This window comes from Varroa jacobsoni, unplaced genomic scaffold (genome assembly GCF_002532875.2).
Source record: "Varroa jacobsoni isolate VJ856 unplaced genomic scaffold, vjacob_1.0 scaffold_109, whole genome shotgun sequence".
In the NCBI taxonomy this organism is placed as follows: domain Eukaryota; kingdom Metazoa; phylum Arthropoda; class Arachnida; order Mesostigmata; family Varroidae; genus Varroa; species Varroa jacobsoni.
In genome coordinates this window covers 370,664-434,181 of record NW_019213011.1, presented here as the reverse complement: position 1 = coordinate 434,181, position 63,518 = coordinate 370,664, and the positions used below count along the sequence as shown (strand labels likewise).

The 63,518-nt window shown below is 42.9% G+C and overlaps 2 protein-coding genes and 1 long non-coding RNA gene across 4 annotated transcripts in view; 2 read left to right on the top strand and 1 right to left on the bottom strand.

Annotated features, from left to right (window-relative positions):
• Positions 1–3,744: 3,744 nt before the first annotated feature.
• LOC111265832 (uncharacterized) lies at positions 3,745–7,725 on the bottom strand. 2 transcript variants are annotated; one of them, XM_086970640.1, is made up of 3 exons: positions 7,547–7,725; positions 6,327–6,689; positions 3,745–5,971 (listed from the first exon to the last, which is right to left on the bottom strand). In XM_086970640.1, the coding sequence occupies exons 2-3, from the start codon at positions 6,678–6,680 to the stop codon at positions 5,459–5,461; spliced, it is 867 nt and encodes a 288-aa protein (XP_086826766.1). In that variant the 5' UTR covers positions 6,681–6,689; positions 7,547–7,725; the 3' UTR covers positions 3,745–5,458. The 2 variants fall into 2 exon arrangements, with proteins under 2 accessions (XP_086826766.1, XP_086826762.1); XM_086970636.1 differs by having other exon boundaries at positions 7,370–7,723.
• A 19,052-nt stretch (positions 7,726–26,777) lies between these two features.
• LOC147753915 (uncharacterized) lies at positions 26,778–33,680 on the top strand. The gene is made up of 3 exons (XR_015313242.1): positions 26,778–27,054; positions 27,150–27,334; positions 32,507–33,680. It is a non-coding gene; the product is annotated as an uncharacterized LOC147753915 (long non-coding RNA).
• A 26,152-nt stretch (positions 33,681–59,832) lies between these two features.
• LOC111265808 (uncharacterized) overlaps positions 59,833–63,518 on the top strand; it is a 12,082-nt gene continuing 8,396 nt past the window's right edge. Inside the window, exon 1 of the mRNA XM_022842739.2 lies at positions 59,833–61,589. The gene's annotated coding sequence lies outside the window, so the exon portion shown is untranslated. The remainder of the gene's footprint in view (positions 61,590–63,518) is intronic.

The following is a 63,518-nucleotide window of genomic DNA, read 5'->3' as shown; positions in this document are numbered from 1 at the left end:
TATAAATCACCTGTATAAGTGACTAATTGAAAACACTACGTTTTCTGGTAGGTCTTCCTGTTCTAATTCTCTAACCGCCCCAACTCTCTAAAACTCCATAGGTTCCCATCTAATTTTTTAAGCAAAACTAGTAATTATTGCCAAAATTTTATATACTATTATACATAAAAGATTACTAGCTTTTTCGTTCTGCGTACATCATAGTATACAATATACCATACGTCAACAAAATAAAAACGTAAACGTCTCTTTCTGTAGCCCATCCCTGGTTTGTACTTCTAGTATAGAGTCGTCAGCCCACGACACAAATTAATGGCTAACTAAATTTGATATCCTTTGTTCTTCTTTTAACCGTTTGTACTGAATATACCATATACAGCTGTGTTGAATTATATCATAAAATCTTCGACGATTCGGACAAGTTTCACTCTTCAGGATTAGGGTGTTGAATTGTATGACACCAGTTCTGATAGGAAACTGTAAAATTTTATCCACTGCTAAATAAGCCCATCATTCACGATTATTTTGACAGTGTTAGGGTCAGACAAATTGCCGTCTAACGTGTGTCCGACCGTTATTTGCGGGTTTGCGATGCTTACGGGGTGAATTCATTGCTGAAGCATGAAAAAGCATTAAGGATAACGGCGTTCATAGCGTCATGAAATCGTAACAGAATTGTTTCTGCATTATGTAATCCTAAGTTTAGCAACCAAACTACAACTAATAGACAAGATCTATTAACACCTAACGATGGCACTGCGATTATGCGTCAGATCGGTCAGCAAATCAATTTCAGTCACCGAAGTTCGCTTGGAAACACACAGTCGTTTGTAGTTTGTAGTCACTTTTCAATTACTGAATATATATACATATATTTTTTTAAAGCGTATATACGTCTCTGGAACTTCTCGTTGTTAGAAGAACGCTTCTGTGGTGAATCTATACAGCCTTCCGTATTTGTAAGTGCCCACACATAATACGAATCTAACTAAAAACGCCGACACTTTCAGGTTCTATCGGCCAATTATTATTATTATGTTCAAGACGTAATTAACTACAATAACATCAGGTTTTATTTACGAAAAGCTTATGTGGTCTAATAATAGCGTAAAGCACCTTTCTGATAAATTCTCTAATAGCCTATATATGAATACACGAGATCAGGAAATTAGAAATAAACATTTTAATAACGGCCAGTTCAACACCAATGTTACAATAGATCGGCCTTTCTCTACGGGTTCAACTCCATTTTCGCTTGATGTCTTAGGGACGTTTGTGGGTCGAGTCAAGCGAGGCCCGACTTGGTCTTGCAACGATTGAGGAACATATAATAGTTAAAAAGATTAGTTTAGCCTTGCTCCTCGGACATCTGCACAGCCTTTGTTTAACGAAGCCTAAGTCAAGTTTTAATCAACGGAGAAGTATCAATTAGATTGTTATAGGAAATTAAACGATTTGTAATCTTCTGATTCATAGCTTGACAACGATTCAACATTTTTCCCGCGCCTAAACTCGCATAAATGTATAACGCACAAAAAACGTACCTGTCCGTTTTTCTAGGGGCTAATCATTGTCGAGTAAAGTAGAGAGGAGAGCAAATAGCATAGAAGAAATGTACCACTGTAGAAAACTATCTACATATTAGTGTTTCTTTACCTACGTAGCACCACCCAATAGCCACCGATACAACGTGACCAAATATGAATGCAGGTGTAGGAGAAATTAGTACAGAACAATCAATTATAAAATAATGACGACTTAAGGGAACATAAACTTGTATGACAAATGTGACCCTTAATTTTAGCGGGACAAGCGAACGACCTCTAGCGAAACAAAGTAAGAGTAACATCGGCGGTTTGAAATTCTACGTTTCAGCTGCGAATATGAATATATAAATCCAAGCGTATTTTTTTCGTCTTCTAACGAAATTGCTTAAATCTATTTAATACCATGCACAAATCCATGATGTCATCCGTACAGAAGCAGTGTGGACGCATATAGAGCAAATGCTGAAAAGAAACAAGTGGCTAAGTAGACGGGTTAGAAACAGAGATGGTTTCGATCCAGCCATGTGATTGATATGCACTACACAAGAAAATATTTCTACTTCTTTCCGTAGATACCATAAAGCTAATATTGTGATACGTGCTTTGTAGGTCACGCCGTAACTTACTTCGATTCTATGGTTATGAGATCGAAGTGACTTCAGTGATTTTGAAGTTACCGAGATAACAATATTCACAGTAGATAAATAACAGCGATCAGTAACATTGGTGCACCTGCAGAGTGTGAAAGTATCAGTCGGCTGGACTGGATTGGGCACCGTTTACCTGCTTTCGCACGAGTGCTTCGGACTGGGGCTGTGACCGTCTATTGACCGACCGTTCGCGCTTCAAAAGCGTGTCGCGTGTCATCCCACGATCATATATTACATGTTATAATACATCATAGATCATGTCACACCTGCCGTAGTATCTGTTATCGGACTTTGCTGCGCTAACACGTTAAACCAAGCCATTCTAGCTTCATTTAATTGATTCAAACAAGCCTTTATTTTAGCGTCACATGCCCCACATTGCGTCTCTTCATTCGATCATCATCCAACCGCTTACTTTGAGTTGTTTTTTAAAATCTTTCGAGGCACCGATGTTACGGTTGGTGTTTTCTGAGTCAATTCAGCTACTCGCTCAGGTATTTTAGCTTTGAGTCATCCGATCGCTTGCAAACAGGCTGCATCACTTCTGCAACAAACGGATCCGTTTCGGTCTATGGGCATTCTAAACCTAGATCGTCATATTTTTTTTTATCAGAACGCAGCTATCCGAGCTTCCAGATATTTTTTTTCTCTCGATCCTACTAAATTGTAGCTCTCTATTGATTTTACTCAATTTGACTTTAGTTTACGTGCTGGTGCTTCCTTTATCTCGTTCCAGATTATCGCCATCACGATCATTGTTGAGTTGGTCGCATCGCGCTGAGTCTGTCTTTTCGATCCGCGCCTGCCTATTGTCTCTCGTGGACAACTTTCTCCGGGTGGGCGGGCAAATGGCCGTTTGCTAGAAGAAACACCAAAGGTTGAAGGTGGAGGTGTACACTCGCGGCCGTTTTCTTAGAACAGGAACCGTTCAGCAGCGTCTAAGGACGCATCATTGACAGCGGTTGCATCAGTTTCGCCACTGGTGTCACCGGTTACGCATTACCGTACTGAACTGTCGAAGAAGACCATTGCTGCGAACGAAACAGGAGTTACATTTGGTTCGATCAGATAGTCTCGTCACAACCGAGCAAACAAGATCCTCGCACGGCTTGCGCTGTTTGCTGCGGCCGCGCATTACGCTTGAAGAGCCTACTTAAAGGACCGCTGTAGCTCTTGCGGTTACAGCCACAGCAAGCAAAACTGTGATATTCACTAGACGTAACTTGCCTACTGATCTACAGCTATTGGCTTCTGCCGTTTTATCGTTGATGAAGAAGCTGAGTGTTTGAAAGCATTCTCGATCGGTTCAGACAGACACCTCAGACACCCCCTTAACCCTTTCGAGTTAACGTACCTCGCTGCCTTAAGGCTGCTGCAGTTAATTGTGAAAGCAAAAGGACTTCGCCTAACCAAGGGCCGCATGCAGCGTTCGATGCACGGTCTTCGATGGATGCCTAGGGGCAAAGATGAGGCTCCAGAGTATCAGCTGCTCAATTTCTACGGTAGCATGAAAAAGACAATAGGAGCTTTTTTTTAGGGGAGATACCCGTCGATGCAAGCAGGCCCACCTGCAACTACGTACACTAAACTAAAAACTCGCCCTTATTTCTTTGCTTGTATTGGCGGATGAGGCTTCTTAATCATAATTTGTTTTTACATCTGTCTTGTTCGCGTTGCATCAAATCTTGCATCCGTTAACAAAATGCTTATTTGAATTTCAGCTGTTGAACATACAAGCAAAAAAAAATTTGCGATACCGAGAACGCTGAGTCGGAAAGGTTCATCAACTAAGAGTTCGATACCGATATGAAGAGAGCGTGTTCTGTCGTTTTGGCTATTTCCAAAACACAAATCTTAGTCATTTCTATATTACTTCATGACCGCTACATAGAATCAAGAAATGTATTGATATATCTTCACTGTGTGTCTGCGTGTTTCATTTAGTCTTCCTTTCGACTAGATGCCCAAGCTGTGTTCATGCATCTGCGATATTTAACTTCGACAACTCTTTCAACGACCTCTTACTCGCAGGAAAACGGCACGATTGTAGGTGATCACATTCAATCTTAGACAAACGAACCTTATCTTAGGACATATATCCAAGCATAGCGAATTTAAGCGAGCAGCTTCGCAGAGCTCAGCGGGTGTCATTGACGGCATGCGATCTGTTTCCTTAATATCATTAGTCTGCAACGTTAGATAGAGACGCCTAATAGTAGACTTTCTTTCTCCATTCAGTCCTGAAGTGCTATCAGCAACAACAGTTGCAGCAGCAGCAGCAGATGGTGGATGAAAACGCATTGAGTATAGCTTTAGCCGCCGGCAGCGTTAAAATAAATTTTTGAGTTATGAAGAGTCAGGCACGTTATCGATCACTCGAGCCATTTGTTTGTTTGTTTGCGATTGGTCGGGGTAACGCAGAAAAACAATCAGGCCTTAGATCTATCTTAACAGTTAACAAGGACCTCGAAAAAGTAACCTTGGGAAGGGATCGAGATGTGAGGAATATCTCTCTACTACGCTACTGACGAGTTTCACCAGTGTATGGGATGAATAGAGGATTACTGACTGGTTGGAGAGAAAAAGTCTAATGCCTTGTAATGATTCTATTCAGGATATATACTGTGAACTTTTAATAAACAAAGAAGAAAATTTGAAAGACATAGAAAAACTTTGTTTGCCTTATGCGTTACATTTTATTTCATAGACCTTCAGTTTACTAACGTCGAGTGTTCATAAGACCTTAAATCGAATCCATCATCAGCGGCTGGCTACTTATCACAGTTAGAACGCCAGTGCTCCACTAATAAATGATGTACTCTATCAACGCTTCCGTTTCCTAACTATAGTATTTACAAATAAATTACTTTTTGTAATTAAGGATGTGCTTGCTGTACGCGGGCTTTGGCGAAAACAATCCTCATCGTCATTTTATATCATATAACGGCTGCTTAAACTTTCTTGATCCACCAGAATATACTACAGTCATCACTAAACATGACAATTTGTGTTGAACTGCTATCGCCTGTCACGGTTGAACTATCGCCGGGGCGAATTGGAAACCAGGGCATCGTTCGCGTTTTGTAATAGTTTTATTATGGATACAGCTATGTACAACGTTGAATTTCATTGCCACGTGGGCTTCTGGTAACAGGCAAACAGCCCACCAACGACATGACAATGCATCGCATAAAAGTTCTATTTAGCACTCAGCTAAGACATTTGGCGCCTTGTGTTTTTGATTTGAGATCACTTATTTCACTAGGTACGAACTAGAGGAGGTTGGACAAGAAGTGACTTTATCCTCTCAATCTCCTGTCGGAGCGTGTTGGTCTCAATGCGTAACTGAAAGTTTTCCTGCTCGAGCAACGCGGCCCGAACAGCTGTTTCATCCTCCTTGGCGCGTCTGGCATCACGAGAGCGTTTTGCAGCGGCGTTATTCCGTCGACGTCTCTCCCAGTATGCGGAATCCTTGAGTTCCTCAGGGAATGCTTTACCTCGTTTCCTAGTCGCTCGAATAGCCTGCGATGTCAGTGTAGTAGATGAATCGCACAGCTGATGGACATTGCCGCTGATCAGTGCGGGGATGTCGGTCGAATCATTTAACCCTGGGCTGGAATTGCTACTGCTGTGATTCGAGTGATCAGATTGCTCCGATGATTCGCGAACGTCGGTGCTTTGTTTATTAGATGATGACAAAATGCCGCTTGTTGGATACGCAGATGAATGGCAATTGATTCGTTGAGTGTTTTTGCTGATTTGTTGTAACAACGCCTGTACAGGAAAATGAAAAAAACGTTACGTCTCGAAAAATTGACTACTTCAAACCAAACAAAATACGCGTTGGTTCAGTGGTATACAAGGCCGCTTATTCTAAACATCTTAGTATCTCAGCCTAACAAAGGACTCATAAACAAAGTGTTTAATGTATCTGAAAGGTATAGCTTTGACTACGATCAGAACAGGCAAACGTGAGGGCGCGTTAAAGTTAACAGCTTTATGCGACTGCTACTTGAAGTCTATCAACTTATGTTATGAAGCACATAGACTAGAAACATCAGATTAAGATGTCATTACGTCGTCTACATGCACCCGTATTACATTCGTGTTACAAAGTGGTTGAACTTACTTGCTGATAGTATTGTGGATTGCCGTCTTGTTGTGCTGTTGACTTCGATAGGGGTAAGCCCGTCAAAAGTAGGTCTGCCGGAAATCTGGGGTCGACCCGAAGAGGAAACGGAGCTACGATTTCGTGACGGGGCATCCAGCTCTGCTCCAAATCTGAGTTGGTGTTCTGTCGTTGTTTGATAGATGAACACGGTTGAGATGGTACCCTTTGCACGGCTACTTGATCAGCTCTATCCATACAGGATCTGCTGAAATCCAGCGGCTGCTCACTCTCAGATGAATGCTCCCACCCAGGGGGAGACATCGAATTTTCACGTTTCATGACAAAGTCCTTAAACTGTATAGCCGCGCTCATGTCTGAATGCTAAAACGTAATGCGAATATGTATGTACAGTACGTTTATAACAGAATTTCTCAGAAGCGCCCATTTTCACTAAGTGTCTATGGTTTCGGTAGCAATGCTCGAGTGAATTTACCGACCCGTTGAATCGGTGTCGCAGAACGCAGCGATTAAAGAACGCCCGGTGGAGTCACTGCCCGTGCCTTGTTAAAGGCATAGACATATTCGAATACTAGTTTGTATGGCTTCACGTGACGAAGTCGCTTTATGTTTTCTTCCAGCGATTGCCGGTCATAGTTCTATAGAACAATCAGTTCGCAATTATTCATGACTGTTTGCACCCAGCTACTTGATACAGCTGTATAGCGTATCGCCATTGGCCATCATTAGCATACCTGGAACGCTCCCTCCGATCTGAGACCTTTGTTTCTATGTAAAACGAATCTACGTCTCAAGGGGACGCGTCCTACGAGTTTGTGAGTTGTATTTTAACGATTTGTGCCACACTTCGCCTTTATGCATATCAATCGCCGCTGGTCGTATGGTTAAGTCATGAGCAGTGTTGTATACGAGCTGCTATGTCATTGTTCAAAAAAAAGGCTCTCATTTATGGATAAACAACGTGAATATGATCCATCGCTAAGTTGAACGGTATCATTACAAATGCAATTACAAGCTTCTGTTTTTGTGGTGTCTGAACTTACCAAGTGTGGACAACAAGCGAATAGTACCAACTCCTGACACGGGTGAATGTTTCATCTAACAAAGTCTAGCGGTAAACACTCTCAATTTTTTAGAATTACTACTCTTGCCGCCGCTGTCGTATCCAAAAAAATTGTCATGAGGCTGTTCTCGATCGAACAGTATCGAGGTGTTCTAACCTTTACGTTTCTGTTCTCGTGCCGATCTTGCGCCTTTAAGGAGTGACATTCCTTCTAGGCATCTCGACTGTTGGTTCGAGTTCTGCTGCCCAAAGGATTCGCCCTCGTAGCAAAGTAGATAAACGGTTTGGGAAAGGAGAAGTTGACGAACGGGAGAGGGTGACGCCAATGGTCTTGAAGGATTCAACCCCATCAGCCACCAGAGCGGCGCCTAAATCGAGATACCCTTACATATGTGTGCAGCATAGCGGGTTATGCTGTTTTAGTCAGATGGATGGGGTACATTAGAGTAAAATTGTATCACATACATGGGATAGATTGCGAATGGCATTTGATGATAAGGACACGCACAAAACGTACGCCTACATAACAGTGTGGGCTCAAGTTCTCATGAAGGAGATTTGTCGGCGGAACCTGTGTCCACCTCAAAGGACGACGGAACTTTACGGCTAAAGCCAGATAGAGCCAGCTATACGATGCGACGCAAAGCTAAAAGGAACTGTGACAATATGGCATACATTTAATGATATGTAAATCAAGAAAAGAAAAAGGCTTGACCAGCTTCTGAGAATAAGAATTACATTTTCTGGGACATAGCGTATGTCCCTTGATGAAAAAAGCCTGACGGCCAATCATAGATCGCTATAAACTCTAGAGCAATTGAAACAAAAAATAATCTTTACGCCTTATCGGCTTTGCAAGATTATTGTCACGTAGACTGGTTTCATTACGGTCTATCGTTGATATCGACTTTTGGCCGGCATCCACGGAAAACATCTGTTCCATTTCCTGGCCCAAACAAGAATCGATCGAAAGACACCGAATATACCTGATCGAATTCTTTATGCTTTCACATTCCATTCTTGAGTTTTCAATTTGTGACGTGGGGCGATGGTTCAACGTATCCGGTACGGCCGATCAATCAGGTCAGGTTAGGTTATATTGGGGTGCTGGGGGTTGAGGGAACGTTTTAGAAGAGCTAGCGATCAGCCTGAGTCATAATTGCACATTAGAACAATCAGCGGTCGTCTTGTCGGTGGCTGAATTAGCGAGCAAGCAGCAGGTTCGATCCTGGAAACTTTCTTCTGCGTAATAGGACCTAACTGAGCGAAGACTCTGGCAAACGTCGCCACGTACATGGGGGCACTTAGTGTGCCCTTTTGAGCGAACATAGCCCCTTCGAGACTCTACTCAACGTAAATGTTTTCTAAACCGACCAAGAATATTTGAAACATTCGTCAAGCCCACTAAAAAATCCACGCTATATTTTTGGTAGGGTAATACTTTTTGGCATTCAAAGAGTCGATTAGAAATAGGATTTTACAGCTAAACGGCCCGCGACCATGAAGTGTTTCAAGGTCGAGCATACAACAGAATATCCGAACCAACTGCAAAAAACCATAAAAATGTACTTGTGGGAATTGGAACTGTGACAGAAGGGCTTAGTCTTATTGCATGTCTAATCTACTGCTGGCGTCTGTATGTTCGTGCGGTTACTCACGGAAAGAACGCTTTTTTTTTTTCAGTTCCGTAGCCGTTCTTCTTCATTAATTTTTTATTTGAAGCAATCATCTTCTTGACTTGGTAATAGGTAGTCGAAGTGCTTCATCTGTGACGACCGAAACAGCCGAAAATTCAATGAGCCAGACTCACGAAACTTCCGGTGGCAACCATGAACTTCGCAGAAATATAATATTACGACAAGGATTACAAAACTTAAACTTGTTCGCTCAGCGGCCCAACCATCAAACTTAAAGCACCTGCGCGTGCATCTGTATATAATCATAATGCATAGGGTTTTATTGGGTTCGACTGTGGACTCATACAGTAGGAGGCTTAGGTATTACGTTTTCAGTTGTCCTAAGAAGAAGAAGAAGAACGAGTTGAAGTTTATGATAAACAGGACTTGACGATGTGGAAGAGTGCCGCCATTAATTGCACGCGACGATCTGAAACGTGCTAGCGGACGGCTACGGCCGCTGCTGCTGCTGCTGTAAAGGGCCGCCCGACAACGATAGCCATTACCATTTGTCGATGTTTCCACGATTGGCGCCACCGTCCATCGGGTCCTCACGAATATTCAAATGCACGAAAAGGCGCGTATTGATAAAGGGTCACGAATAAAATACGCTATGATACGATGTCGCTCAATATATAGATACGATAGCATGTATGATACGAACGAAGGCACGAAAATCCTGCCCAAAGATCGTAGAGTATCTCGGCGGAAGAAGCTCGAGAGAACAAGCGGCGTAGAAATGCCGGCCGGGGCATTATTTGTTTATATTGAGGCTTCTTTTGTAGTGTACTAATATAATCATCTGTAATATCGGTACAAATAGAAATAGGAACTTCTTTGTGTAATGAGATTTGCTTGGATAAAAGTGCAGACCAACAAGTAAACGTCTTCGCTGATTTTCAGCTACAAAATAGTTGGAATCGAGCAATCGAAGAGACATAGCAAAACGATTGAGCTGATCGATGTTGCCTCTAGCAAACAGGTAAGTTGGCTCCAAACGCAAGTTCGAAGCTGCTAGAACACGCACACTCGGAAATTTCCTCGCTGTTGTTATTATTATTCAAGCTGAAAAATGAATTCGAAATCATAATACTTGCCAGTATCCTCATTCAACACAACCCATTTTGCCACAACTGGTAAAAAAATGTGCCCAAAACTTCATATTAATTGACAAGTAAGCATATTTTTATAGAAACCAGATTTTAAAAGGATTGCGCTTCTTTTTGAGTAGCCTATAAGCTTCAGAGCAAGACACGAGCAACCACTTTGTAGTTAACCGTAGTAGTAGCAGCAGCAGCAGCAGCTCTACGTCGATGTATGAAATCAAGAGTGGTCTGTCTAATATAAATTAAGAAAAAAAAATAGTAATACAAGGGAAAGCTACGATCTGCGCAATATCTGAAGTGCAGCCCTAGCCTATTTGACGTTTGTCCTTCAAACAAGGCTTGTGAAAATCAATTCCTTATAAACGACCCAAGTGGCATGTTCGTCGTACCAGAAAAAATCTTAGATAATTCGTAAATAATATCATATGTACGAACTATCCAAAATTAAACTGAAATCCTCTTTCAATATTTGCAACGCCATCTCTGTTCCATTACCAAACACATGATTGATTTTTCTAACACTGATCAAGCGATCGCGAAGTCGGCGATGGGGACACACGGAAGGTGGCCTTACAACCCAATATGGAATTGCTGGTCTGAGTCAGTATGGAACAAGCAATATTAGTAAGAATATTCAAAGATGTAGAAAAATATTCACTTGAAATTCTACTTAGAAGCGATCAATACTTTTTCGATGATCCAACATAAATAAACGCGTCGCTCAAAGAAACAAGTTCCCTTATAGTAGGGGTGTAGAATAACCACGAATCCCGTGTGTTCCGTCGTCAGGTGGCCGATGAAACTTGTTCATGCAAACGATGCAACGCTTTTAAATACGGTATAAGCTGTAATATATTTGGGTTTGCCTTACCGCCCGTAGATTTGACCGGCGTATGCAGCATAATAGGTACGAGCGGGCGGGCGGGCGACCGATTGACCTAACGATGGTAGTCTGCTGACTCGGCCTGTTTCATCTATGGAAATCCTTCGAAACTCTCGCGTAAGCACTAACACGTCATTGTTGACCGTTCGACTCAAGACAATGAGGCCACTACTCATTGCTAAGCTGATCTTATAAGCGATGGGATGTATCAAATGGGTAGAACTACCGCAATAAATGTTAAAAGTATGCCTAGATAATAGCAAATGTTCATAATGACAATAGCACTCATAGAATCCTCTCGTGCCCAAAGTAAGGAGGCACCAACGCCGCCCCAACGCGACCCATATTACCTGAGACGTGTTACCGTAAAGCCATCTAGCTCGGAAAACGGTCAACAATCTTTTGACAATCCAACGTTACGTCAGTGTAATACTGGATTGTCGAAAATTGATCGTATTGGCAATTTTTTTTTCTAGCTGAATAAACTTCCGTTATTTAAAATGTGATAGGTGACAGTAGCGGGCTTACTAAGACTGTTGAAATGATCCTATCTAAATTTATCATAGAGAGCTCTAAAAATGATAAAAACGTTTCTCAAAAAAATCTATATCTGTCACAATTTTATCACGATACCAGGTCAAGATATGCTATCGGATGTTACGGCCTGAAAATTGTTTCGTCCTGGAAGTTTTGATGTGGTCCTTGAAGTGGAAAGTTAAGGAAATTATTGCGACAATTGGACCAGATCGACGCGTGACTTGGCGTACGATTTTACCAAGGGACTAAATATCCATCACCAAACAGTTTTAATCTATTTGAAGATAAACGGAAGCTCAATGTTTGAGTGCTGCACGAATTCACATCAGATCATGTATTTCATAGTATTGAATGATTTATAACTATAATAGAAGTGATATGAAGTAGCTCATTGATAATTATTAATGTGCAAAAAACCAATGTCAAAGCACACACAACTTCAGCTACCCGGGGAAAAACTGACAAAGCTTAGATAGGAAATTTTAGCTACCCTGAGAATTCGGAATTATCTGTTTCGATATATCTGCGAAACTCCTTTAGTAGTGATACTTAGATTTGATAAAGGAATCTATAGGTCATTTGGCATTACTGTTCGCCCGAAAAGGATCGGCAATTAGGGAATTATGATGTTGGCAGAAAAATGGCGCCTCATTTTGTAAGAGATACTGGCTTCAATTTGGGCCTAAAACTACCCAATACGATTAAAACAAATATATGAGATTGATTGTTGAAGTATATAGTGGTCGATAATAATTAGCCCTAGACAAAGCTTGTTCTGAACAGCTTCTTACTGATTAAATAGTACTATTCATTTTTATCCACTTCAGCAAACCCGTGTCTGCAATGCAGAACTAACACAATATATAATCATTATCACTAGAGTGTATAATGCGAATGAAGGGTTTTCTAGTGAAAACTAGCAATAATCTACCCAAAACAGCTAGTTAACGTACTATTTGTGCTATATCTGCCGTATGCACTATGATGTTCTCTTGTTTGGATCGAAAAACTCTGTGCCTCTCCTGAGAGTTCCAGCCCACATTTCTGAACCCCTTCCATGATTTACCACATACGTTTGATATTTCCCTGGAAAAACAAGTTAATATAGAATCTGTCATTTCTACGAACCGTTTACTGTCCAATTCAGTATTCATACAATGGGGGAGCTACAGTCGATATTCACAACTAGACATCTTTAAAAAACCCCCTGTGTCTGTCTTATGATGATCGAATGGGTCTGATATGACGAAATTGTCTTAAATACAATTATCAGAGTAAGTAAAGCTTAGCAGTGCCTATATCATTATATCTGAATGGTAAAATCGTTTGGCATTCTTGCTTTCCACGAACGGTGATAGCCTGGATGCGTACGTTTGAAAGCAGAGTGGAGCGAACGACGAGAGTATTTTTTTATTTTATAAAATTTAAGGCTGTCATAATAATAAGTTGTAAATGTTTAAAAGTAAACAAGCAGTTTAATTGTGTAACGAAATCTAAGCAATATCATCAATAAGAAGTCGATTACGAGCCTCTCGACGCCATCGTTCGGTCGGATTCGTATCATCCTATGGGCTTTTCTATATAAAAATAGAAAAAGGAAAAGATTTAAAAGGCATGTATTAGGAAACCTACCAGTCTCAAGCACTTAACAGGGTGATGTGAGATTGCTATCGTCTGTTATCCAGTCAGACTTGGTCATCTCTATCCTGACTTTTAGCTTTTGATAAAAAATCACGATTTTAGTCTCATTGATAGTTGTCCTCCCTTAAATCTCTCCAACTCTTTCTCAGTCTGTGACCCGTACCCCAAAGAATTTTCTTCATTTTTATCTGCTACTTTCCTCACTCTCTCCTTAATTTGGCACATGTATCCCAGCGGCGTTGCCTAGAGGTCACTGAATAAACGAAAGTTCGCGCGTGCGAACGCGCCGTACTAGCCATTTTTATACGAATCTTTGCAACCCCACCACCGGCTTCGGACATTTAGATAGATCATTGCTGAATGACACTTTTGCGCACCCATTATCCACAATGCTTTGGTGATCATGCTGGTACCACAGCGTTTATTGATTCGATGTGTACGCGCGTGCAATGCATGGAACATACGACTAGCTGCTACCTCGAGGGAAATCCCGCCACATCGTCAGCGCGTGCCGTAGGCACTTCCTGCTTTTGACATCATGATCCACGAGCACGCTGTAGCACAGAGCGTTTCTGATCCAGATATTGTTCAGTATCTTTCCCGTTTCTGATTGGTGCTTTCGATCGAGCCGGTCTTCAAACTTGTACCAATAAGGAAACGTGGAGTGGATAGGGTGCCATTTATTTGAAAATCAGAAATAAGGCGATAAACGTGGGTCATTAAATCAAACGAGTGGCTGATTTTCGAGGCAGAGTACGATACGTTCCGATGCCTAAGTTAAAAACTTTGTCTGCTTATTGTATCCAACATGATCCACATATATAGCTATAAACACGTTTAATCTTACAAGAAGAGCCCAAGTGCTATTTTACTCTTCCTTCCCATCGCGGGTAATCTTTTTAGCATAACTCTGACACCTCCGAAGTTAGAAAAAGCGTTTGGTTCTCTAAACTGACTACGCTTGAAACTACTGTTCAGTGAAGCACTATTATTCATTGCATAGGTCGGTAAACCCCATGTAGGTAGCGGAAGGCCTGCCTTTCTAACTGCATGTGTACTCCGATTGGCTGCTGAGTTCGTTCAGACGAGCGGTCCGGGTCCGTTTTTACAGCAGAACCAACTCACAGTTGCATAATGAGCATGTGGCTCAAGGAGACAATGTGTCTCAGCGCATATTCAGGACTATTGAATCTGAGCATAATTGATACGTCTGCCGTAATTGTCAATTTAGATACGGTCACGGATACTGATAAGTACGACTATATGCGGGCAAATCTTTCGACGTTAGCGTTGAATTCATTCAATCGGTGCGCGAAATTGAACCTCGAACGACTCGCGTGGCCTAGTACATCTGCTCTATACGAGGCTTGCCAAATGTCACCTACCTAATTCGAGTTGGATAGATACACACGTGTGTTTTGCAACGCCTAACATTGTATGCCAAAACACGATCATTTTTCAAGCTGTGGTACAAATATGAAGTGATCTCCTACGTCATTAGGTTTTTGTTTCTTTTCCTAAATCAAGGGTATTAGAGGTCTATTTAGTGGAACACGAATCGTCGCGCCAAGAGCGTGCACCCTGTGTAAAAATATGTTTCTATTTTCATCTAAACGTAATGTTTAAAACAGCTTGCAGCTTTCCGCGAATGTAACGAGAGTCGAAAAATGGATACCTTTGTTGATTACAAAACATGACACATAGGCCTCTGGGCCACCCGAAGTCAGTCTGCGCGGTTCCTCGCTAGCGATTTCCAGTTAATGGCCACAAGTTTCATATACACTGAATATGAAATGCACCATTTTACTGGCGCGTACGGCGCGGCTGTTAGCGTGTCTAGCCAATGCTGCCATAGCCAAAAATATTCGTCATTGTTTTTCGTAGGTTGTAAACCCGTCAGAACTCTGTTCAAGATTTGTTTCGCACTCTGCGGAAATTCCTGCAAAATATTTTGCCTGGGAGCATCTGCCGAAAAGGGTGCCTCAGCAAAGATGCTGAGTTAGACGGTCCGCTCGTAGTTGGTCATTCGTTTCGTCGGACCTGTACAGTTATCACAGCGACTTCTGGGCTTATGCAGTCCCTCGGCTACTTAAGAGGCACCCGAGCAACTGCGGCAACAGCTACCGGCAAAGTTTTTGCGCCTTTCAATTAGAAGATATGGATAGAGAACTGAATGTTGCTTGGAAGGACTCAGTGGCCGATCAGTCCGATCTTCGAATGGCTAACCACATACCAGTTAAGTATTTTAAGAATGACCAGTAAAACCGCGCTTGGAAGTTAAACGAAAAATAGCTAATGCAGAGGAAGATAAGCAGTTACAATCACAGAAATACTCGGATAAATAAATTGGATTAGCAAGGTGGAAACTTGAATCATATTTCGTCTCTGAGAAGACAAAAGCACTCACAGGTAGTGTATTTCGGGGGGCGGCTGTTGTGTCTCTAGCGCCAAGTCGATCGATTCACAAAACTGTAGCACAGAGCGGGTCTACTAAAGCGTCCCCTGATACTTAGCAGAGTGCAGTGCTAGCTTACGATTTGTAGGACAAAGATCACCTCAATACTGCCCGAATGACGTTCGCGATGAAGACGAATATATCGGTCGGACATCTTCAGATCAACGCTGTCCTACAAGTAAGCTGGATAGTTTTTTGAAGCCACTGCAGTAACGGCTACTGTATAGTAAAACAATTGTAGACGCGGCCTTTTCAATTCAATCGTTTCCCAGTTCAAGCCTTATTGCTTTCAACACGCGTTACGCCATGTCTCATGTGATGCTTAACTAGGTCCGGAACTAACAATCGGAACAAGGTGAACGTCTATCATGCTTCACAACGCTAAAGCCCACCGTGGGTTTGAGCTGAAACCCAGCTATCCCCGTCGATTTGTTGTCGTTTTCCTGCTGTGTCGTGCCCTGAACTGCCTGTGATCGACTACCTGTATCGATAAGCAATGTAGCTATCAGTGCTCAGTTCAACTCAGTTATCTAGCTAAGGCGTTATCAATTGCTCTTAGCAATTTATCGGATTCCATACGAGCAGACACCATAGAATGCAAAATAATTATCTAATGGTAGATCTATTTGCAAAAGTACATGGTGAAATCTCCGCCTATTAGCGTTGACCTCTGATGAAACTGGTAAATTCGTTGACGTAACCCTACGCAATGTCGCAATATTACGCAACCCCTACAGTATTTACGGTAAGCACGTAAAACAGATATTCGGTCACTGGCGGACAACACTTACTTATGTTCAATTTTTTCTATGCCCACCTTAGCGAATAGTGCGCTAATTAAACGATCGTAAATGGCTACCCCGTGATAAGGTCTATAGGAAACTATAATTTCATCATCATAAGCGTCCAAATCTCATTGAACACTCTGATCGCTGGAACACCTAAAATCCTTGCGAGGTGTTTTTGCAATTACATTTAACCCGGTCTAATCTTTTTTTTTTGTTGTGAATATTAAGCGACAGCTATTGTGAGACGCTGATTATCATAATCAGCACGACGGCTGCATTCGCATCCCCCTATATCTGTCTATATCTATGTCTCTATATACATGTGTCTACTAGGCGTGTACCTAGAATAGGCTCCTGGGAGTACCTGACTTTTTTTTCAAGCGCCAACAATCGCTCTCGTCATCAAAGACGAAGATAATTCAAAGAAGGTAATTCTGTCGTAAACGAGTTAGATGTCTTGTTTATTTGTGTTTGTCATGGATTTACTAATTCGACTTCATTGTTCCAAAAATAACAAAAAAAAAAAGCAAAATCCAAATAAGATAATATAATGGTTTCCATTTTACAAGGATCCAATGGACTCCGCAATATCGCTCGATGCTCTGCAACGGCCCGTTACTTTTCAGGTAAATCGAAACAAACGATTTATATCTTTGGTGTGATCTTGAGCAAAACATGAAGCTTCACTTCGAGAGCCAGATCACGCTTGATAACAGTGGTCAGCACATGCAATCCATCCATATGGATCGCCAAAGAATCCGACCCTTCAATTCATTTTATTCTAAAGTGAAGCGCTTCGACGGTCTTCCGCGAACTTTGCCGGCCATGCAAGTCCTGGCGGTGTCCTTTTTTCGCTGTTCGTCTTGAGTGCGCAGAAGCTGCATCGTCGCAATCATATGTCGAGTTATATTGCGCATTGCTACAGGCGTAACAAGCAGATTAGCTCAATCGATGGTGGGCGAGCGGGCGATCGAACGAGACACTGCGGTAGCAACAGCATTGCCGGGTCGCTAGCAGACCGTTGGCCAACATAACCTTAACCTATTGATCGTACAGGCTCATCAGAATAGAAAGTCTTCCGCTAAAGACTTAAAGAAAGCTAGAAGAGGATTGCAAGATTGTCGGTCTGTTGCGAGATCAGCCACTCAGACGTGGAGTCGAAAAAGCGGCTGCTAGACAATGTGTCGGAATGGCTTGGAATTCTCTTGAGCGATCTACCAAACGCTATAGTTAAGATTGTACGAAAACAGGGTTGGTCGACGGTGCGTGACGGACTCCCAAAGAGAGCTGGTCAATGGTGCCATAGATACAGTATCGAGATGAGTAGTAAGCAGTGACAAGGCATCATGTGGCTGAGGGATGAGGCATCGATTTGTGAAAAGAGGGGTCTACCATATCTGCGAACTAACAACTATCTCTGGCGGGGGCTTAAACTATTCGACCAGCGAGCATCACGCAAACGACCAGGCCCAAAAAATAGCCATCCTACGAGAGGGAACTGCCTCAATTGTCTATCATATCAGCAGACGGTATCGTTAAATATCTATATCGCATAGTGTAAAAGGCATGCGCAGACTTGACACACACACACTTCAAAGGATTAGAGGATTTGAACCAGCATTATAATATCCTTCAAACCTTTTAGGTGCTTCCCAACGACGGCGGACTGTCTTGATAGAGGTGACGAACACAAGATTATAACTTCTACATCCGATCCGTTTAGTTATAGTTGAGGATATTGGATGTTACGTTGACGATTGTTACGACGCTGTAGATGTTAACAATCGTCGCTTGGAAGTCTGCTATAAGTTGGTAATCAATCAACGTTTATTTCACGACGATTTATTAAGTATCGATTGGGCACATGCTGATCAAGGACTTTCTGCTAAATGTGGCGCTTCTATACTAAACAGCCATTTAAATATTCCACGTTGCTATAGGCTGTACGCGTTGCCTATCGCCGTACAGGCTATCCATTCGCGGAGAAATCCTGCAAACGCTAATGAATTTCGTCCTAAAATTATTATAGTCGCTCATACACTCCAGACGATATAATGAAATAGTACTATTTCAACTAACAGAAATGGGCGCAGTTACGGTGCCACCGACAGAATTAAATTTCTAGGACAAATTCACATAACACATTCTTTATCCCTTTGTCCTATTTACCATATATATATATACATATACATACGTGGGAAGACGTATGGCCTTCTTTTAGACATTTCAGCTCTTCACGGTTGCAAAATCATTTGTTAGTTACGCGGAAGACTTTTCGTGATGCGTTCGCGTTTTTGGAAAAAGTACGCTGGCGTGACGTCTCCGCCTCCCCTGCTGGATATCCCATTACAAACATGAACTTTGGTCTCGAAATTCGCTTCTGCCCACGACGAGCAACCCAGCGATCATCTCTGCAGTTTATTTCTCTATGGAAGACAAAGAAACTTTTGTCAAACAAAAAATTGAACGCTACCTGCCGCTTTGCTCTCGAGCTAACCGAGTGGCAAGCTACACGGTAAAATCTCTTGGTTTTATTGTTCTGAAAAAGTATCTGTCTGACTTTTACGACACACGAGGCCTTCGTTCGAACGGTCCGTGACATCCTAGGCTCACTCGTACCAAGTTTCTTCAATACAGTTCTGGTAGGAACGAAGGGGTTAATGGAAATGGAGTTTCAGGCAATAGCGATTAACTCTAGACTTTAACAACTAATGTTGTTTGTCTGTCGTGAATTTTTCGTTACAATAATCTGCTTTAATCAACCGCACGCTCGTTAACAAGTTTATAATTTTGGAGGGGATTTGTCCTTCGCGTAGAAATTAGATACTGGCTGTTCATTCGCGAAACTTAAGCACAGTTGCTTGCCATGACAATTTTGGGTTTTTTTTTTTTGTTTTTTTATGGAAAGGGCTGGCTTTCAGCTGGTACTGAAAGCGGCGAATGAACGCATGCCGGCCACAACGGACATCAATGTCTGTCCCAATTGAAATGCCACGCCCTGTATAAATAATACCCCCTGGGTAGCTATCAGAATCTGTACAACAAATCAATCCTTTGCCCACCAGCTTGATCACTAGCTAGCGTTCATAAACAATCGTATTTAAATTATTGTTTATCAGTACTCCAATGTATTAGTCTATCGACTTCGAATTTATTTACAACACAGACTCGCTCATCCCAACATTTCCACCCCATCTGTTTCTCTCTACTGCATTCCCGATGAACCTGATTTGAGGTCAAGGCCTTTTGTCCGCTGCCATGTTGTACTGCCTTTAGTTCAACTAGTTAGAATCTTCTGTTCGTAAAGTCCCGTCGGTCCGTCACCTTCATTAGAATATTCTCGCTTTCCCTTTCGTAGCTTCTGCTGAAAAAGAATAGTAGAAGCTGACCGAGTTCCTGTCTAATTCGGTTCCTCAACAAAACTTTCATATGATGAAGTAGCTGCCGTCATAATAACCTGATATTGACAGTGATGCTGGTGATGAGTGACAATAGATGGCGACATTTGAAAAGTTGACGGCTGAGCAATTTGACTCCCATCTCTCGCTCGTCCTCTGACTGTCTGATTTCAAGAGAAGACCGAGGCCTCGTATGACACTTCAGTCTTTTTGTCTAGTAACCAATGCATCATTACTGGCTTGGTATCGCAGCGAATATTATGTTTACCGGCATAATTTTATGTGCGGGATCTGGTGATATTTCGTATCAGCGATGCTTGCAGCGACACGCTTAAGGTTTTTCTATTGACTTATAACGAAAAGGAAGATTGTATGTTCACCCCAGGGAATAACGGGGACTATAGTGTTGTAATGAAAAAACGGCGCTATGTCAATTTGATTGTGAAGAAGAAATTTCACTTCTAATTATTATTTATTTAGGCTTGTAACTTACATTTCAGTTAATGAATCATCGAAAGCCGTTCATCGTTCTAAATAGAAGAGAACTGTAAGACAAAAATATGTACAATATAAGCTATATGGGTTCTGGCGTTTATTAGCGACTTATTGCCTTATATTGACTACAATGCACCAGCAGTAACAACGATAAACCCACGGTAAAAGGGCATACCAGCATCATATATCGGCCCTTTTCTAGCGTACCCTTATGATTTGTTGCTCCATTGATGATATGACGAGTTGGGTTCACTGACCGTCGGGTGTTCGCTGTTTGGCCGCCCGCAAGTCTTTAAGCAGGGGTCGATGATCGTTATCCTCGCCGCCGTTGCCCGTATTCCCTATTTCGATTTCGTTTAGCTGTCCTTTTTTGTTGTGTTCGACCTTCTACCTGCAACGGGTTTCTACTCGACTCGAGGTCTACGACCCTGGCCTTTGTGGCCTGCATGTCTTGACTGGCCACAGTGCCCTGTCTTCAATGCGAATTACTGCAAATTGTTGTGCCCATTTCATCATCATCTGCTAACCACGTGTGGAGTGTATAACTTCGCTGTAGTGCCATCCGCTGCCACAACAAAAGCTTAGCATACTGCTCAGCTTAATGCTACAGAAGCGTAATCATGTGCGGACAGGGACTGTCTACTGCACATGTGCCTATCTTAACGGCGGTAGATAGCCGGTGGACGCCCGATGTTCCTGAATGTCGTTCGTCCGAACTTCCTGTTTGGAAGATCGGACGCTAGTTACAAAAAACCAACTGATGTTCACGCATTCATTGATATTTGCGCGGTCCCGATTGCTTAGCACGGCCACTACGTTCGTCGAACGACGACGAACAGATCCCTTTGAAAAAAATCTACCTGATGCTGGTCGTCGACAGCGGGTGCATCGCCCGGTCGTTGTTGTGATGTTGAGCATTCAGTCGCTGAACGACTCCAGGGCATTGCATATTTGAGTGTGTCGCCGGCGTCGTCGTCGTCATTGTTCTAGTTGTTGTTATCCGCTCAAATGGACGTTAACAACTCTCGAGCGAAAGTGGCAAATAAACCGTGGACGAGACAAAAAGGAAACAGGGCACCTACCAATGAAAAGAGCCTGTCGCCAATGATTTTTTCCTATGGTAACGAAGCTACTGTGCTATATGTGCACCAGGCCATTATTTATTAATTCCTATAAGCCAAATAGCAAAGAGCATGACAAATAAAGTGCGAAAGCCCATAGCAGTTCATCAGAAACTTTTTCAAGTGAACTTACAGGCTAAGTTGTCAGAGAAAAGCTCCAACTTTCCAAGATGTTTTGAAGAAGTGCTCATTTAGCTGAAAGAATCGCATTACCAGTTACAGCTTTTAGCTCACTTTAACTTTTCAAACAATAGAGGATGCATCTATTGCAATTGCGTAGTCGTATTCCGTTGCAAGGCTTTACGTATCTCCAGGCTGATGGGCCTGCAGCATGCTAGCCGCGTAAGTTTGAGTAGGAACTTAGATATTCTACGAATAGGGCAAGTAATAATTGACTCTGATCAGTAATAAATTCACCGTTAACGAAATTATTAGGTATATTTCTTTGTTCTGACCGTCTGCTGGGACTGGAAGGCGAGACCTTCTCATTAACCAGCCTGTGTTCTGGACGACCAATCCGCATGACGATCATCAGACAAATAGCAACAGTAAACATGTCTCTCTTTCTTTGCAATGAGGAATCCGCATAATTTTGCGGTGGTGGGATTCATCCTCAGTCATCTCGTGCATCGGCTACGAGATGGAGGCGGACATTATAGCAGATCGTAGTCGCGTGGCAAAGATCCCGTCCTTAGGCACGTTCCGGCACGACGAACCTCACTCTCATTATAGAGCACGTGCTGTCGCTTAATGCTGGGCCGGAGCGCCCTCTTGAAAAGTGCAAGCATGCAGGACAAGCCGCCGGGTGTTACTGTGTCAACTGTTCAGGCCTACGAGTTTCTGTCCTGATAATGCTGTCTCATAGTTCATATAGGAAGCATTGGCAAAACCTTGAGAACAATCATAATCAGATAATAGAGAAAGACACGCAAGATAGTTTTATAGGTGAAAATGATTTTGGATTATCGTTCTCATCGGCGACGCAATAGTTAAGCTTGCAGAATCAAACATAAACTGAACTCTATTCGAGTTGGTATACTTTTGTGGAAAAAATTATTCCTTCTGTAATGAACTGTATTATATGAAGCTGTTCAGACAATATGCGGGCCATCACTGTGTCTACGAGAAACGCCATAGGTTTTTCTTTTTTTTTAATATGTACCAGATCGTAACGGGCATTTGAAGATGTGCCCGTACATTTTTATGTTAGGATTAGGCTACTGTCCCGAAAACCTATTTAGGCGGCAGCGTACTGCCATACCTAGTTGAATCGTATTCCGCCGAAGACGCTGTGCGTTTTAAGTCCATCCTAAATAAGCCTGGTAGGGAGCGGTATTTGTAGTTCACTTTCTACCAATACGAAGGGGGAATTTGCGTACAGCTGAAACGCCAGTACACCTAGCCTTCACTTCTTTGGCGAAGTCGTCAGATTCTGCCATGCACTTACACATTTGGCGCACATCGATCCAAGCGCACACCTATCTACCGTGGAAATTACTGCCATCTCTGACCAGGCGTTATCTGTAATTGACTGGGAGGCTAGGTCAAGCCTTGCCTTGGTTATGGTAATAGGAGTAATTCATGCAATTTGATATGAAGCGGATTAGACGGGACACCCCTTCTTTACCAGAGCAGTCAGTCAATGGGGGGTGGGTGATCAAGGAGCAACACATCTTCGAGCGCCACCTGGCGGGCGAATTTCTCCATCCGCCGTCCAGTGGCGGTCAAGCTTCCATAGGCACTTCGTATGAACATCAGTAAATAACCAACCTGGTAAATGTCAACGCACCGGACTCGTACGGTTCAAGTGGTCAGACAAGTAGCCGATAACTGTTCATACGAGCGGAAAGCAAGCACTTCGACCTCAGTGAGTCACTCACCTCACATTGGGTGGCCACTGCACAGGACAGTGGCGTTATGGGTGTCCACAGCGGCTGTCACTTAAAGTGGTGGCATAATGCAACCAGGCGAAAGCGGTTGATTCAGGAGCTGTACCTCATCAGATCACCTTAACTGGTCTTCTACATCACGCCTGGCTGCTGGTTAGGCACCTGGATGCCTTATCTCCTTGTCTGCTTCCCTTTCAATGACTCACATATTATCTCTCTATTAAACATTAAGAGGAGTAGCGAAGCAGCATAAAAGGCGGTCTAAGTAACAGCAACTTCCTGTTATCATTTCGGCATTTGTCTGTCGCACAAAGGACTTGGTAAATGTCCAGCCCGATTTGTCAATAACTTAAGCTAATAAAAACTCCCGTATTTAGATTAGGCAATTCAGATCCCACAGCGTATATGCAGGATCAATGCGATCTCGAATCTGTATATGTTTCAAGCAATGTATGTATCTACACGAGCGTTTGCAAGTTCAGTAAATGGTATAGGTGGACGCGCATCATCAGATATCGCCATCTGTGTGTCGGAAACGGCGGTAAATAGGTAAGATAATAGCGTCAACTCGAGACGAATCTAGTCATGTCTTCCCGCCCAACGATGTACTTATGTAACCCTCCGCGTGGGCCTCTCGCCTCATTCGGCCACCAGCTGCGTCTGTGCGACCCGTTCACTTTTGATTGGCTAAGTATACGACACTAGTGCAACACATTATGTGCTCTTGTAACGATGGCTAGAAGCCAGTAGCTTTATATCCTGCCGTCGTCATCTTACAATAGCTACCGGATACTCACTACGGAGCTCGCGCCCATCGATGTCAAGCCTCCCTGTGAGCTGCATAATTTTCTTTCCACGTGTCCAGACAACTTCTTCGAACGTGGGAAAAGCTAGTATCTTGCCGCTTTCTTGTGAACGGTTAATCAAATTGTTTTTACAGTTTAGTTCCTCGAATTACGACACACCATACGGCACCGGCGAACGATTACAACGATTTTTTTTTAGCCATGAAAAATTAGTCTGATTTTTTTCCTATCGTTAAATCATATTGGCGTTTCAAGCGACTATTTCTATTAAAGCACACGAGGATATATTCAGGCAATTTTTTCGCTTGTCGCCCAATGTTCCGCGGCTCAACTGTTGTAATACCGATGATTACGCCAGAGCAAATATGTCCCATTCAGCAATTGTGTACACATACGTAATAACTAACTAGTCAACATCTAATTGTGCATTATCTACCTAGGAGTAGAATGAAATGCTACCTATGAGTCATGGACTACCTGAGTCATCACAGATTACGCCAACGAACAACCCCTCGATATGTCGTAGACATGTTATCGTCTTAGTTGACCTCTTCGTTCGTTGTCTCCCTTTCAATCTTACGCCCGTCCGGTCGGCAGGTTATCATATAACCTTCATTCATGATTGGTCGCTCCCCACTGGTCACGTAATCGCCATGATAATTCGTTTGCCGTTCGCGATTGTAGTTTTTCAGTGAAACAAAGAAAAGGATAGAAAAAAAAAAAAAAAAAAAAAACAGGTTGTTTTGAGCTTCAAAGATTATATATTTACTTTCTGATCCTCAAATTATAGTAGCTACACCGATACCGAGTAGTAATTCAGCTTCAACCAGCGCTCGTCGCATGAGCCCTTTCCTGTGTGATAGTTCTGAGCACGCGAAATCTACCATAGCATAGTAATTCAACCGGTACGTTCGCGGCCTAACACTTCCTGTACTAAGGTGCCAGATCTTCAAAGTAGCGGCTTCCGCTGCGACCGTTTCTGCTATCGTCGTCGATGCTTCTCGTCGTTTGTTCTGCTAGTAGCCTTATTGCCGCACAGGTGTGTCTATCTGAACTTACGGAACATGCTACCCGATGGATCACCACGAAATTGGCATATTGGTAGCTGTTTTTTTTTCTCTACGCTTACGTTAGAACCATACGTAGCGGAACGTAATAACGGTATTTGAAGCGCGGCTGTAACGATGGCGCGGTTCCATTGAGGAGGAAAGGCAACGCATCAAATAACGACAGTAGCATCGCATGACGGAAGGTCTCACCCGTGAGAACCCTAGTCTTGGGACAACACGAATATTGCATTTATAATGTCGTTTTTGTATCTTGAATACAATATTTAGTTTGTATACTGATTAACGTTTGCTGTTAAATTGACGTAAACGCCGCTGGACGCGTCAACGAAATGTCTGCTTATTTTTTTCTAGCTTTCTTTAACAGAATGCTAGAAAATGTACGGTGCAAATGGACAGTGGTCTTGATAGAATTTTCAGGCCAATACTTGCTGGGGCTCAACCGATCCTGATTTCCTAAAAAGGCAACAATTGACACGCGACCGACACAAAATGTACGAATTTATGTACTGGGTAATAGGACAAGCAAGTTTATTATGCTACCAATCGAGACAAGTATTTTTTTTCTGGTCAAAATCAGTAATGAATTTGGAGGATATTTGTCCTATCGAAATAGCTACTGTTAGGCATTGGTGAGAGACGGCTAAGGTCGGCGTGCGGTTTTCGTCCGGGTCTGATTAGTGGGGGCGGACAAGGAAAGGCTGTGCAATGCAGCTTCTATATATGTAGAGTGCGAGCGTTAAGAAATAGCCCGAAGGCGGTGGGCTTGAGTACAGGAAACTCTGAGCTCGCTTAGTAGGGGACGATATAACTCCGACAGATTGGTACAGAACGCTCCTTAGATACCAGCAAATAAGTGATGACTCATGAGAGGCCCTTCTGTAACACGTCCTAGTCATCAACAGAACCAATAAACTGCCGCCACTACTAATCTTTCACCATGTATTTATGTGCTTTCTTGCGGTTTAAAAAAATGTTTATCCTTATGAGTTGGGTTATATTCCACCTCTAGGCCCACTACCCAAATGCAACACCCTTGGAAGTAGCGGTATAAGTGCTGATATCTATACTGCGTGTTGGGATTATTACTTTTTAGGCATTTGGCTTTTGGCGAAGTCTTTGAAAATGTGCTTGACTCAGGCCCTGTACAGTTCCCTTTCGTATCGCAAACATGAAAGATAAATCAGTGAAGCATTTGATTTGATAAAGCGTTTCGAATAAATTAGTCACTTGTTGATATAGTGACAAACTTACCTAGGCAAAACTTCAATGCAGCAAAAAATTAGATATTTCCAGCATGCATTCAAATAATCTAGGCCCCATAAGCCTAATTAATATGTTTGCAGTATGACTATTCGCGCTCTATTAGATATATAAATCAGTAAACAGGCTGTATGTATCGCTTCTCGATAACCAAAAAAAAAACGTGTTGGTTGTGGCGGCGCAACCACTCCTAATTACATTTGAATTAAATTCAACTTCAGATTCAGCTGTTTCTCCCTCTACTAGAATAACGCTCATTCGAACAATGTTAATTCCCTCACAATTTTCATGAGAAACACAAGTTGTTATTTTTTTCACTTGCCTAGAGCTCTTCTCCACGGCTGCTGTGAACAGCAAGCGCTTGCCAAAAAGCGGACTGTTGCAGACTATTGTTTTTCTCAGAATCTCCGACACCGCAGTATCAGCAATACGAACGAAGTGCCTCAGCACAAATGGCCGACGACTCAACAATGAGACAGTTTTCAGAAGCCATTGAATCTATCGAACGTTGTGCGTCAGAAGTTTCCTAACAGTAACAAGGTAAGAAATTAGCTAGTTATAGGGTATCATAATGAATTTATACTGAAACTCTAAAACATTTATCAATTAACGCTTCTTTACTTTGTTTATTTCAGTCATCTGTTTGTGTGACACTGACCACAAGTTTGAACAATGTCATAAAGAAGTGATTCCTTAAGACGCGAGCACGTAGACTGCTGACCAGGATTGAAGCGTAACGTAAAAGGATATCGTTGTTCTGTGTTAAAGGATGGACAGCTTTGTTTTTGGCCGTCGACTTTCATAGTTCCTTTTTTCAAGGGTATGTTATTGAACTCTTTACAGTTAAATGTTTCAAGAAGAGAAGACCCCAAGTACATCTGCTAAAGCTTAGCAGGGTACCCCGTAAGACCGACTTCGATGCTTTCTTGGATTAGTTTTTTCTGTTTCATTCGTCGACCGATAATCTATTTTTAATCTGCACTACTCGAGTTAACAAACAGTGCTTATAAGACCATCCATTTTGCAAAATGCCTTTACTACGAAACTGTTCCTCAGAAAAATCAATTTTTCTAAAATTACGGATAAATCCCATCTACCCTCTTGGCTTCCGGGGAAAGCAGATTTCAAGCTCAAGAGGGTGTTTGTTCAAGATGTTGAATCATATTGTATTCTTTTTTTCGCACGTCTCAAATCCAAGCGTCGCACCCCTTGCTTTCATAGCGATCTCCACCAGCACCGCAACCACTTGGTTCCACATCGATGTTCACATCATATATGAACCCCCAGCCGCCTTCTGTCATGCTGTTGAAACTGCTGGCGTCTCCCCTGCTCTGCTGACTCAACTCTTCTTTCGTCGCTGGGTCGAAAGCAGAAAGTTATGAAATATTGCGCATACACAAATATGTGAGTACGCGAAGATGATCTTGGGGGTGTAAGGAAGTTCCGCAGCCAGAAGGGGTTACCCGGACGCACTCTAACACAGCGTCAGTGTCCTTCGAGATCGTTAGAAAGAACCGAAAATGGAGATTGTTCGCCCTATCTACGCGTCATTTTTCGGCCAACGAAAGCTGAAGCCCTCGACCACCCGATACCATTATGCGCATTGTCTCCACTGCACAGCTTTCGAACAGAATGCACATTAGTGAAAGTCTGCTGTTCGAGCATCACTGCGCACCGCCGCATCGTGTGCATGTACATATATATAGGGCGTAGTCACATGGGAGCCGCGCGCATTTTTGAATACAGCATTTAGATCTTCATACATCACAAGAGCAGCAAATTCATCTATCTATCTATCTCTGTATCCGAGCAAGACATTTACGCGACTTAGAACTTTCACAACATGCGCTCGAACACACGTAGCTCTTCCTCTTACTGATATCTCGCGTATCCTGCAAGGTAGCCAAACAAGCAGCTAGTCCTGGTGATTTTTGCAGACGTACATTCAGGCAGACGCTCAAATGTCCGCGTAGCCAAAGGATGGGATCCTTGGGTGTTTCCTTGTTTAATCGTTGCGAAAGGGTCGCGCAGGCAGCCACAAACAGGCGAGTGCAGCCGGCGGCGGCGTCTGCCTGTTCATCTCGCTCTTCTTCTGTCTTCGGAGGTGGACGAAATCACTAAAAGGCAGCGACAACTGACGGTGGGGGACTGCTTTCTGCTGTGGCAGGTTTCGCAGCGGCAGCAGCAGCAGCAAGATGAGCGGGCGCGTCGCGCCCGGCGTTTGGCCCGGGTCGCTCGCCGTGCCGCTCAACCAGATGGCCAGGTAGTTTTGACGCTCGCTTACTATCAATCGGTAGTCGTTCGCAGGCGGTCTCAGGCAGGGGTTGGCGTCATCAGGAGACTCGATATGACACGCTGCTCTGAACAAGCGGCAGCAGTAGCTCTTTGAACTTTTCATCGTAGCGTCACCAAGCTCCGATCTCTTCTGCACCGATACGCCAGCCAATGCAACCAGCAAGACGCGATCGCACCTTAGACCACCGGAGCCTGTCGCAGCTACTCGATGACGGCCACTGCTGCTGGAAAACCGCTAGCTACAAACGCTCATTATCAATATTCGAAAATATATAATGCTATAGCAACATACCATAATAGTAAAAAAGTATTAACGACTGGAACGCCCTATAAAGATTCTAGCTGTGGCGCTTCCAGAAGCACCAACCCCTAACCCGATAATCATTCATAAAAAGCTGGACTAAAATGTCCTGGACGTTGAGAACGATCTGCTGGCCGCCGTTCGTGGTCAACGTATTATAAACAGTGATGCGTGGCTGTAGACAAGCAAACCCATATCGAATATGTATCATTACATACAGATACATAAACCGTCGTAGCTCGATAAAGAAAACTTTACTGCTGCTTGCATGGGTATCTTTAAGTTGTGTTACTTTTTAATAACCGCTCCTCGGCGATTGTTCTAAAATATCTCTGAAACAAAGCATGCCGTAAAACAGACTGTCATTACTTCTATTAGATGTACTATACGTTGAGCTCAGGCTCATTTGGAGAAAAACAACCCATACAGCCTCAAGGGCCATACGAACACTTGAGGACTAGTCGCCGATATGTTGATCTCTTTGCCATGATGCACTGCCCGTACACTGCACGCATAAAATAGAAAATGGACAATATTATGCTTATAGTACTAAGTATAAACGGGGAAGAAGGAATTTTAAAAGTTAAACAAATGCTTGCGAAATAAATAGGGTGCGAGAAAACCGGGTAACGGGCAGCTTTAGGCTTCCGTTCTGGTACTAAGCCTATCACAATCACACTGATCGAGTTCCGTGAGTAATAACTTCAGTTTGTGATTGCCGCTACCATTTTTGGCTGGCTTCAGACATGAAAGATTACTTTTGAATGTAATTCTATATAAGTTATTATTCACGGAACTCGATCAGTGTGATTGTAATAATATATATATATATATAAAGACAGTACAATGTATATATATATATATAGGCGGTAGTCAATAATTTCTCATTTTTTTATAAGGACGTACATGCTGTACCTGCTAATAGCTTTGCCTAAAAATTTGGTGGTAAAAAAGATACAATTGAGCTCTTTGTCACCATCCTAATCCTGTTGACTTGACTGGCGTTTATTTCGCAGGATTTTTTAACTAATCTATTTAATGTCCTTCAATTATGAATCTTTTAACGTCCTTAACTATAGACGTTGTACTTGGTCACAGACAGCCACCTTTGCATAGTATTACTGCACTACCGATAAAACACGGACGAAATGTTCTTCTACTCACGAGTTATATTCAAACGTTTTTTCTACTCTTAAGCACAGAGAAATACAATGCTAAGCATCTAAGCCGACATGTTTGATCTACTATCTAAATGGTTTCAAGTCGTTCATTCTCCAAACAGACGCCAAGACAAGAAAGCACCATTGTGATGTGGAACATACAAATGACGCAACAATGTATCAATGGAACATTTGAATACCTCCTTTCATGGGTTTATATGTCTACGGCTAGTGTAGGCACCTCAATAGTACACAAGCGACATCATCGGTCAATGGCCGTCACCCCACAGAATCGGCAAAATTTTGAAGAGTAGTGAAGGAAAAATGCCCAGATGCGCAGGACCTCCTTTCGAGGTTAGAGAGCGAGAGGAAAAAAACGCAGACCTCTTACGATTCTTCACGTCGCAGCCACTGGCTATAGCTGAGGTGCTGACGATGATCTGCGCCTCAACGACGGCAGCGGCTACACCGTCGCGCATCGTACGATCATACATCGTCGTACAATGTGCCATCGCTCCGTATCTATCTCGATCGGTTCAAAGGGAGATTAAACTACAACAGCAATATCTCCCCTCACAATATTCACTGTCAAGCAGTCATATCAATCAAAATAGGCATTCGCGTGCATGTGCACGTGCTATTTCAGTTCGAAGTGACACAGTTATTATAATGGTTCTGTTGTACCACCCTCTCTTGCTGTCTACCGGTAAAGCTGCGAGGTCGCTGATGGCATCATCGTAAAGAGGCACGATTTTGCAATCCGTTGCCTAGACTAGCCGAATGGCTCTGCTCAAAGTTAAGCGCACCGAGTCTGCCTTCCTGCAGGTTTCTCCAAGACGATCAGACGCTCTAATCTTACTCGCCCAACGAGACGAACGGCTGTTGCTGGCGTCGCTTCAAATACAAAATACGCAGATGCTATATGATCAATTTTTCGACTTTCGTCAAATAACCTGAGCAGCACCGCATTACATCTTACGTCGAGAGTAACTCACTTCCATGTTCAGCTAGTAACACTTTCATTCAGAAGAGGATATGGTGACCAGGAACTGAATCTCGTCGATCGCATGAATTATGACGCATGAGGCAGCCATCTCCGCTTTTGAGCGGGCCGTAATTCTTGCCCTGAGCGGTCGCTAGTTCGGATATCGGCATCGCTCGGCCTTAGATTGGCATGTCGGAAGATGTTGCTCACGACCGATGGATAGTTACAATGCAACGCTGGTTGCACCATGAGGTTACGAGGTATGATCGGTGAACGAGAAGCGGATGGAGCTTGATTACTGGTTTCGTCAAGCTATCGGAAAGAAGAGTTTCGACCAGCCGTCTCCATGTTTCATAACCGAAAGGCCGAAGAGGACCGAACGAATTTTCACAATGCAACTACGGCGAACTCATGGCTCTTTCGGTTCCTTCTTACAATTCCGACTTCATCGCGTTCTCAATTCATTTCGAAGCGATCCTGCTTCATGGTAACTGGGTACGGTGGTCGCTTACGATCCACATGTGCAGACCGGATGTACGCCAGATATAGAAGCGTACATATTTCACACAGGCTTGTCCATGCAGACTATACGTCGAGGCTGCAGTGAAGGATTTCGTCATACAAAGTGGATCCGGTCAAACGAGCTGATAAGCACAGACGCGCAACAGGTTTGGATGCAAAAGTTGTGGTTTCACTTCAAGCTCCACTCTTCTGCTTCTAAAGCATACATCTAGCCGTATATCTATAGAAGCCTTTTCCGCCAGTGGAAAAATTGATCGGACATTGCAAATTAGTGACACAGTAGTATCGTGACAGATCTAGTTTAGATTATCAAATGATTCCGTTCCAGAGCAGCACATCTGAAATCTTCTTATCTGAGTGCAATCTAGAAGTGGGCATTTAGGTGGCCGTGATCGAAGAGGTATGAAGAAATTGGCCTAACCCAACAGAAACGAGTATGTCGAAAAAAACGCAGTAGTAGTGATAGTGGTCTTGCAAATCAGTGCTTTTCTTCCGTAAAACCTCCATTAAACGGACTCAATACGTGGCGCGTCTTTGTAACTGTATCCATTTTACGTAAGTTGCTTTAACTGACTGCACTATGAAAAATATTAATTAATCTGTTGCTAATTTAGCTGTGATTGGTCAAATTTGTGAATTCACAAAAATTGTGAAATCACAACCAGTGAAATTTTACCAATTCTTATGGATATTTGTGACTTACAGAACGAAGCTAATTTTTGAATTTAGGCGGTTTCTGCACCAGAAGAGAAGGCGGGCATCCAGTGTTGCAGTTCAGAAGCTCCCTACGACTAAATGTCTCAGCAGCCTCTTTCTTGCTACTTCGTTGCTGATCCAGAGGATGATTTGCACAAAATTTACACGTCCTAATTTAAACTATTTTTCGTGAATATCAGCACCACGAACGCACCATTCTATCCCAGTCAACGACCGCCCTTCGACACCACAACAGCAACTACACGTAGATAGAAACTGCCGGCATAATGTTACCGAAGCATGAACAAGTACGGAAAGAGAGACATCTATCGTTGAAGAGTTCTATCGTTGAATGCTTAACGCAGCGACAGTACACGTCCTATCAGATGGCTGCCTACCACGACGCCTGTCCTACCAGTCATTAACTATGTCCTTTTAGAACAAGAAGCCAATCTTGTTCCTCGGCGCGATTACTTACTGAAACTACTCCGTCGATTTTAAGCTTTTTCACACACATGCACATTATTAAAAAAGATAGCATTGAACTAGACGTACACCTATCTTAAGCGCTACAATTGATTCAAACCGATGGGACGCTGGGTAAGGTCGAGGCCTCTCCAAGCGATGGTCTGCCTCGTTTGTTGACAACAAAGGAACAATTGTACAATTTACGCCTACAATGGCGTTGAAAAACATACTAGGCCTACTAACCCCTTCATCAATCAAAGACATACTGTGATATCCTTGGGCGATCTTTGCTAGATCGTGAGCAAGCGTAAGCCGATTTAGATTGTAAAGACGAAGATATATAGCAGGTCACGCTTAGCCTACGTTCGATGCCAGTGAACTAGGTAACCCGCAATAGCAGCCTCTTCAGCTGATGGTAATCCCTCATCGGACGCGTTTGATGATTTAATCAAGCATATTTATGATGTACTTGGAATCTTGCAGTAAGGAATCTTGCAGAAGTTTTTCTTTCCCTCCTTTGCTTCTCGTCCTCAACATCCTGACAAGCTTTTTCTGCTGGCGGCTGCTTGATGTATAAAGCGTCAGGACATCGCAGTGATGGGAACAGGGCGGTGATCCTCAACAACCAGTGGGATTCATAGATGGATATGCTGATGCGTGTGGACATCGTCGTGCCGATGGCCTTCTTGAGTGTTCTTATATTCTCTCGTCTGTAATCGAAAACAAGCTTGAAATGAAATTGTCTACTTATTGAAACTACTTTCAACCAAACTATGTCAGTAGAGCTGTCCGTCATCTCTCAAAGATAATGCTCATAGGTGTACACGGAAAGAATTTCGGGTCTGTATGAGATTTCCAAACAACGATGAACCGGAACGAGTACCGTCCACATCGCTCACAGCTTTCTGTAGCTCACTACTATATCGTAATATATAGGGTTAGGTGGATACTTAATACTAACATATGGTCGTTTTCTCTATAGCGGCTACCTAACAAGGGAGGCTTACTAATTATTATTGAGACTCAGACATCGAAGTCCAGAACTTCACTGGACTATAAAAAGGACGATTTGTTCTGAGTCTGGTTTGCCTATGCTGCATATAGCTGGGCGTCTTCAGCGGCCTTGTCCAATAATACCGAATGCAAGCTAGAAAATTAACAGGAGTTAGAGATAGTTTATTTGAATAAAACGTGCTCCTTCATGAACGAGTAGAGTATCGAGAAGAAGCAATACTTAATGTAGTTTTTGCACAGATAATACTCTTCTAGTGGTTTGATTCGGCTACCGCAAGGAACAATAAATAAAACCTACAGAGCCCCATTGAATACTTCGGATACGTTTTCACCCGTTGTCGAATTTGTTTATTTAAGTGACAGGATCAAGGCCTGCAGATGGGTTGTAATAGCAGCAAAATCTATTCGCCGATGGTTGTACTTGAGAGACCGTTTCCATTCTATAATATCCCTCCGCACATATATAGTGTGTTTTTAATTGACTGTCGTGCACAGCAGCAGCAATAAGGTCCTGTATTGAAAGGGTGCGTGGTCCCTTGCTCGTGACCAGGAGGCCCTCAGATATTATCCAGAGACGACGGCCTAACGCCAGAAGGAAAGACATCTGAAGAAGACAACGATGATTGTGAATCTAAGCAAATGAATCGATGTATATGTATATTGATGTGTACGGGTAAAACGTAAACAATGCTGGCATCAGACAAAGAAAAAAACTGGCGTAGGACGGAATGGTCTAGCATTGGTTGCAATCAGAATCAGGACCATGTACCGGTTGTTTATTGGCGTCTGAGCTAAATGAACACCTGAGATCGTCTACATCGATAACGTAAATAATTAGAAGATACGATTATTTATAGATATTGTAATGCATATCGTATTGTTAACAACAGATGCGGTACAACATTTCCTAGGCAAAACTGATCCAGTATCCGGGTCTGACTAAGTGTGACCAAAAATTATAGACAATAGATAGAGTTGAAGCCACCAAACTAAAGCTACTTATGAGTTTATAATGTGCCCAAGTTACTATATTTGCCTTCGTGCGTAATTAACCGAAAAGTTCCAATGTAACTTTTTGTGCTTTGCTGGGTTGATATTTAACAGAACCCTAAAGGTTCGCGCCAAAAGTTTATATTTACATTGAATCCTATTGGCACCTACGAATCAACTATAGACCGTCACGCTATAGCAACATTTTTCTTTAGATTGTCGCTCTGCTCAGATCAGGCACAACACTGAGCTCAGGACCGTGAGGCTATAGCAAACTACTGCTGAGGTAGCAGTCGGCAACAGATAGTTAACCCAATTTACTTACTTTAAAACCGCCGTTTTTGAGCAATGATAAGTTTGCTCGTATACGGTAGTTTTGATTGTGTCTATTACTAGCGAATATTTAGACGTATTCAATAATGAACGTTTCTGCGAAATCTGAATCACGACCGCAGTATACAAGGCTAATGCATTGTTAACAGAAATGATCTTCTAGCTTCAGCTTAGCAATTAAATCCGGCTAATCACTGAAGGACAATGTTAGCTACTGTCTGCTTTATCGGGCGCGTAGGCCTCTGCAAAATGCGCCAATACGAAGCAGAGTAGCTACGGTAGCAGTTATTTGTTAGAAAGATCGTTGTTGTAGACATAGTGAAAAGCTGTCTGCCGCATTACTCGTCTACCCATAACAAACCCCGTTCCTACATTCCCTTCCCCCTTTCATAAACTAGCATTAGACTTTACCACAAAACGCGGAATATCTTCGAATAAAGGCGTACTAAGGCCGTTCTCCAGTACCACCCACAATAATGATAACAGTAGATGAACTCTAAAAAGATGTATTCGTTACATGAGAGCTGGACTACGTTCGCTACGCACTGCGATCAACAAAAGGATGATGTACCCACACACGATGGAGTAATACACAACATGCACACGCGTGCACACATACGCATCGAGGTACATTCGCCAACAACTACCACTAAAGCTAGTTCTACGACGGCCACTGTTGTTAATGCGATCGCCGCTATTGCGATTGATTGTACGCGCTCCGAGGACACCCGATTCCCCGGCGTAACAATACCAAGATGAACAGTACACGGCGCCGGCGGCAGCATCTAAAGGCAGATCCATATATCTAAAAGACACGTATCTTCTGGTAGTAGCACTGATGGCACATAACGATGACCGACTCATCATAACTGTTCTCCCTCTCTTCGTTGAGGTCTGGATCTAATGCACATCTGCAGTTTTTCAACCAGCAGCAACAACGGCCATCATTCTTCAACACGATCGTGTAGCCTATTCGTGCGACGAGAGGATGGACCGCGCAGCGAGAAAAGTAGGGACATTATTTTTCGAGTCCTTTTTGCATACAGGATTAACGGCAAAACATCGTAGAATAGAGCATAACGCCAAACCAAGCGGAAAGAGAGAAAACAACAGGGAGGTGATGTTTATAGCTGGGAAGCTCAGTGGTACCCACATATAGAATACAGCGTAGCTCCAATCGACAAACCCAAAACATAGTCGTCTGTTCCCCATATAAAATAGTGGATTTTGACACATAATTAAAGTTAACTTAGTCCATCTCAATGCATAATAACTTCCGTATGTTTTACATAATCACTAGTAGAAACGGAAGTTTTGTCACGGTTCAGAAAGAGACGTAGTGGGTAAAATAACTAATTGCAGGCTCTATCATGTGACAAAAACAAATCCATACGTAACATAATCACCAGGAAAGGTTAAACAACCCAAATTAGGGTTCTTAACGGGAAGAACTCTGCGGAAAAATTCGAGCTAGTTTTGTCTAGATAGGTTGCTTTTTTTTTTTTTTTTTTTTTTTTCTCACTCAACTTCTATACATTTACTTAACTTTGCTTTTAGCTTTGCTGCTATTTGTAAATAGTGCCGATTTCTGTTGAGCCAATTGCCCCTCAACAACCTAAATTTTGTATTGCAGCAGTCAGCAACGTAAGCGGGTTTACCGAATCCTGTTGAAACTATGCTCAGTTTTATTGTACACATGTAGAACACAACTATTGTACGTATTAGGCTATAATAGATCTATTTATCCTTCTGTCGGCGATTAAACGGGTAGGATGCGTGTCGTTCTCACCCGTGACCTCACTGAAATCACTTCGAGCTTGTCTTTCAAATGTCACCATTCTGTTTACTGAATCGTCCTGGACAACGTTGACGCTGCTTCCAGCAAACTTTTCGGATCCACATGCTCAGACTGAGACGCCGCCGGTACATCATGCTTGAACACCAAATCATCCGAGAAGCAACAGTGTGAAAAACGACGTCAAGATCATCATACGCTAACATCATAACTATGCCAAGTTCGATGGTTCTGAAACGTTGCTCAGCGACATCCTGAGCGATGCCCGGTTATTCTAGTGTTTTCTCAGAGCTAATGAACAAATCACGCGGCTGAAATAATAGAGGATTTCGTATTTGGATCAATAATGCAAGCTTTCATTACAGAAGTGTGTAAATCATAAATATAGGCCAGGTTCGATGCCAAAAGCGCCCTGTTTGCTAGCGTACTTTCGGCAAAATGTGCTTTCGTTAGTGCTGAAAGAGTGCTGAGCGGTAATCCAAATGCAGCAGGACACACACGCGCGGCCCAATAGTCAGGAAGCCCCGAATCCAAGCCATGAAACATCTTACGTAAATACATTATTATTTAGATAACGGATGGGCATTTCTAATAATCTGTGTTTGCCGATATCATCGTAACGTATGAAATTCATTCAAAAAATACGATAACATGTAAACGGGCTGCATTGAGGCGTTGTTCGATAATTTCGAGCGGGGGTCACAGTGGCTGTTTTGGTAGGTATCGCTACGTAAGTTATTGAATTGTGCCATCCGGTTGACTATCTATGGGCAAATACAAGTTGTACAGTTAAATGATCTTCGATAGCTAGTACTCTAGATGCAATGCCAAATATCGCAATGGCGATCAAAAGACGTACCGCGTCAATTTGAGGTAGCACAATGTCGCCGGTAATATTAGACCTTTTACTTCGTGTGAGGTCCCTTATGAAGTTGTCACCAAATGTTCTTCTTCCACTAAAACTTCTGTTATATAATATTGGACAGCCTGTTTCGCCTCTAGATTGTCTATTTCTAGTGGATTTTAAGAGCCACATATCTTTCAGCCCATCTCTGGCTCCGAAAACCGCTGGCAGAGGTTCGCAAGTGTGACTGACGCACGTCAGACGGCATCCGAAACGAGTTAAACATGAAAAAAAACTCTATCCTGATTGCGTTTACTTTCACTCGTGGCTATGCTTAACCGACCTAGATATCTGCCGTGCTCATATTTTTTTGCCAATGTTCTATAATTGCAGCTTGAAACGCCACAAAACTTTAGGCAATTTACACCCCTGTCGAAGCCGGTACTGGTTTCCGTTGCGGGCCGTGCTTATGGATCTCGGATGATAGAAACGATGGAACGAGAAAGTTTGTAGATTCGTTTATTAGTGGCGGTCAAATGCAATTACCCCTCTCCCTTACCGTTTCCCCTTCAACCCCCCGACGACACAGTGCGAACCAGAATGAACGCAATTTATCCGTCTGGCGAACGTCTGCTTCGCCATCGGGCGGCTATCGAGCGAACGACCAGCAACAGCGTTCGAACAATAATCAAAGCTATAATAACAGTAATATTAACAATATCAGTGGCAACTGCGACAATTGTATGCCACAGACCCAGAATGATACAAATGATAATGACTTGATTAGCGACATGAGTGCGTAATTGGGGAGGCGGGACTTTCACTTTCGGTAGAAACCGAGGACGCGAGAAAGGCGATAGAAACAGAGAGAGATAATATCATATGTGAGACTACGAACCGATCTAATAGTCGGCGACAAGAATGAATGGGGCTGAAAATTAGATAATGGTGTTGATGATAATAGAAATTGTCGTTTCGTTTTGCCTGTCTGGCTGCTTAGAGGACCACAGCTACTGTCTTCTACTTCGTCTACATGTATTTTATCCTTTTTCAATTGTGTGCTTATTATAAACTGGCCGTGTTCCTTAACGCTAGCAGCGAACGCTACATCGGATGCGGTAGTGATGTCCGCCCTGCGTAGAGGCCGCGTACGCGTCTTTGAAGAACGAGATTAGCCGATCCAAATTACTCACCGAGATCTGCTGCAGTCTCACGCAGGATTGACGCTTCCTAACAAAAGCGTCTGAATAATTTTGCTCACTGCCTATTCGTAGCCTATCTTAATTGATCGACTATGTGACTGAGGCCAGATGAATGCGCAAAGCAGAGCTGAGTGAACGTTATTTACGTTTGAGTTGATAGATACATTGTACTACGAATGTTCAATGTCTCGTTGTCGGCCGCAGTCTTGAGCAAGTTCTCTATCGCTTCCTATACCAGCTTATATAATGACTTGGCTTATCTGTACAGGCGCGGAACACCTATCTTGTATTCGGTGCCTTTGTCAGTCAAACTGGAACCATGCCCCGCAGATTGATAACAGCAGCTCACACGCCCTGTAGTAATGCCTTTGAGTGGATCTGCTGGAACTTCTGTGTATCAATTCCTATTACTTTTCTGTTTCTAATTCGAGTCCATTCTGAAAGGATCATCGAAACAAGCCTTCTTTATTTAATCATACTCTGCTCTTGGTCAGTTGTTCATAGAGGATAAATGCCTCCTTATATATATAACACAAATGTAAAAATTCAAGGGCTCTGTGTGTGTATAAATAGTAAGCTTATTTTCGATGCATTTTGCTTGAAACGCCAGTTTGTCTGACATTCTATTCTATATCATTCGTAGAACCCAGTTGGAAATCAACAGCGGCGGCGGCGGCGGCGGCCATATTGAATGCAAAAAAGTGACGCCTCATATTCATCGAATGTTTCTGATTAATGTGGGTGGCATCAGGATGAGTCACTGAATCGCATTCAACACACCGCTCGCCCGGAGGGCACAACTCAAGAAGTTCAAGATGGATTATTTAATCGCCCGTGCGAGATGACTGAGGCCATAATTAACGTAACATAATAACGTACTGCCCGCCTTCTTCTGGATACCTACGCCGAACACACTGAGGCCCGGCTAAATTTCAACCCGCGAACATTTCAATGGACTGAATAGTCGGTCACTGCCTATCCTTTAAATAGCTCAAATCTCCGTTCCGATTTCAGATGAGATTTACCTGAAAAACAACTGTGAACTTGTGAAAATTATCAATTTGCTAAAAGGTGGGCGTATCAATAATGGCATATCGCTTGGATTCGGAAAGATTCGGCGAAACCTCGAACATTTCTAGTCGTAGCGCTATACCGATTTCTGTTGCATTTCGGTCCTCACTGGTGTCACGGCCGGGACGTTTTGGCCTGTTGTCGTTGCTTACGTCTGGCTCCTTTTGATTTCAGTTGTTAGAAACGGGAAAGAGTTGTGACTCACAGATCTTCTCCGAAACACGCTGGGATATCAGTTCTTAGGTACTAAGTAGAGATGTTGTTTATCCGATAGTAGAACGAGAGCAGTAGTAGGCTGGTGTAGGTTTCTCACAATGGCAGCGCCTTGTGAACCGTCGCGATACGACTGCCTGCTAGAACGCTTGCATACAATCATGCAAATCTTTCTTTTGCCGAAACTAACGGTAATGGAAAACAAAGCTTGTATAGCAAATGGACATCTGATGTTTACGCCAAAGGATTTTGTATTTGTGATGGCAATATGTTTCTTATGCTAAACATTCGGAAAGCTGACAACATATGGAGGAAAGTCCTGCTTTTCTTGATTTCATCGCTTTTCAATTAAGTTGTACTACGCGTAGCTGTAATGTTGAGTGATTCTAAGTAATGCCGTACGCGACACCGTAGAACTGACTGTGAGAGGATAATTTTTACTACCACACACCGACCTTTTCTGTTATTTTTTTTTGCGATTCCGGTGCTTGATGAGATTTCGCATCGACTTCCCGCTCGTTCGGTTACGGAAGGCTACCTCTAAAGACAAATAAGATGCTGAGAAAGAAAGTAATTAAACCTTGGTGGAAATTCTCCTGGACGATGTCCAGCGCTTCTTACTAGACCACTTGCCTTATATTTCTTTCGCATTATACTTAAAAACATATAGATGTGCTAGTCGCCCCCTTGGAGCGATAATTAGCCTGTGAGCTTTTGTAGAGTATTCGTTAAAAACTATCTCACCGTTTTAGTACTGGAGAAGGTCAGTCCTCGTCGTATTGTAATAAAACCTTCATTAAAAACCGCAATAGCTTACTCTGTTTCGTAGGCCACATACAGGGCTTGTTTAGCGTTGCAGGACAGAGCAATCAGAGTTGTGCCGTAGGCCAAAGGTACTTTACAGCTGTCGGAACATCTCTCCTCCCAAAAGGCGCTCCGCTCCTCGGAACAAGATTGGCGTTTTATTGCGGTTTCTCACTTGATTTGTCTGCAAACTTTAAGAGTTCGCAGGAAGTTTGTTTCAAACAGGACTGTCTCCGCCGATTGATCAGTGTCAAAGTGTTCAGAGATGCCGATCCGGTATTGAGCTTGCTAGGTCAACGGCGCCACCCAATGTAAATTGCTTACGGTCGTATGTAGTAGTTATTTATACATATTTGAACACACTGCTACATGAAACGTATTGATCCCTTATCTAATCAGCAAGACATGACAAACTTTTAGAAACGTTGCGTTATATTGAACAATACACGTTTTCATCATCCCACGTTTTTCTGATATGCAAAGATATAATCATGTGAAAATAGCGTGTGTGCGAACCCAGAAACGTATCTTATCTTACAATCTGCTTGTAATCCTAGAAAGTAGGATTTTTACGGGAGGAAATGATAAAGCATGTCGAAATGGAAAAAACATCTTTGTTTCGACCCGAATAACAAATGAATAAGATAATGAAAAATTTATATCTAATCTTTGGTCTTTGGAAGCTACAAAACGATGTTGTAGTAAAGTATTCTGCGTGCCATCACGCGATAGAGTGCAACTCTGCCTTTCTTTTTGTTTCTGCGAAGGCTCAGAGGTGCAGATAGGAGCACCTGGCCATCGTTCTAGCAACGGTAAGACATATCCCTGAAAACGTTAACTTCTGGGCAGCTACGAGATATATTTCACTTAACCTTTACCTTCTATAACATACTTTACGGAAACATACATAGCTAATCATGGCCCTAATCGTAATAGAAAGAAAAGCCAGTCAGTAGGAAACACAGGAACGAAAATTATTGCTTAAAACAGTAGAATTTTGACTGAACAGGCAATTCAGCTTTTTTTTTTTCGGTTGATATCCAATCAACTTATAGCAATATTTTCATTAATATTCGCATTGATCGGGATCCCAAACCGTCACTGCTCCGCGCTTCTGCTTGACGTGTACGACTTTGAACGTGACGCGTGCCACTTCCAGCTCTTTGTGGACGTGTCCAAAATATTGGTTTTCGCGACCAGTGGTGACACGTTCAGTAGCACAAGCCTATTCGCTCTTCTAAGCCATTTTGCTATCCTGCCTGCTACGGCCTTCAAGCGAATCTCCACTAACCGCAGCTCGCCCATTTGACCCGTCGTTCTGCTTTTCTTTTTGAGTATATAGTCGACTTGAAGATTGCCTCTTTGACGAATGAGACTAGATGGATCTTGTCAAATCTACGTCTGATAGCTACATGGTGTCGCATCTCCGCTACTCTCAATGTCGGTATCGTCGCTGCTGCTGGCTTCGTGGCGTCTACGGCCAGGGTGTGGCAGTTGTGTAGCGGTGGAGCTCTCGCCGTCCTAATCTGCGATTTCGCCGATCTCTCGCAATCCCGAAAAACATCTGCTACTGCTCCGGGACGCTTCACTGCGATAGCTCAGTACTGATGCGTACGCTGCTACTGCTGCTGGATAAACGACTTCTGGTGTTTCGACAACCGCTTCTGATACTATTACGGTTGTTCCCGTTACATGGCTGATGTTATGTTTACATTTGTATATGTGCAGAGATGTGCATGTATACGATGCCACAAGCCGTCGTCCGGTCGGCGTCTGACAGCGGCAGAGATGGCAGCGGCCGATCCACGACAATAAAGCAATTTTCGAGCTGATCCACCGTAGATACGTGTAGACATTGTGACATAGCGGTCGTAAACGCCTAAGGGAAATTGTCGCGGGGCCTTTCAATCGAATTGTCTCCGTTCGAAACTCTTTCACGCGTATCTCTGTAGAAATTTCAACGATCCAGACCTAAGGGGCAAAATTCTAAGGTGAAAACTCGAACGTTGAAATCTTCCAGCGGAATCTCGTGCGATATATCTAGGGGCCCGTGCAGTCGCGCTCGTTTTCAAGGATCTGCGTGTGTATGACGCCCTTGATGACTACGCTTTTCATCGTGTGGGTGTCTTAAGTGGACGTCCATGTATATATACAAACGTAAGAATGACATATGTAGTCTGCTCCCCTGTTGTACGACGAGGTAAAAACAACATCGACAAAAGAAGCCACAAACACCCCTTCAGCAACCTCAATGTCCTTAGAAGTTATCCAGTTCTTAACTGAAGTGTGGTCTTCGAAGCAGCAACACTGATGCGCTGTACCATATCATGCTTAACCCGATACCAAAGTGCGCAGAAAGAAACAGCAGGGTAGAACAGACTTTCTATAAAGGACGGACACCGTTACGAGGTTGGGCTCGCAGACGTACGGATAGGCGGCAGTCGTCCGCCGTCAGGCAGATACCGAATGACCTACGAATCTGTTGCGCCAAGTATGTAATTACATAGCATGTGATGTCATTCAGGTACCGCAACGTATTAACCAAGGTCGGTAGTCCCTAGTGCTTTTGATTCTTTCGGTCTCTTATGGCAGATGTAGCAGCTATACTGGTAGAACTGTCCTCCTGCTATAGTAATTGTAGTTTTGTAAGTAAGTAAGTAAGTAGCGGACACCGTGCCTTGACCTGGATCTGACCTGATTAGTAAATATGAACAGATTTTCAGGCGTTTTCTTTTCTTTTTAGCCCATCTTGTTTTTTTTCTTTCTTTTTCTTCAGGGGGTTCGACCAACGGACCCCGGTTTGCCCGAGCTGGACAATTTGAATCTGTCGCTTGCCGTGTGCCCAGCAACTGATCGTGTCTGTCTGTATAGGTACAAATAAATGAACGGAGTAGCCGATGCGTTCGCTTGTGATGACCTCTGACTTCTTTCAGTGTGTCTCGTGATCTTCAGTAGCAGTTCTCCATCTCCGTATGGTAGCCACATCTTGGACCACGCGCCGCGCCCGCCTAAAAGCCTTGCGTACGTTAGTTCTATTTCGCTAACTTCATGAACGGCTTCAATGCTACCGTTAGAGCTAAAGTCGAGAGCAGTGGAGATGCAAAAGGCGACAGCGTATATCGAGGACTCAGAAGATGAAGTGCTCGACGTGAAAATATGATCGAAATCAACTGTGTCTATATTGAATTTCTTGGTAACGTTAGCTGTTTTTCATGCTATTATAAGAACTTGAGGGAAACGAATAGAGAATAAGGACAAACCTTCAAGCAGATCGCGCTCGTAACACATGTCAGCTATTGAGAGTGGTTAGTTCAGCGATCTAATGAAGTTTAGTACGTAAATGAAGTTCAACAGAAATGTTGGGAGCGAACAACAGATCAATGTACGGATGACCGGTATGAAAATGCGCGAGTGTATTCTAGACGGACGTGTAATCCACAGTCTCTGACGGCATCCTATTGTATATGCCTGGAAATTAGCTGAAGACAGTCCCGACTCGCTTTTTTTCTAAACACGGAACAGATTTCTGTTGGTGTGGATTTCTTCTTTGTCCTTAATAACGTTTCGATTACCACCAAAGTTACATATATTCCGGTGAATATTTATACAAAACGACAACAAACAAAAAAAAAAAATTCTACAACAATTTATCCATACTTACCTTTTTTTTTACAATAAAACCGTGCGGCTATATTCACTTCACATGCGGACCACATCAGTTTCGTTGACTGAGACGCATCAACCGTATGTTCTTTAGCGCAGCTCATGAAGCGCCTGGCCGGCTACTTCACCGGACTTCAAGTCTTCACTTCGTCGTCCTTTCATTGACGCCCGCTTTCTACTAAACGTTATTATTATCTTCTCTGCCATCATCGGCAATGACAACTTCTATCGATCCGTTTGTTCGAAGGCTTCTTCTAATGTCTCTTTGCAACGCCGTAATAGCCATCAAGTAGAAGTATAGCCATATTGCTTGCTACTAGATTTGCTTGATCGTTCTTTTTCTCTTCGCCGATTAAATCGTGTGGTTCAAATGAACTCAGCTTAGCAAATGTATTGTACCAGGCGTTGTGTGTACAGTTAATATTTGTCTTCAAAATTTATTGATTCAAGCCATCGCGTGCAAGAGTAACGCTACAACTGTGAACGTTGTTTGTCCATATAAGCCCCCCACGAAACGGCATCCACAACGACCCGACAGGAAGTGATTACCCTACACATCTATATATATATATATATATATATAGAAAATGCATTTTGTTAAGCGGCCAAAGAAAAGCGGGATCTCAGAAAATATCGGCATGATTCAAAGCATCTTCAGAGTTGCACGCATCGCTTTCAGTCACTCATCACCTCTTCGTTGTCGTAGTGGTTCAGGATAAAGAGGAAGCTAGGCATAATAGAAAACGAGATGAATCTCGGTAGACGGTCACCCATCAATAGCAACGATAGCAGTAAAAGCAGCTGTCACATCGGAACAACAAAAGCTGCAATGCAACAGCCCGTACTTGAGCCCCATCTGCATGACTACGAGTTTCAATGGCCACCAAACCCCATTCAGTTGATTGTCATCATTATAGTTGCTTTCTCGATCCGTTCATCTGCCCGTTTAGAAGACGCCCTGTTGTCGTCCTCCTTTCCGTAATCAACTGCGAACCCCAGCTTGCGGTCTAGTTATCGATTGTGAACTATATACATCGCAGGTTTATGGATGTCTGCGTCTGTATCTACGCTTTTTAATTTGCATATGCTTAATAATCGCGGTAAGTAGCGCACATACACAAATGACATTATGAATTGCGTACGCTATTGTTAGTGATGTCGGTCTCCTCGTTTGAAGGAGTCGAAGCAGTACCGCCATTGCGCACTGACAACAGGGGCGGTTGTATTAGGGGAGCGATATTCTCACGATTCGCGGTACTACTAGTCTGCCCTCGGCAGTACAGTTCGACAAATCTGGCCATCCATTGCGTCGTTACTGGATATCCTGCTGCTGCTGCTGCCTTTAGGGAAATGTTTGGCATTGTGCGTTTGCTTTTTTTGCAAAACGGACCGACTACGCTGTCGGCAGGAGGCGTTAGAAGAAGCAGGGTAGATAGGAACAACTTTGGAACTCAGCAGGACTCAAGAGCTGTACATTACTCGTACAGGTGCTAACATCCTTCAGGCCCTGACTATCGTCGAACTGCGGGTCGCCCCTAAGGTACGGTGTGAGCACGCTAAAGGTTTCATATGAAATTTGGCTAAAAATTAATTTGTTGTAAGCACTCGAAGCATAATCTTTGGATGTTGTCTCGGGAAGATTAACGCGACCTATTCATTATGTTACCGATGATCAGACCCGTCGGCTGAGTGATGAGGAAGTTCGAAGGAAACCATGGAAATTGTAGCCGGCTGTCTTTGTACCGATAGTAGTCTAGACACAATCGCAGTGGTTGAATATGGAAGCTGTGCAAGAATGACGTGAGATTAAAAGCTTTTACTCAATATGTCGGAATTTTATATAGCATTTCCCTCACAATCGATGGATAAAAGTGGATAGGGTGCCACTTCTACAATGGCTTTACAATATATTAAAGTAACTGACAGTTTATGATCCTCGCTGCCGCTTGTTCCCAGCACCGTTCGCTCGCCACGGGGACTAGCTCGTTGCCTATTCATTACACTCGTTGGACCGTTGAAAGGTAACCGTGCTCGTCTTATGCAAAAAACATACGTTTAAAGGAATCCACGCCGGATTTCTGAGTTTACTGTCATGCGCATTTAACACAATAATTATCTCCACTAATTAAAAAAATACGATAAATAAATAACAACCGTAAAACTGATCAAGCCCATATGCCTACATAATCATCGGGGATGACGACAAATAAACATTGTCAGTTAATAATAGTCCGGCATTATATATATACTGTTAGATGATCTTTGAAAAACCAGACTTGGTTTCGGGTAATGTTTAAGAACCGATTTTCCAACTAGTGGGACAAGGTCTCGGCGGAAATTAGTCCGATCGTCAGGGCTAGAGGTAGGCCCACCAATGTTCATACGTAAAACAGTTATCCACGCCTTTTCGAAGAAAAAAACATCAAGGTTCCTTTATAAGCTGGCGACAGACTGTGCTTTTTCTGTCTAAATTCTAATTGATCTAAATTGATTATAAATAAATAAAAGTACGGTATACAAAATTATATCAATGGGTAGTATATTTTAATTCGGGAATCGATTAAAATAATGCGTGACTGGCCTAGAGTTTTCTCTGTATATTTATATTATCCTATTAATTTTTCATACACGAAAAATAGCTGTAATCGTTCATTGGGTAAACGAACGATATTATCGATTAATATAATTATCTATAATTTCTCCTGTTATTCGCGGTTTCTGATAGAATCTGCCTTCGCTCATTGCCCAGTTCCTGGGCGAGACATTTAAATTATCCTGGCTACTCGGTCTAAGTTGAACTTCAATCACCTGAATTTTACCTACCTTGAGACAGAGATTGTTTACGATACTTAACTGTATAGTAATGTTGTCTGGCAACTAATCGCGTAGCAAAAATGCACGCATCACGCCCAATCTCAATGCTGGTATAATAGTTATTGAGATCATATTTATGAAGAACGTATTCGAAAGCAATTAGGCTCTATTACGAGACCCTTGCCGAGTTTTTTTTTCTACAATAAATAAACCCATTTGAGTAATTGTTCCGAACGAGACCGAAACGAGGTAGTTTATTATTTAATCATCGTCTGCTAACACCACCAAATGCCTTATTTAAACAACGAAAAAAAAAAACTATCGTTCGTTTTTTTCGTTGCTCGACTTTTCTTGAAATGGTTTTTCTCCTGAACGATTCTGTTTACATTAACATCGATTTTTGTTGTTTCTCTCTATTAATTGACTTTGAGAGCTCTCTCCAATAATTTTGTCACATCTAGAAGACACTGCTATTAGGTGGCAGATTATCCAGAGTCAGATCTACGCTTGTGCTAGAAGAAGCTGTGCTTTTTGCAAAAGTTTCCTCGTTCAATGCATTGTACCCAAATTGCCTGTTAGCGCCTTGAGAACGTTAATTTAAAAAAAAATGTTCAACTTTGAAGAATTAAAGTTTATTGAATCAAAAAACGGACCGTTTACGTTCAGTGGATGATGACAATGACGCATAAATACCCAGCATACCGTACAAAGACCAGAAAGCATACAGAAAATGTATTCTCTCAAATGAGATATGTTTCTCGTCCGTTTCCACACTGGGTAAAGTGGGTCAAAAGAGCGGCCCGACGAAGCCTGCTAGCGGTTATTGTTGTCAGTCTCACGAGCGTCGCTGCTGAAACAGAAGCGATTTGGCACCCACCAGGAGCCAAAGACTCGTAAACTAGCCGTCACTCCCTTGTCGCGTCCGAAACAGGAAAGTCGCGTCCCTTGGAGACATATATCAAGCACTATTTCGAAAAGTTGTGTACCGGGGCGTGGATCCGGATATTATGTCCTTTGAGTATCATATCCGTGCTCTTTCTATGCTTGATCCACTCTGAACAATGGGTAGCTGGAATCATTTTCTTTCAACCGCCATATCGCAACAAGTTGCGGCAACCATCAATACAGTAGCATCGTTGTAATGCTCGCGCTGTAGTGTCCCTCATCACGGCGTTGGTATTAGGGTATTCTACTGTCGACCATAAAAAGGTTCACATAAATGGGGGCTTCCGTGAGATTTTCAAGAATTTTACCCAGAAGTGTGTCCTATATGGGCTTGTTTATACGGTAGGTCTCAAACACGCCGTGTCATGTTTAGCATCCCTGAGTTGCAGCAGCTCTCACAGACTTGAATGATGCCTACAGCTAGTTGAATCTAGTTATCACAGTTTAGCCGAGACAGGATTCGATACGTGGGTCGCCCATGAGTCGTTACAGAACCCATCGTGAAACAAGGGTTGAAGTGAGTGAAGGCAATGGAGAGAAAGATCTCTAAGGACGCCGAGAACTTCAGCTAGTACTTCGCAAGTGCAACAGCAATTGTTACTGGTTCATGGTGTCGACCCGAGCAGTCCAGTTGATGGTTAGTTGAGAAGAATTACTCGAATTATTACAAATTAAGAGCGGGAGCAAGATCAACTCGAGTAGAAGTCCGTTTGATCATTGCAGATCGTTCGGACGCGACACAGCGCCGTACTTAGACAGTCGTTTATCAAAGGACCACTTATTGCTTCGCGATCAATAATATCAGCTACATCGGCTTGTAGTTGGAGGGGCGTGAAATGTAGGCTGGACATCAAGACATCTAGCCTGTACCCCCAACGGGATGGGATGACAGGATAACGCTTGCCATGAGATATGAATAGAAGAGACATATCCTTATATAGTGTACAAGCAACATTTCCGGCGGTTAAATAGAAACGCAATTTATAGTGTTTAGGGGGTAGCCATCCTGTTCCCGTAAATTGATTTATTTTGCAATTGCACCTAATAAATAAATAATGACACGCAACTAGCGCTAACTAGAAATAGTAGAATTAACACAAAAGTCAGTGATGCGGTTGAAGCTATTGCTCGACTTATAATCAAAATCAACGTTTTTGTCTACAAACCTTCTCATAGGACGCATCTTTTGTTCCAAGGTGAAACTGAAAAAATGATGAAACCTTTCATTGCCTAAACTGAACTTAAACACGGGTCACGGAATTTGTCGTAAGCGTACGTTGATACCAGCATATATTAAGGTGCAATAAGCGAATCCGGTAGACTTTAATGTAGAATAACTTCTGAGCTAGAGCAATGACTTCCTACATCTGTTAGTAGAACTTTTCTTTATTTTTACACATTATCCCGGTGTCTGGCCGCTTCTGGCCCGCCATATACATGAAATTCGCTATCTTTCGCCCTATGGCTTCTCGAAATGAATAGACAGTAAGATATGCTTACCCCACTAATCGCTTGTTTCCGGCATGGCAAGACATATAATCACACGAAGAATAGAAGGGGCGAGTTGAAGCCGACGTTGAATAGTCCTTTACTCAGTTTACGAAGTAACTGAGGCACGGCGGTAAGACCTAGCGCTATCATAGGGTAACCAGCGTGCCAACGGTCAATAACTGTCTCGAAGGGCCTCAGATAATGGGCTGTATTCATTGTTTCATTGTCGGCCATTGTTATCTTATAGTAGCTTAGTATAGTATAGTAGCCTTAGTATAGTAGTCTTATATATGTCCGTACTTCCTCGACACTCCCATCAAACTTGATTTGTCACCAGGGCAACGCGGCCAAGTCCCTTCCAACTGGCGGTAAAATGTGTCCATACCTCCTATGTAGCGATTGTATGCTTTCTGTTTATTTAAGTTCCGGTAATTGTACATAGAATACACCATAACTATTTCCAACTGGCTTTAAGTCAATTCGTCTGGGACCCATGTTTCACTAAGCTTCCGCATCTTCCGTACTTGAGCTATGATTTTGTAAAACCTTACATGCTGAATGTTAGTGCAGGCTGATGGGGCATTTAGACGTTAAGATTTACTTTCATGAGAAAGTCCTTCGCGCTTTGACATCGAGTCATTTCCTCGCTGGCTTTCACACTCCACTTTCTGTTCTTACCTACTGCACCTTTGTTTAAGGCTTTCTAGCCTAACAGATACAAATGAAATTGCTGTAGTGTTTGAGGAACAAAAACTTAACCATCGAACGCTGATCCCTATACCTAAAAGTTATGTGTCGTCCTGAACGTTTTCCCCTCAAATAAGTTCGGCCGGTTCTCATTTACAAGGTTCTAAACAGTTAAAGTATTTAACAACAAAATTTTGCGCGCTAGTGGGGCGTAATGTCGATAAATTTGCTCAAAACGTTTAAATCTTCTAAGCTGGGGAGATATTTGCAATATGTGGGGCAAGATATAAGTGTCTCTGATGGAAAAATTTCGTCTTCAACGATAGATCTAATGAATCTTATAAAATTCGTTCTAAATTGGTTACTCAATGGGCTAGAACAACACGGAGATGTCGTACTGTTACACGATTTAATCAATATAGTCGATAGGGTATTATCTGTCGATTTCGCGCTGGCTTTATCAACGTTGGCCGGCTGACACGCACAAGTGTGAGTCTAAGCTCGGCTGAGCCTACTTCACGCCTCAGTGAGAAAGAAGTGCGGTTCTATGCGCTTCAAGTGGATGCACGAACGAATAGTCACACATTTGTTTGAGGAGCGGGATTTTCTCTCTACTACACAACATAGCTCTCTGTGTTTTTCTGTCTACTCGGACGTACTAGTTAGAAAGAAGCTTCAATAAAGGACGTAGGCGAGGTAGGATATGCATTTCTTAAACAGACTCTGACTCAACTTCTAACGGACTATGATAATCTAGCAGCCCAAACAAGCTACCAGAGTGATACTATTGCCCAGTTTCTGTACCATAGCTGTGCCCACTCAGAGAGGGGGTTGTTCACTGAATGATTCGGCAATGCCTCAAGCCATCACCTTTCACTTACGAACACAACTTCTCTCTGTGCTCACCCCTCTTATATTAGAAAGCAAAAACTTTGCTCAGGTTAGGTAGCTACTATACGAAAATGAAGTAGCGAAAGTGAGATGGAAAATGTGATCTTCGTCGTCTGGATCGCCAGTCAACGACCTAGAAGAAAAGTACATCCCCGTCTGATGTACGATCGAAGCGTCCTGCGCTCCTGTGAGTCAAGCCAACCAGTCGCTACTGCCAGTTGCGATCGGAGTGCATAAGCTTTATAGGGACTCCATTACACCTTCCTAAGGGAATCTTTCTTTCTAAAAGCCTCAGTGGTCAAGAGTTGCTCCGAGAATGACGGCCGCTGCCGGCGGGTCGGGCTAGGGATAGGATAGTCCACTTCTATGATTGCATCTATCCGACCACCCCCACTGCCATAGTAGGAAGGTTGCTTGCAGGACAGAGACCAATATGGACTCGTGTCGTTCCCCATGCATGCTCGATATGTACATATTTGTCGTGCACACGTATGTGTCTGTACGTGGCACGCTGCATAGTCGCCTCGTCATCGGCATAAGAGCAGTACCTAACGGTCCGACTGACGGAGTTATGTGGAATACGTAGAAAGCGAGGGGGAGGCGGCGCCAGCGTCGGCGTCAGCGTTATGCAGCAACGTCTGACTGGGACTAGGTAGTCGTCGATTGACCAACTCCACAATCGTGATCGTACTTGCTCGGACATCAGGCGAGAATAGGCCAAGCACACAGAGACCATATATTGTCGGAGGCCATAGCAGTAGCATAAGGGTAGGTAACAGCAGGGACAGTGAATCTGTGTATTAGGCACGCGCCAAGACTCGACGCATCTCGCGTCTCGATGATCGATGAAGCTAAAGAGCGGGGTCTAACTATCGGGTGAAGGTGAAGAATGAACTAAGGGTGAACTCCGCCGGGTTGTCCGCCTGAAGGTAAACGACCTCAAGCTGATGATCAAACGACTGACTAACTAATGGCTACCAGACTTCGGCTGGACGGCAGCTCGTCGTTGTATGGCGAAACCCGCTTCACGATGACCTATAGATGGATCCATACGGTTTGGTCCTACGCTGTCCATATCGATCGACGAACTTGCTCGTTGAAACAGATATATATTGATATGTATATGCATGTCCTTATTCAAGTTTTTGCAGCCCTCTAGAGAAGAAAGGAAGAGTGTGAATTAGGACACAAGTTTTTATTTAGCGCCATGTGACTCGGAAGCTGTTCTTAGGCCAAAATATAGTTGTGTTGCCTTTACTAAATGGCTCGAATATTAGGTCAACTTTTTGTTGTCTGAACACAGGCAATAGTTTTCTACTGTCGGTGGGGCACTAGGATTCGTTTTTTGCCGATTGTCAATTATTCATAGAGCAGTCTACTTAAATACAGGTGCACAAGCTACGTTTCATTATGCGGGTGTGGGGCGAACCCAAATTTACTAGTCCATCCGTTGATACTATGATCCGACTACTATATGATAAAATGTACGTAGCATAAAATTATCAGTGTCTTACTTAATACACACATTCATTGTCTGAGTAGAGGAAGTAAGCACGGCCTATTTATTTAAGGACTAAACGGCTCAATCGGCCTAATTAATCCTGATATATATATATATATATATATATATATATATATATATTGATTTTAATTAGGCTTTTCTATTTTAGTTAAGGTTTACAAGCAATTTAACACTTATGTCAAAGTATGCCGTCCATACACGAATCGTCATTGAATAGAAAAGCTATAAAACATTTCACCTACTAGTGATGTAAGCTGATATAATGCGGTACTTGATAATATAATAAATTATCTTTGTGTATTTAGGGTTTAGCGTAGACCGAGAAATAGTCCTATTTGTAACGTGTGCATTGTAACTTATCACGGAGCAACGAAACACGCGAATAGGCACGCGTGTGATATAAAAAAACTTGAATATAATGAGCAAGTTTTGATCGAGCAAGAGCTCCAACACCGACACAGTTATCATAGGATAAGAATAGGTTTACTTTATGACGGCTTCGCACAGTATGCCCAAGTGGAGGTGAAGCACATATGTGCAGGTAAGGATTTTGCAACGACTACATCAATGGCTCAGTTAATCATGTGTCTATCAGAAAGCGTCATTTAGTATTTGTTTGAGATTAGAGATGGCTGTGAAAATATATGAAATTATAAATCGATCATATTTGGAGGAGGGGTTCCTCGTCGAACCGTTCAACTTCAGCCGCTGCTTCGAACCACGCTGACGGAACAGTGTCGCTTAAAGACTAACACGCTCGATTCGAGCGTATGCGTAGTAAGTTATACCGTCCCCGTCCAGTTGGACCATTAAAGCGGAAATTCGCTTTAGCGGCAGGAAGATTTCTCTGGTACAAAACCTTGGCGCATTCGAATTTACAAAGCTTTTCTCCTTGCAGAAGATTGACAACAAGCACAGTGGCCTTGCAGAAAATGCGTGTAAATGCACATGACAGCTCCCGACATGTTAACTATTTGCGGGCTGTGCACGTAAGCGGAAAAACATTCGCTGGAAATGAATAAAAAACAGAGCCCTTACGAGATCTGTACCTTTTCGACTCTAGTAAAATTCACACTGACTAAAAATATATAAACTTACGAAACTATGCAAAAGTTTCTTTTGAAAGCAGAATCGAACAATCGATCGGTCGACTCATCCGTTGCATCTGTGCAGGCTGCCTTATTTGCACATGTTTTCTTGCCAATGTACAACAATAGCAAAAATTCTCCCCATTACAAAGACACTTCCAGTCTAAACGTTAGCATCTGAACAAACATCAAAGTAACTCCTTGTCGAAGGTGTACAGCCTTTATCTTTGTGAATGTACAGTCACTAATGACTGCTTATTCCTCGCTGGAAATGAGAATATGGTACAAAACAAGAATTCAGATTCTTCAGAAAAGGGAGGGCTGATATCTCCGAGTAGTGACTGAGACAATTGATGGATGACTCAGAGGCGCTTGTCCTGTTCAGTCCGGTTCAGGATCTACCTCTCCGGGTTGCTCTACTCTCTAGGGAAATCCTACTCAGGAGGTCGCGTGTGGTGTCAAGTGTCTTAGCATAATGAGCTAACCTATAGAAAACGAGGAAGAAAATGAAAGGACAGAAGGAATAAGAACAAAATGCACAAGGAACGAGATGCACTGTTTCGCCTAAAATTCGTTCAGTTAAGCCCTAACTCGGGCAACAGGATGATACGTTCTACATCCTCGAATCAGCCGAGATCCTGCGGATTTGACGGCTTAGCTATGATACCCGATGAGGAGTACGCAAACCCTTGTTTGAAGTGTTTTAGAAGTGTAGCAGTCGATGGCGTAAAATGCAGTGCTGGGAGAATTTCAATGTAAAAGACCCACTGGTTAAGGTTCGAGTTTACCGATTCATTTTACTCAAGACCTTATATGAAGCGAAGTAGACCGGGTTCTCGATGAGTGGGATACACAGGAAGCAATCGCGATGTCTATGCGCGGGCTTGTTTTCCGAAAGCAAAGTATATGACAGTGTGAACGATTTGTAGACACCCTACCAAACTCGAGACAGAACATAGGGAGACACGTGTATCTCTCATAAATTCAGGTCTCTATTTCGATAGTTGTGTTATATGTACACAGTTTAGAGAACAACAGGCCGGCTTGTCGTGGGGGTTAAAATTACTTTCAACGGCTAGATTGTGACCGGCATAGCAAATCTGAGAAGGTACCGCAGAAATAGGTCAAGACCGTATCAAGCATCTCATTAAGAGCTGCGCAGGTTACAATCGGGCTAATTAGTAAGGCATGACTTGCAAATAGAACAATACGAAGGCAAGGTGCTCTGATAGCGTCGTTCTGAATAAATGTATTCATTCGATTTAAACATAATTCAGCATAAAATATAACGATACGCTTCAAGTGGAAAGTCAGCATTAAAGCTCATACGGAGCGAAATAGCAGATGACCAGGTTGTGACCTTTTTTAATAGTATTGTCATAAGCCTTCAGTTACGATGAACATTTGTACAGTGATATTGAGGGGCCGATATGCGCCCAGTTTGCCTGAAAGATTATAGATGGATTTTGTACAGCACGCCTCGATGTCACAATATACTTTAGTGATAGGTAAACAACGAGCTTGGTAAAGTGTCTTCCTTCCAGTCGCTTTTTTCTATAGCTTTAATAAGAAATTTCTTAACGGTTAGCGAACACTGGAACTTTAACAGGAATCCAATTATATCCAGTAATGACATTTGTCATGGATATTATGCAAGTAAAGTTACATACCGACACAAAACGGATCGCTGAAAAAACAACCATAGCTGACTTGCTGGCAGTAGTAGACTCCGAGCAGGGCATAATGTGTGCAGTATTTAGATAAATATCTGCATACATATAGGTGGGATTAGTGAGTTACCAGAGTGTTTGCAAATTATTCCTTGATCCTGTTATTCTCTTGTAGCTGTTGTGATAGTAGGCCAAAATAGTAATCGTCTTCTAACGATTGTTTTTTTTTAAAATTACTTTAAGAATACTCTAAGAGCTCGTGCGTCTCGTTGTGATGAATGATTTGTGTCTAGAGTACTCCATGAAAGTTAAAATTACAACCACGTTACGAATTCAAGCGCGACCCTGTCCGGAAGACCCGCCTAGGTGCTATCGCATAGCATGGTACCAATTCCGAGTATTCGATACATTGAGTAGGTGCGAACTACGTAGACCATATCCAATGCAGGCAGGATAAAGGGTCCTGACCATCAATGAGGATTGCATAAAGGAGCTGATATAAACATTGGCTAGCAGTTGCTGGTACTGCTTTTAGCTGGAATAGCACAAAATAATACAGTTTCAGCAGAACATCCTGACGATCCGAAGGAGAAAAGCTTGAGCAGGAACAGGCATTTCATCCATCTAAAGAATTGTAAGGGGCGAAATGCTTTGGGGAGTAATAACTCCCCACCGTAATCTTTTTCGCTGTCAATAGTACGCCTGTGCAACGACTGTGCCGTTATATATTATATATTGAAGCTATACTGCGTCGGCATGTATATGTGTGCGGCGACTGTTGCCGCCTGCTTCTAACTGCAACTACTAGATTTATTGGCAAGCAATATTATATGTCACTCTTGCTAGCAGATTCTGCCACCCGAATCCATATCGTCCATCTATATGACCCATATAACTTATATATAACATGATACTTGGAGGCATTTACCCGTCGTCGTAGCACAAGTAGTAGCCGAAGCTGTCGGAAAAATAGCAGGAACGGCCGCCTATTTCGGCTGTGTCCTACATGGTAAAAGTGGATGTCTACCTCACTACCATATCTGAGATCGGTCGGTCGGTCGGTCGGTCGGTTTGGGTGAAATGGGGTGGGGTGGGGTGACTGTATGAAGTTATACGGGTTAGATGAGAAGAAACCCTTTTTCGTCTGCTGATGCTGCTCTAACGCTGGCAGTGTTACCAGCTCCGCGAGCGCTCCAGCAGTACAACGACGGTATCGTCATACATCGATATTCCTACTTGGCCTCTCTGCCCTAGAATAGGGCGGCAATAACAGAAGCAGATCAAAGGAAAACGGATAATAGCCGAAAGGATAATATGCTTTATTGATGATACTCACCTCTCGGATAGAAAACACATAATACTTTCACTCACTCAGATCGTCAGACACCCACATCTTTACATACGTACACCCATACAACAAACAGACACAACTCCGATAGGCATCGTGTATTACTACTACCGCTCACGCCGCTGGACACAAAGCGTCCTGGAGTCAGCTGTGCCTCGGCTGACATTATTATTGACTCTGCATAGGTGGCGCTGTACACAACTGAACATAAGCGAATATATAATTTCGCTAGGGCAGAGATATACAAACACGCAAACGCAGGTCGATAGTGTATAGCCAGCACATGCAGCTCCTCACCACTGAACGGAGGGAGTTTCTGATGTTTAGGCAGAACTACAGACCCCACCAGGCAGGGAGCAGATCCCCATAAGACCTCACATCACCTCACAGCATATTGCCAACGACCACCCTATCACGTCCTTAGACGTTGTCTCATTAAATCCCCATTGGCGTTCTTCGTACATATCAAATACCGCTACAGTATTATTGTAAATGTCTGACAGCCAAAATGGGCATGTAGCGGCTTTGGGCTGCGGTAATCGTTTTCTAGTTGTAGCCGCGAGCCTAGATTTGCAGCAGGGACTTCTGCGTGTACCGTTTAAGGTGTCAATTCTTTGTATCTAGGCTGTTCTTATAAAGGCTAGCCGTCAGTAACTTAAGTGAGATATAATGTACAATACAAATCATAAGTGATATTATTAGTATTCGTATACCGTACTGCCAGATCGTGTATGTGCCCACCCACTTAGAGACAAGAGGATGTTATGCAACGTTCGGTTCACAGTCGTCACAGCGCATTGACTCTATAGCGCCCCGACTGATCCACCCGGATGCTTGAATGGCTTTCTCGCCATTTCCTTCGCCGCCGACAACCAATAAGATCTGTTCATCGCCGACTCAGCTGCTCGTCAGGCTCCTCCCTCCTTCATCTCGTTGGTAGAATACAACCGACCCTCTATGTATGTTCATTGTTCGTGCAGGCTTCCTCCCTTCACCAGCGCAGCGCCACTGTTACATCACGTTAGCTCGAATCTGTCCCTACGTGGCCGATCCGCTTTTGGCTAGCTGCTTGTGTGCGCCATCAAAAAAGAGAAAGGGAGAACAAGTTAAAAGGAAGCTGGCTCTGCTATTGCACGCGAACAAACGTACTGCTATTGGTGGCTATGGCCGGTAGTTCTATTTGCAATTGGCTCCACCGGCCAGAGACTGGGTCGAGACTTTTGGCAGAATCGGAGCTCTCAAACGAGCCAACATAATCTGCCCACATAACGTGCACAACGAGAACTTGCACGGACTGATGTTAGTACAGACTGGATTACATTATTTATGCGTCCTGTACGAAACTTTATCCTAGAAATACGAACGGCGCAGCATAACGTGCGCAGATCAGGTCACTGCGCTCACGTAAGAGAATACATCCGTATCTAGCCAAATGTATTGTTGTCGAGTAGGAACAACCTAGAACATCTTGCTTTACAAATACATTTCTATAATATACAAGTGCTAAAGGGTCGTCCTTGGGGAATTGGCGGAGCGCTCGTTCCTCGGCTGTACCGTACGCCCCGGACGATTAAACAACGGCTAAAGCTAGATCGATCATACTCGGTTAGTCGATAGAATATCGTCACATGTTCTGTGCGCGTTATAAGTACGGGCACGATAGTTTCAAGTGTCTCCCGTAGCAAACCTCTATTGGTCAGTGATTTATAAATACAATGAGCGGCACGGGCTGTTCCCCACAGATTGCTCAAAACATATCGACAATTGATGATCTATTATGTACTTCAATGTAGACAAATCGCCAGTTACCGCAGATAGCTCAAAGGAAGCATAGATAGAAAAGAATTAGCCTGTGCGAGAAAAGGAGCGTACGACATAGTCGTGATGCTTAAAATCTTCTTAGTAGCATAGTTCAGATGACTTGTAATAGCCCTAAGCATTACAGACTAGCATGAGTTTTGTTTCACGATAGTTATCGGTTATCTATGAACCGAACGTAGCTGTTTCGTACCGCGTGATTTTCGAAGTACGGCAAACGTCCTTATCCTGTTGATGTTTTCGAATAAGTTCTGCGTCTTTGGCCCCGAAAATATTACCATTCAAGCAGAGAATAAAGTCGGCGACCTAGGCCTCGGCTCCAGCACTCAACTGAAAAATACCGAAAATACATTACAGAAGCACCATATGATACCTGAAAAACCTGTACTTTTTCCACGAATAGCTATCGTTTACGCTCAGATTACGCGTAATGAGCCGCCATAGTTCCATAGCAGACGTTGTAGACCGACGATTTCATGTTCATATCGTGTATGGGACCAGCAATTAAATTTCCGACTGTGAAGATATTGATTCAATCCGTTGTGTTTCACTCGCTTCGAGCAAAGCTAAGGCAACCGCAAGACGTTTCATGACAAAGAAAAAAAGCCGCGTATGAATCAACGCATACCAGTCTAGCACAGAGTTATGTTTTTTTTTTTTTTTTTTTGTCAAACATATCTTTCTAAGTTCGAATAATGAAAACAGTTGATCGGTATCTCTTCGTGTAACTTCTTCTTGCCAACGCGACCGGTCACCTTGCATCGACACCCGTTTGTCAGATTTTTCAAACAATTATAAAGTAGTCACTCAATTGCGTCCGTTATGAAAAGCTGTGATGATTTACTGGGAGGGAAAGATAATTTAATTTAACCCGAGTGCGTGACTGCAACCACTGCTATGGCACTATGAGAATCGGTGAAGAAAGGGTTACTTCTTCTCATCGATCATCAATAGAGTTTGAAAGTTTAATACAGTTTTGTATCCCACGCGCTGTTTTATCCATACGTATGTGTTTCCAGTCTTTTCTTTAAATCGGTCAATTTGCTGCCCGCCAGAACTCGATCGCCAATCATCTCTAAATAAAAACATAGTAACTGAACAGCGGCAACTCTCAATATTAAGGACAGTAACTTGGCACAAATTCAAATCGAAATAGTCCATGTTTTGGAGCCGTGTTAACTTCCAACTTCGAGCGACAGTTAATGGCAGTTCCGCCTCGTTATCATACGGTCTTTGCTGCTACTGCCGCTGTAGGCGATTTATTGTTTGTGGTATATTGCAGGCGCAGGCCAACGTCACAGGCTCTAACGTTAATCGGCGCCATTCATTGTTGGCTACTTAATTTCGCCGAATCGGACAGTTGCATGAAGGCCAACGGCAGGCAGCTTGAATCAGTGTCGTCGGACCATCTACGTCGTCACAAACGAGAACGAGGTGCGCGAGCGGCTGACTCGTCCTGGGCATCAGAAGCAAAAACCAATGGTGAGGTGAACAGCGGATACTGTCTTGTGCTCAAAGATGCTATTGTAAACTTAATTGGCGGCTAGCGTATTCACCCACACGGGTCGTTCGGTGTCTTGAAACTGTGTCACAGCGGCCGGAGACACACATCTTGATCGAATCAAGAAGACGAAAACGGCCAGGGGGGCTTGCGCCAATGGATCTGTAGGCGTCACAAGAAAGCTGTAAGGCAACGGGCGACATCAGTCGCAAGGCTTAATGGCCGCCAGAACACTGGTTTAATTACAGAGAGAGCAAGATGCAATTGCCCTAGATATGCCCATCCGTTCTCGAGCGGGGAACCCAATTCATTGGAGAGAACTAACCCGCCATTTTGCGGCTTAAGTTGGCTGGATTTGGTGCTGCGTTGTGGAGTTCAGATCGATATTTCAAGTACCTGTTCGGGCCGTTTTTTTGTGCAGGAGAGGGGCTGGTGTGGGGGTTACGCCGGATGATTCTAACGGCGTTTATGACAGCCACGGAGAGGCAGTGTAGAAGTTTCAAAAAAAAGAAGCGGTTTACCTAGTGGGTGTGTCTTTTGTCGCCACAAAATGCGCTTACTGGAGAGGGCAAAAAGGCTAAGATCCACCCACGAATGCAGCTAGCTACCAAGACACTGGGTCAATGTGACCGCAATTTAAGTTACCGCAAAGATGGGACGACGTCAAAAGTGATCTCGTCGCTGGACCATGTGGTCTCTATGTGGCTAGCCGGAACAACTGTCTGTTGATTCTCTGTAAAATTTTCTCTTAACCTGCCTGCGCATACCTACAGACTTCGCGCGTCTGGACAAGTGTCTTCGGAAAGTGATCTCAAGCAATAGGTTTTGAGTACGTTTGGGAACTCGACGATTATTTCTTGTAAAGTGACTAACTTGAAGGACAAAAAGGACCCGTCCGAGCGCATTTGGAAAACACCGAAAGGACAACGACGTGATCGAATACAGTGAGTGTTTGTTTGTAGCGTAATAGCGAGGGAGCCGAGTTGAAGGAACTACGTCTATAAGGGATATAGGCAGATTCTTTGAGATTTTGTTGAACTCCGGGAACGACCAGTTTTTGTTGGCATTGTTTAATTAGTTAATTTATTTTATGAAAAATAATCAAACAATAGACTAAAGTGGCAGTTCATTGATGTTGAATCTCCAACTTAAGAGTATAAATTGCACCTCACTTTATAAGCCGTTTTCTAAAGTAAGACATTTTAACTTGCTGACGACAGTATGACGTTTGCGGCTAGAAATATTATTACAAAGTTAGTTAAGGTAAATTTCTATCGTACGACGTAGTTATTTTTTCTCGGGGTCGCTTCTTTTTTTCTTACAGACCATATAATAAAACAAAGACGATCCGGTCATTGTGAAAGCCTTGTAACGCGTTCCATCTAGCACTTATATGTATAGACTGTGATATAATTAGGCGACCATATAATATATCAAGCTGAGAGAATATGAAAGAATTGCAAAATTCTTTAAAGGATGTATAGGAATGGCCTGTGTTTACACGACTAGGACATTGTACAAACTGAGCCTGCTGAGCTCTTCATGTTCTGTCGCTTGAGGGAGCATGTTGATCAAATCGAGAGTTTCCCCATGATTGAATGATAGAAAAGGCATCAATGTCATCGGCCAGACAAGCCGGCTATTGCTGAGTTGATTTCATAGCTTTTTGTTTAGCTGTGCTTGATATATATACCAAGCTGTCGAACTTTCAATGTTATTGTTACTTCTCCTTGTTAGCGAAATCTTTTCGCTATGTTTGATAGTATTGTTTTCAATATTATAATCGTACCCTCGATCTGGGATCACTTATTCTATTTAACAATCCCACGGTAAGCATTGCCGTTGTTCATGCAGATATACTCTCTGGTGTGTCTGGAGGGTGCTCACTTCTAGGCATAGTTGAAGACTGTCTGCGCGTATTGTTATGAGCATCACGAAACGCTACTTCAATGAAATACTTACCTTTCAGTGGCAGAAGAATGAGACGAGAATTAACTAAAGTCTGTTCATCGTCTGAAGAGTAGTCCTTAGTAGTTTGACGCCTAAATTCAAGTCATTATAGGTACAAATGTTGAATTGAACCAAGTTCAGTTAACTTTAATGTAAATAGCTCTCGCTTGCTAGACGCCGGCAAAATCCATGTGTGCGCACACCACATTTATCAACAGTCTGGAACACAGTTTGTTCGTTCGACCACAACACCGATTACATTGTTAGTGAAAAATATTGACATAGGTCCTTTCTACTTAGCTCGTCGATGATACCAGACCTGCAGGTGACAGGGTCCGCTTCTTTCATCGCGTATATATACAATCGAAATATGAGGGATATCTTCAAAGTGTATCGGATCAACAATTACCTTTTTAACAAACCATAGACTTATAGATGAAACTTCATCTGATATGTTGCATAACGATTGCCGAGACCACAGACAAATGCCTGTCGCTCAGAGCCTGTTATAAAAGAAACTGCTGGTTCTGGACGGTAAAAGCTATAATCGGTCGCGCGGATATCTGTTGTCGCAGAGACCATTAATAGGGCTACCGTCCTATCCAAGCTGGACGCTTAGACATCGTGGTACGCCATCCTTTAATGAAATTGCAACGCCCATAATATTCTCAGTCATTTCCTGTGCAAAATGTATTGAAGAGGTTATTACCTGTCGTCAATGAAAAAATGATTTTTTGCACGATCATAATCACTGAATTGGCCACCTAGTTTTGAGCACTGTTCATTATTTAGTTGTCGAAATGAAGTAGACATAAGTTAACTTTCTTTGAAACCAGTGTGGCCTTCAATCAAATTGTTCCGCTCCGTCGTTGCTGAACAACCACCTCACCCTCGCCTCGCTTTCTACACTGACTATGCAGAAT

Excerpts from the sequence above, each read along its gene's own strand:
- LOC111265832 (XM_086970640.1), bottom strand. The coding sequence starts at position 6,680 with ATGAGCGCGGCTATACAGTTTAAGGACTTTGTCATGAAACGTGAAAAT. Across the intron at positions 5,972-6,326 it reads ATCCACAATACTATCAGCAA|GCGTTGTTACAACAAATCAG; the intron begins GTAAGTTCAACC and ends TTTCCTGTACAG.